Source organism: Carettochelys insculpta, chromosome 4 (assembly GCF_033958435.1).
Source record: "Carettochelys insculpta isolate YL-2023 chromosome 4, ASM3395843v1, whole genome shotgun sequence".
NCBI lineage: Eukaryota > Metazoa > Chordata > Testudines > Carettochelyidae > Carettochelys > Carettochelys insculpta.
In genome coordinates, this window is record NC_134140.1 from 80,020,767 (window position 1) to 80,092,855 (window position 72,089).

At 42.0% G+C, this 72,089-nt stretch overlaps 1 protein-coding gene and 1 pseudogene across 8 annotated transcripts; one reads left to right on the forward strand and one right to left on the reverse strand.

The window, feature by feature from the left end:
- Positions 1 to 726: 726 nt before the first annotated feature.
- LOC142012919 (geminin-like) lies at positions 727 to 1,451 on the reverse strand (annotated as a pseudogene).
- A 1,696-nt stretch (positions 1,452 to 3,147) lies between these two features.
- Positions 3,148 to 38,731, forward strand: MAP9 (microtubule associated protein 9). 8 transcript variants are annotated; one of them, XM_074993138.1, is made up of 16 exons: positions 3,148 to 3,269; positions 3,382 to 3,547; positions 9,424 to 9,508; positions 10,614 to 10,994; positions 15,172 to 15,401; positions 16,601 to 16,712; positions 20,825 to 21,084; positions 22,009 to 22,061; positions 22,921 to 23,086; positions 24,536 to 24,625; positions 25,730 to 25,897; positions 26,378 to 26,523; positions 28,871 to 29,003; positions 29,294 to 29,368; positions 34,409 to 34,443; positions 35,616 to 38,730. In XM_074993138.1, the coding sequence occupies exons 1-16, from the start codon at positions 3,184 to 3,186 to the stop codon at positions 35,782 to 35,784; spliced, it is 2,355 nt and encodes a 784-aa protein (XP_074849239.1). In that variant the 5' UTR covers positions 3,148 to 3,183; the 3' UTR covers positions 35,785 to 38,730. The 8 variants fall into 8 exon arrangements, with proteins under 8 accessions (XP_074849239.1, XP_074849240.1, XP_074849244.1 ...); XM_074993139.1 differs by having other exon boundaries at positions 25,730 to 25,894; XM_074993143.1 differs by lacking the exon at positions 25,730 to 25,897 and having other exon boundaries at positions 35,616 to 38,731.
- Positions 38,732 to 72,089: the final 33,358 nt, after the last annotated feature.

Here is a 72,089-nt window from a genome sequence, read left to right on the forward strand (position 1 = left end):
GCCATTTCTATCTCAGACTCTGTGCTTGCCAGGCGGGGGAGAACCGCCTTACAGGCACCCAGCACGGGGGTGAAATTGTCCCAGGCCACTAGGTGGGGGCTCGAGCTGGTTGGTTGTATCCTTGATAGGAAAACCCCACAAGAGTTGAACCCGGCCCTTCTGGCAGGCATCTGGCATTAACAGAAGGGTTGCACTAGTGCTAGGGATCACGCCACCATGATCCACAACAGTCCTGCTTGTGGCCCCACTGTGACCCATCCCACAAGCACATATGGCCAATTACCTGTTCTCTGAGCCCATCCCAACCAACACATGCTTGGGATCTGCTCTGTGTTCCTCCATGCTACATCTCAGTGCAGCCAGCAGGCTCCTCTGCTCTGTCTGCGCTCCTGCTCCTTGTCTGCTGAGACTCATAGAATCCTAGGGCTGGAAGGGACCTTAGGAGGTCATCTAGTCCAGCCCCCTGCCTGAAGCAGGCCAATTTTGTTTGCTTGTTTTGGTAGAACTTAGTTTATTTATCAAGTACTCATTCTCATATCAAAGCAGATACTATTTACACAGTTAGAAATGCATAATTACCACATCCAGTCTGTAATATCCTGTTTAAGTAGTACACAGCTATTTCCATTGCTACATACTAGTTAAAAACCTTGTGAACTTTTAAAGCTTCCACAAGACTTGGGACTTTTGTATCTGAGGTAAACTTTGGCAGTGTTCTTTTGACAGTCATTTAGCAATTAAAATGGGAAACCAGCCACATGCACACTGGCCACACGCATTTGCCAAGCCATTTGCACAATCTTCTACTTTTCTTTTCAGAAAGTTTGTGGCAACCCCGCAAGAATCACTTGAATCCTGTGAAGGCAGTTCTTCAGAAGCACAATCTACATCATCCTCAGTATCAGCCTCTTCACCTCCCTTCTCAAATTCCTCAAAGGCTAAATTTTTCAGTGACTCAGGGCCATCACGTTCTTGCCCAGTTAGTCTCTGCATCATGTTTGTCAGACACTTCACACATTCTGCAAGTAGTACTAATTCATCATTTTCTTCTTTTAGATGGGCAATTTCATCACTGTGAATTTTTTTTTTCTTGAAGCACTTTATATAGTGCCTTCCTCCTTTCTTCAGCCACTTCCTTCCAGTACTGTTTTTTTTTTAAACCATGAAATCCCCAGCTTGAGTGACTCCTTGTACATTTTTCTTTTCCTGTTCTGAGTCCACCACCTCAGCTTTGCATGTGTTTGCAGGTAGCGGATTATTCCAGAGTGTCCTTTTGATCGAACATTTAGCAGGTTCATTTACCCTGCCAACATGGCAACCTGCTGCTGAAGGCTGAATCATTTTAAGAGTCCATCTTGGGGCTGAGCTTGCACTGTCTGTGACAGACAGTACTTCTTTACCAAGCCGGCAGCTTTCCCCGCAATCAACATCTGCTTCACAAGGGACTCCATCGCACCTGCGTCTGCTGCCCACGTATGCCACCAGCAAGCAGAGAGAATAGGCATCAGGGCAGGGGTTTGTTTACAGAGCATGAGCAGTGCCCTGCCTCTGGGAGGGGTCCGGCTTGCTCAGCACCACCTGCGTCGCTCTGCACTGCACATAAGTGCAGCCAGCAGGCTCCTCTGCTCTCTCCACACTGCTGCATGGTGTCTCCTGACCAGAGCTACTCAGGTCTTGATTATGTCGGTTATTTGAGAGTGCCGGTTACTCAAATACCGGTTAAACAAGAGTTAACTTAAATGTCTGAGTCCAAAATAATTCAATTACATGCTTTCCCTCAACCCCAACTGCTGTTCAGACAAATTAACTGATTGCATAACATTAGTTTTTAAAAAAAATGAAATGCATCTCTGCTTTCTATGACAGAATGCAACTCAGCCAACTGTAGAAATGCTGCATCTCCATATGAATGGCATGACTGTGAGACAGTCGCCTCTTGCCCAAAGATTCTAGAACATTAGATGTGCTGGGGTTGCTGTTACTGTGGTTTCCAATGGTTTCCATCATATACAGGGATAATAGTTTGGCTCAAAGGCTCTCAGCATGTCCCCTATAAAAATTGTACCAGCAGCCCTGCACTCCACACACACACAGCACGCTAGCCCTAAGGTCTTTGCAATAGAAATACCCGCTGATTAAAAATGAAATGGGACGGGGTTAGGTTCTGCCTTAAAGGAGAGTGACCACATTACCCTATGACAAATATAGGACACTGGCTTTTGGGGATGGGGGCGCTGCTGTCCTATGTCAGGGCTCCTCGGTGACAGGGGCTGCTGCCCCCCAGTGAGGTACTGAGAATGGTGGCTCTGCAGTCTCCAAATGGGCAGGTGCCAGGGATGGGGCTTCTGTACCCTCCTGACAGAAGTGGAACAGAAAAAATGGGGGCTCCGCAATCTCCTGGCTGGGGTGGGGGCTGCCAAGAATAGGAGCTCTACACCTTTCCTTCAGATGGGGCCGGGGAACGAGGCAACCATTGCACACAAAGGGGTCCCTGGCAGCAGGGGCTGCACTAGCAGGCAACAGCGCAGCCGCCCAGCATAGGAACCTCACTGCTTCAGGAGGCTGCCTCTGAGGTGCAGGGTGCCGCGGAACAAGGCAGCAACCTCCGGAACGACTTCCCCCAAGACACTGGATACTGGGGAACAGAAGCCCAAAATACAGGACAATTCAAAACAGAGGCCCAAGTTTCACGTGCAAACATTTGTTTGAAAATACCCCCGCATGTTGGGAGAGTATTTGTTGAAGCCACATCTGTAAACAGCTACGTCTTCGAGTGCCCCTTGCAGGCACAAACACCCAGGGTCCTGTCCAAACGCCGCGTTGGAAATGTGGCTTTTGCGGTGTAAGCAGGTTTGTCCCCTTAGGAAAACGTGCAGCGCCCAGCACCTGCCATGCCCGCAGCGCGGGGGGCACTGTTACCGCAGCCGGTCTCGCACTCCGACCCCGGGGCTCCCCTTCCCCAGCGCACCCGCTGCCCCCCCAGCCCGGCTCTAAGCATGAGACACAGGATAAGAGCCGGAGCTTGAGCCAGACGTATGGCACGTGACCGCAGCCCCTTCTCGATTGGCGGAGTGGAGGGGCGGGGCCCATTTCCACCCTCGTCTATGCCGTCACTTCCTATGTTGCTCAGTTGCTAGGTAACGCGCATGGCCCGGCTTGGACTCAGTTCTGCCTCATCTGTCAATGCAGCTGCGACGCCGACGGCAGGAGCTGAGCGGCCGCTGCGGAGCGCCTAGAGCGAGTCCCCCTCAGCCGGGCCAGAGCGGCAGGTGGGCCAGCCGCAGCGGGCGGAATCCGCCTCCTGTAGCGCCTCGGGGCAGCCCGAGGCCGCCCTCCGGGGCGGACCCCGGCTTCGCTCACTCTCCCGTTGCTTCTACGCAGGGGCGGTTTGAGCTCACTGGGTCGGAGAGCCGAGTGCGTGAAAACAAGACGAAAGTGCATCGGGGTCATTTCTCCAGCCTGTTTTCCCAGCATGTCCGATGAGGCGCTCGGCACTACGTTAGCCTACACCGGGAGTCGCAAGGTCGCCACGAGAACCGCTTTTCAGGTAAACCGTGTCCCCCTCATTGGCTGATTAACCAACCATTCGGTCAGCCCTAAACGGGCAGACTCCCCCGACTGGTGCGGGTGCGGTTTAAGCCAGTGAAACCATGTCTTCCCCACGACCCCCTCCGGCCAGTGAAATAAAAACACTTTTATGCAGGGACGTGTGCAGCAGACTCTTTCCCGGTGTAAAAGTGCCACCAAAAGATTCTCCCTTAAATGACATTGTTGTGCCGCCTGCAGTTTCTCTTGACGTGACATTTGTGCTACAGACACAAAAACAACTCTGCTGTCAGTATGCCGGAAAAGTGAAACCTGAAGTACACGTTTTCCTGTTTTAAAAATAGAATTGACAGTTGTCACTCAGTTTGTTTGCTTCGTTAGAAAAATCATATTGAGATTTTCTCAATCACCTAAATGTACACAGTGATTGTCCTAGTTTAAAGTAAAACCTCAGCTGTAAAGCAATAAAAGGAAGGAACTCCACAGTACAAATAGTAATGAGGAAAAGTAACTTTTGTATCCAGTCCATGGGAATCTCCCCACCCACACTCATTCTCCCCACCTATACTCCATCCTCACTTTGCCCAGGTACTGCCCTCTTCCCTCCCTGCTCATCCCTTCCAGCCAAATTGCTGAACCCATATATAGCAAATAACATTTGAAAAAAGATAAAAAACTTCGTATGTCTTTCAAAAGAAAGTAGAGCTTATTTTCCACTAAATGTCAGATTGTAAAGACTGGCCATACAGATGGCATTCTCATTAAAAGCCCTAAATTTGGGAATAAAAAAAGTCAGTCACAGGTTTTTTGATATACCTTGAAGTTTGTAAGATATTTGTGAAATCTTTGTAAGTAAGGGCAAGTCACCTGTCTTGCCGAATACAACGTTTAACTACTATGGGATAAGTGATGCAAGTGTCCTGTTTTACATTTTCTTAATTTGTATTTCTAGGGTGTTTTTTATATTTTAAATGTACTCTTAATACTTCATAAAGTAATCATGCCAGATTACTATGTGTTTAATGCACTGAAGCAAAGACATTAAATTAAAGCAGTTTAGTGTGGTCGTAGCAAAGTTCAGTGGCCTTAGAAAAAGGGAAAGCCTAATTTCTTTTGTGTGACCTCTGTAACAATAGACATGTTTATGAAAATTTTTCACATAGTTATGTTAAAAATGTTTTCAAAGATTTTTAGGCATAACAAAGGATTTTATATCTTACCAAGGTACTGATTTTAATAGATGATTCTCTTGAAACTAGTTCATTAAATACACTTGAACCTCTGTGCTCTGGGTTTCCCTGATCTGGGAACACCCATTGTTAGGAAGAGGAAACGTCTGTGCACACTGCTGGTCCCCACTCTCTTCCCAGCTAGGACAATGGCAGTGCAGTGACACACTTCTCCAGAGTCTTTCCCTGCTATTTCCATGGCAGGGGGGAGGTACAGAGCTGTGTGTGTCTCCAGGAGCAGGGCACCAGGTAAACACCCCATCTTCCTTATATACCCTTGCATCTTGCATGGTTCAAAAAATTCCTTAATCTGGTATGCCCTATCTCCCAAGGTTGCAGGTTTTAAAAGGTTCTAGTAAAGTCAGAAAGAAAGAAAGAAAGAAAGAAAGAAAGAAAGAAAGAAAGAAAAATAATTTGTCCAGCTATAAAGAAGAAAAGGGATGTGTGTACCTTTAAAGCGCTCTTTTAAGCAGAAGGTGCATGAATGGACAGGAAGACTTTGGAAGCAAGTTTTTGTACTATAGTAATTAAACATGTATTTTCAATGAGTGATCTTTTGAATAATCAGGGTGGATTGATTTAAATCATGGCAATTTAGATCACCAATTAAAATAATTGAATTTAAACCAGGTTACCAAAAAAGTTAAGACAAACTTTGGTTAGAGTGCATTTAGTTTTGAAGTAAGCCTTGTTGAAATAATTGGCACTTCTGTTATTTGAAAAAACAAGTTTAGAATGGCATTCCCTTGGAAGAACTGGGGTATTCTGAAATAAAATGGGGAATAGACTCATGGCATTACCATTATGATCTGTGTTTATAATGTTCCAAAGCAAGGGGCATGTGTTATTCTTGGCCGTTTGGCTAAGTCAACCTGCCATCAACCCCCTGGATTTCAAATGCTTTATTGCATTAAATGTACCTTTGCTGTTACTGGTTAGAAACATTAACTATGCTTTCTCTTCAGATCATATACATTTTTCACCTTTTACTAAAGATTTGTGTGGACAGGTTGGAATACCCTGGTCTGGCACCCTTGGAACCACAGTGGTCTTGAACCAGGGATTTTGCTAGAGCAGGGAAGGTCAGTGTTCCCATGCTGTCTGCAGTTCTGCTCCTGTGCTCCCCTCCTGGGCATTGGCAAACTCCCAGCCACCAGCCCCAACCACTGACCCCGGCACCAGCTGCCGAATTCCTGGCCTTGTCTGTGGCTCCTGCTCTGCTGCCAGCTCCCTTGCTGTGACTCCGGCTCTCTGGCTTCTGCCCATTCTCCTGTGGCTTCCAGGCTGCTGCAGCCCAAGTGCAGTTCCACAGGTTTCCAGGTCATGATGGCTTACTGTCCCAGCTGCAGCTACCCAGCCCCAGCCACCAGACTCAAAGCTGGCTCCACTCCCAGCCACTGAGGCTCTCAGTTCAGCCATACCCCTGATTCTACTGGACTATGGCTGTTACTTGACAAAGGAGTCCCATATTTCCAATGTTCAACCTATATAAAATAAGAAGATGACTCACCATGGCAACCAGCAACTCCAGATTTCTCTTATTACATCTTTCTTTATTGTATACGTGGGGGATTGTTTTTTAAAACCTAGTTAACTAATTAAACAAGACATAATGATTAGCTAAGATAAACTTTTTTTTATTAAAACAACTTCCAACACAGCAAACAGCTTGGGAATTTACTTGTCATATCACACTCCAAAAGGTATAGAGGAGGGCTTCACGAATAATCAATTGCAAAGTGAAGCATTTAAGTTACTATCCTGTTGACCCATTCAGCCATATTCACATCTTCAGCCACATCATTTTCTCCCAATACGCAGTTTTTCTTATTATGTTTCATTCTACCAACTCTGCATTATCTTTCACTGCTTACACCCAACATGTTTTCCTCTTTTACACAGGGTACAAATTTCTTCAAAATATTCTCAGATAGCATCTCTCTTACACACATAGGCCATGGCAATTTTTATGTGGCATAAGTTTGGGGGAAATATAGGAAGCTGTGTATGCACTGAATAATGTCTTTTTTTATATATATAGTCTGCTTCACTCTTCTTTTCTATGCTGTCTCCATCTTTTCCTATATATTTTCTCTCTGTCTTTAAGGTAGCGTCTTCACTAACTCTTCTGCTTTGCTTGGCCAAGGTCCCCTGCGACATAAACATAGAACAAAAACATTGAAATCCATTTTGTGTCTTTCTTTGTACATGTTACTTTTTAGTCTGCTGGGAAATGGAAATTGAAAGCTTAGAATGTTCATGCAGTAAGAAGTAGTAGTTAGGCTGTACAGATAGAACCATTTATTCATATCTATAGGACGATTAGAGTTAATTGTAATTTATTTTTAAATGAGAAATTTATTATTTTATTGGTGATTTTTTAAAAAGCTAAAAAATTCAATTTTAAATTAAAAAGCCTTTTTTTAGTATTGCAAATAAATCATTGATATATTTATGGCCCTTTGAATAACTTATTTAAAAATATGCCTGAAGATCCAAACGCTTTAGTCTAAAGCTGAATATTCAGATTGTGCACCTAAAAATTTGGGCAAGGATTTTCTAGAGATATGATTTTTTTTACACTCTTCAGCAACAAACCTTTGAAATATTTAAAGCTAATTTTACACAATTACAATAATGCACAATTGCCCCCCCACTTTTTGTCCCCCCATCAACCCTCCTGCCCAACTCTAACCCTAATATTCCTGTGCCCAGCTCAGCTCCTTCCCCTGTCTACCCCGGAGCCTACTTTTGCCCCCCAGTGATCCTGTGCCCCCCGCCCCCCGCCAGCTCAGCTCCTTTCTCCCAGCTATCCCTGCCTACCTCTGCCCCCACCTCTCTGTTTTTTTTCCCCTTCTCAGTATGGTTCTTCCACTCACCTTGGCCCTTGCTCCCTGCAGCACTGGGCTAGGATCTACTGCAGAGCTTGGCTCCCTCCTTCTCCTCCTAGCCTGCCTTCCATCTCTCCAACTTCTCAGCCCAGCTGTCCCTGGCCTGCTCACTTACACAGTTACAACCTCTGGGCCCCACTCCCACCTTACAGGTTTGCGGATCTGAGCTCCCAGGCTTTTTGCAGTCTTACCATGTTGCTATAGCAGTGCTGTCTTAAAGGCAGTTGCCCCCTTGACCCTCCCCCCCACTTACCATCAGCCAGCCTCTTCACATGATTAACTTTTAAGTCAATAGGATTTGTTGTGAAAATAAGCATGTGCATAAATCTATGCAAGATCAGAGTTGAAATTTGAGCCTTCAAGGTGACATTTATGGAAGACGGCTCCTATCTAGTAACAAACTACACAGCAGCTGGACTGTGTCTGCGCTACAGTAATCTTTCAGAAGAAGTTCTTCTGGAAGATCTCTTCTGAAAGAACTTCTTTTGAAAGAGTGCGTCTACACACAAAAAAGCAGATCAAAAGAGTGATCCACTCTTTTGAAAGAGAGCATCCATACAGCCTCTGCAATTATGAAAGAATGAGCCAGGGATTGAAAAATCAGGCACCATGAGGACTACTCTGTCGACAAAAAAGGCCCACAGAGCATCTACATGCATTTTCTTTCAAAAGAAACTTTTGAAAGAGGGCACTCTTCCTGAACTGGGAGTGGAAGAGTGCTTTTGAAAGGAGAGCTGCGTTCTTTTAGTTTAATTTGAAAGAATGCTTTTTGTGCATAGATGCGCTGCTGGATATTTTCAAAGAGCCCCTTTCAAAAGAACTTGCTAGAACATGGCTCAGTTGAGTGAGGAAAGGGAAAACTTTTGTCTTGAAGCTTTTTTGTGGTGCTTCTAAGATCTCCTGGTAAGAAGTTTATTTTTGTGTTCTGTTTTTGTTTCCTCATCCATCATCACTTACTTTGTTTTTGGTCGTAGATGATGTAGGTGTTTTCTAGCTAGAGTCTATAGGACCTGAAAAGATCTGTGTGGCCTCTTTGTGAAAAGATGAGGATTATATGCACTTAATTGGAGGGTCAGACTGCTTCCAAGTTGTTGATGGCTGGTAATTTTTGTGCAATAAAATTCTCTCTCTCTCTCCTATTGGTTAGTTTAGGGTGAGTGATATGTAATATGCTGGTTTTGTGGATTCCATTTTTAAATGCTTATATCTCTATTGTACAAGGAGCCTTGGTACCTAACTTAGGCTTTTGTAGATTCCAGTATTCCAAGACACCTAATAAGAAGTTCTTGTAATAGTACTGTAGCTCCCAAGTTACTTCAGATCTGAACTACAGTGACCTACCCAGTGTCACGTGACTGGGCAATATCAGAAACAAGCCATGTCGTCTGACTCCCAATCAAGCAATTTAACTAGACTTTTTCAAAGTGCAGGCAAGTATACTGGGAAAGAGAGACCACATAGTTCTCCCACATAGCGTTGGGGTTTTACTCAACAGATAAATTAAGATTCATAGACTGTTATCAATATGTGGCAAGGATGGAGAGGGGGATCCAGCTGGTGGTATTTTCCTGAAAGGTGAATCGGTTCTCAAGATTTTGGGAAACCCTACACAGCACTAGTTTGCTTACCCTTACACCACCAAAGGTTAATATTTGTTACTGTCCCAGAACATACACAGATAGTGAGAAGGATTAGTGTTGAACTTCAAGTAATGGATCTTTCATTTTGAATACCCATTATCTATTAACATATTTCAGGATGAGCTACAAGAAGCAATTTCTGCTCGTGCAGCAAGACAGCAAACTGCTGAATACTCGGATGACTTTGACAGTGATGAAGGTGGTATGTTAAATAGCAGCTGTTTTGCTTGTGCTCTCCCCCAGCTCCTTCATTAAAGATCCCTTGGTGCTAATACAATTTAATGTACCAAGATTCCACATTACAACAACTTATGAATTATATACCCTGTTCTGCTCAATAAAGTTAGGCCCAGAATTCCCATTGACATCAGTAGGTGCAAGATAGGGCCTTTGTTTTTCTTCATTTTGAGGCCTATGTAATTTTTAAGGTTTTGTTTTGTTTGTTTGTTTGTTTGTTTACTTTTAGCTGCAGCAGAAGCTCTAAAGGATACTCCCTTTTTGGGGTCCTATCTGTTAAGGGAAGTTTTGGCCTTTTAAATGTTATAATGTGAAACATGGCTTTTATTCATTACATCTGACAAATGTTTTGAATTACACTGATGTGGAAAGGCCCAGACTTTCCTTCAGAGACTGACTTTACAGCACATGCCTTCCTGCATTTGAAATGTTACTTTGACACTTCTGTGGTCTTCAGTCATGCCAATCAAATAGTAATAACAGGGACAAGGTTCTATGAAACAGCTTTTTTTTAGTCAAAACCACAGTTTGGGGTGTTATACTGAACAGGGCAGGGACCAAACATTATATGTGATGTTTACAGTGTTAATTTCTATTGGACACAACTAATGAATGTAACAGTAGAAAGGCATGAGGAATCACAAAGGTTCCATAATAAGATCCCATGGTTGCTCATTTTATAGTGAATGTCTATCTTTATGTTTCTGCTTGAATTTTTTTTTCAAGTTAACTCACTTCTTGTAGCAGCAAGCGAGTTTCCAGAAGCAACTTGAATCTGATGAGTGGCAGGAATAAACTAATGACTGGGAGGGAGGGGATTCTATGCCCAGAGTTCGGAACTGAAAATGGCAGGAGACAGGAGTGGAAGAAGGAAGCAAAGTGAATGAAGTTCCATGGAGTTCGGGGTTGGGGCAACATAAGAGCAGTTAATAGGAGAGATGTTGGCTGGGGCCGAGCTGTTTAATAATTTTCTTGGGGTATAAAACATGAAATTACTGTATTCATTTTAGGTATCAAGTAAAAATCTAATGTAGAAATTGATAAAAATACATTGGTTTTGGGTATTCTAGAAGAACTTCCAGAAGATAATTCAGCTCTTGAGAACACAATTAAGAAATCAGTTGCCTTGGAGATTACTCTCTCAGATAATAAGACTGCTCAGAAAGAGGCTGTTATGAAAAGTGAACTTGCTGATGAGTTGTCTTCAGCATTAGATGAAGCGAAACATCAACAGATGACAATTTTGAAAAGTCAAAACTTGACTGGTGTCAGAGATGAATCAGAATGTTCATTTGCTGAAGAAGCAACTTTTGGTGGTAGTGAAGGTGACCACTGTAATGAATCACCTATGGCTGCACTGCAGAATGAAAGGAAAGAAATCACTCAATGTGAATTTGAAAACAAACCAGTACCAAAGCTAAGGGAGCACAGAATCAAAAATATATCATCAGGTAAAAAGAAAGCACTTTGCATATTGTTGGTGCTATTTATGTATTTGTATTATACAGGTTAAAATTCTCTAGTTTCACAATCTCTGGTCTGGCAACGTCCATGATCCAGCATGATTTTAGTTAGCCAGATGTCTACTTATCATTAGTGTAGCCAAGTTTCTTGGAGTCCTGTAAGAACATAAGAACATAAGAATGGCCATACTGGGTCAGACCAAAGGTCCATCCAGCCCAGCATCCCATCTGCCGACGGTGGCCAATGCCAGGTGCCCCAGAGAAGGACAACAGAAGACAATGATCAAGTGATTTATCTCCTGCCATCCATCTCCTGCCCTTGTTCTGATTTTATAGCCACCAGTCCTGACTCTCAGAGTTTATAGCCACCAATCCTGACTCTCAGAGTTCTGTGTTGTTATTTAGCTGTAATTTACCCCTAAATAGCTTCCAAGAGCCCACTATGCAGTGAAAGTGTGGATAATGCTGCTAAATAATGTTGACCTCCCATAGTTTAGCAAATTCTCTGATTCAGCAGTGGTCAGATCCTGAGGGTGCCAGACTGGAGAGGTTCAGCCTTGTGACATGTTTAAATGAATACAGTATATTGTTGGCAATGAAAAGTATAGGCTGTGATTTTAATATTCTTTAATATTGAAGAGGATCAGACTTTTAAACTAATTGTTAAGGTCTTGTAATATTCTGCAACACCTTGCCATCAGTAACTAGATAAACTTGCAAATGTTAAGTAGATAGAGGATTGCTGAAATTACATGATATGTGATGTCAGAAAAAGAGAGTAGAGAATAATATATAATAAGCCACACCTTGGGACTTTCAGTACAAGGGACGTTGTGTGGCAAGCTTGTGCATTGTGGATTCATACCCTGGTAACGTGCCGTATGTCAGAGATATTTTACCTTGGGATAAATCCGTGGCCCATTTACTATTAATGATGGGAAAACACGAAGTGCAATGATTGGTACATGGTGAAGAATAGCAAACAGTGTAATTCCCCACACTCATATACTGGTAGCAAAGCTTCAAATGTTTAATTTGAAAATCTTGCTTTGAACAAACAACTTGCTTTTCAGATAAAGAACATCTGAACATTTATCTGAAAAGCAGTTACACAGACACCTGCTTCCCAGCTCCAACAGATAACCAGTTTTAAATCATCTTGTACTTAGGAATTAGATCAAATTGTCTGGTCAGTGATTTCCTGTAATGAAGGATAAGTTTGGTCCTTCTCTTTAATATTCTAATGGCTTATTGAGGGCAAATTCACTTTTATTTCCTCCCGCTGAGTTTAATTAGTGTTTAAATACTGTGGATGGCCTTGATGAGCCCTGTCCTCTGCCCTGGGATGAATTTTGTGATTGTTTGCACTATAGGGCTTAAGAAATGATATTTTAAAAGCACAGACATTTTGGATATAAGTCAGCATGCAGAAGAGCACAGCAAGCAATACATTTCAGTGCTCCCTCTCTTCTGAATTAATCTAGTGCTTTGAAGGATCTGCAACTTATGTGGGAAAATACTGACTGTAGTGAATGTGGGTGCCAACCCTCATCCCATCCCAACCACCTGCCATTGGATACCCTATCAACTCAACTACTGTTCAGACCTGAACCCTAACATTTGCTTGCAATCATACTCCTCAGAGGCTGCTCCACGCTGTTCCTTGGCAGCACACTTTATTTCTTTGTGACTGCTGTGCGCTGATTTTCTTTTTTTTTACAAAAGTTACAGAGAGATGCTTAAAAAGGTGCAAATATCCCAGTGATCACCTGGCCCTGACGAGCACCATTCTCAGACTGCGTCTGCACTATGAGAAATTTGAATTCATTAATATCGATTTTGTAATTGTGGAATTTATAAGTTCATATTTGACCATCGTCACTTCCCTTGTGCTCCTCACAAAGTCGACTCATTGCTGCCATGCTCAAATTGGCAAACATTGACTTTTGCAGTAATGCATTGTGGGAACCTATCCCACAGTTCCCTCGTCCCCATAGCATTCTCAGTATGCTCGCTGGTCTTTGACATCAGCTTCCCACTTTGCATTTTCCTCATTCCCTTCCTGATCCCTGAAAATATGCCAATCCCTGGAAATAATGCAGGGACCCTCAAAGTTAGAAGAAAGAGGATAGAAAAGTCTAGGAAAAAAGAATTTTTGGTTTCCCCACCCACTGTATTGCCCACATGGGTACAACAACTGTGTTCTTAACTGGCCATCCACTGAGTGTCCCACCTCCCGTCATTGCATGTGATCCCTGAAAATAATACAGGGGCCCAGACTTTATTTTAAAGTGAGAAGAAAGAGGATTGAAAAGTCTAGGAAAAAGGAAGTTTTGGTTTCCCGACTCCCTATGCAGATATTGCCAACACAGGTGCAGGCACTGTGCTCTCAACTGGCCAGCCAGTGAGCGTTCCACTACCCATCATCGCATGTGAGCCCTGAAAATAATGCAAGTGCATGGACTATATTCTAAAGTTAGAAGAAAGAGGATAGAAAAGTCTAGGAAAAAAATTTTTTGACTTTCCCCTTCACTATACAGATATTGCCAACACTGGTGATGGCAGTGAAATATCATACACTGAACTTCTAACGCAAACAGAAATCTAAACTAGTCATCCCCTCTCTGCTCCCCCACCCCGTGTTTCTGAATGGATCAAGACATGAAGACATATAGCAGATATTAGCAAAAAGATTTTATAACCAAAATATAAAACCAGCAGGTGTCTGCAATGGACAGCAAGCTTCTGAAAATATTTTTGGCAGGGAGTGGAGGGGTGCTGTGGTCTGCGACTGCAGAAGTAGCTAAAGTATTCCCCACCCTGCCGTGTATCTTAGCTGCTGGGAGAGACTTCCCCGTGGCATCATCAAGCCCCTTAGCCACTGGGACATGTTGCTGCTTGGCAGCATGGTCAGCATCAAACAGCAGGCACATCCTTTTATTGTGTTGAGGGTACCCACATGATGCAGCAGAGCACAGGAAAGACCCAGACTGCGTGGTGCCTCTGGGATGGGAAGGAGGTCTGAAAACAAATGTAAACCACTGAGAAGAAGTTTCTTGATGTGTTATGCCAGTACAATGAAAGCTTTGCTGCCACGTGGTGCAGTGGTTAGTGCCAGGCAGTACAGAAAAAAATAATAAGTGTGGAGACAGCACCACAAACGCTCTGCAGGGGCCATTTGACCGGGTAGATGCTCTCCCAGTGCTAATAGCAAAGAAAGAAAGACATTTGGCTTGCTGCTCCCACTTAGAAATTCCCCGTCTTCCTGTCACTGTAGAGCAGCGGCCAGAATGGAGGAGTGAGGGGCATTATGGGTTCCATATGTGACACCTCTGGAGGGTAATAAATTTGAATTTAAGACATGATGCTTTCACACTGGCCTTTAACTGAACTTCTGAATTTGAGCTTGACACTATACCTGTCAGGGAACTGCAATTTTTGTAATCTCGATATTAGTGCTCCCTAAATTGAGCTAATGGTATTTACAGTGAAGACAGTCATGTTGTAATATCGAGCTAGCTTTCTTAAATTCAAATTTATCTTATAGTGTAGACACACCCTCACTTCATTTATCCCACAGATTTGTTCTGTTGTACGCTGTGCAAAGGGAAGCTCATGGGTTTTTGAAATTAGTCAATGGACCTATAAAAAGAATAATGTAGAATCGCAGTTGAAGATCTTCCCAGAGCAGTGTTTTGCATTAGACACAAGTTATTTTCCTCACCTTTACAACCTATTAGCATTGTCTTCCTGGTCCCAGATAAACATCCACATATAATATTCAAAGTGTATATCTAAATATGTACAGAGAACAGAATAAATTGGAAGATGAACTTCTGGCCTGTGTCTTTAGATTAGATTCAAAGCTTCAATACTTTGTTTAATTTTTCCAAAAACACAATTTTTAACATTGTCTCTCTCATTCTGGCTGCGTTTGTTCTGGTTTGTCTCATATTGTCTTCATTATAGTACAAACTTCAGGACACTTCATTTTTTTATTTCAAAAAATATATCACAGTCATTGGCCTGCTGTAACTGCTGCTGCGTTACAGAAGATAGGGGTTCATCTGGAAATGTTAGTCAAAGCTAAACTGACAAAACTTTATTTAGTTTGGAATTTTATATCTTTAGTGGATGATGCTGAAATAACAATATTTATTGTCAGCTGAGAATGTCAGCATTTCTGCTCTCGATGATTATTGTAAACCATCACCTCTACCAAGAAGTGTGTTAAGAAAGAGCAGTCACACAGAAGACAAAGATGTTACCAGGGCAGAAGATAAGGATTGTTCTAGTTACAGATTATCTTCCTTTTCTGCACCATCCTCCCTAACTAGGTTGAGTGACAAAATAACATCTGAGAAAAGGGTAATTGCTGAAAGCCCTAGTCCTGAGGTAAGAGCATTTTTGTTGTATCTGTTATATATGTGTATATATACTTAGCCTATTCTAGGCTGGAATAACATTGCCTGCATTAGAGGATTTTTTCCAAGCACCTTTTTTATTAGTCCCTCGTACCATTTTCCATAACAAAAAAGGGTCAAAGTTCAAGCTTTATAAAAATTAAAATTGTTAATATTAGCTGTCTAAATATACAAAGCAAATAACAAGCAGAAATTTCCATATTTTACCTAGGTGTAAATTTTGATTATTAACAGAAAATTTTTAGTGGATTTGTGTGTGTACAATAAAATTGACATTTATCAGTAAAAAAAACCAATCCTTCCAAGTATAGATGTATGTTATAAAAATGTTACATCCCTTTTTATGTGCTTTTTTTCACCAATTGCACAGTACTAATTAATTGTATGTAAAGATTTCTTTTTGCTGTGAACAGAGAACTAAAAATAACTGGTACATTTTTATTCTCCCAAAATTCTTTGCATAGCTAGTTTAATAATTTAAATGTTGCTTTCTGCATCCCAGTTGGATAATGGTGTGGAAATAAGGTAATTTAGTATGCCTTATTTCCATGTCAATATACAGTCTACACTGGCAGGATAGTAGTCTATGTTGTGTGTCAAGCGATTGGCATGTATGCTGCTTTTCAGCAGTACATAATAGTTCAGAGGAACAGCAGCAGGATGAATCCTACTCCTTGTTGCTGTGTCATGCCAGGAAGAAAGTTTGTCTCTGTACCTGCAGGATTCTTCCTGAAGAAGACACTGCTGACAACATCTTTGCTTTTCTTTGCCCTTATGTGCTGCCCCACACCCAAAGCTAAGAGGGTGTGAATATCTAAGCAGAGTCCTTCGGTGTGTCTTCCCTATGTGGAGGTTGCAGGCATGAACTAAAAGCTTTCTAGTTTTCATTCACATCAGTTCTTTTCACGCCCCTGTTGTCCAGATTGTGAGGCAGTGTAGACCAGCTATCTACTTCATTAGTATGGGCAGGATTTGACCTCAATGTGTGCTGTGTTCGCACCATTTTAAAAGTGTTTGTTTACTTTTACTTTTAATTTAAAACAGGAGCCATATTTTCTTAATAAATTTTTAAATAAATGTTGCATAGAAAATTAGGTTTTAGAAGCAAATTAATTTTTTTTTTTTTTAAATTTTGTGTGAATTGTTTTTACTATCACTTTCTGCTTTAAGGGTCCATGGCTAGCAAGCTCTTCATCACCATTCCCTATTCATTTTCATTCAACTGATGAAACATGTGGAGATTCCAGTTTGTTAATGTGTGGAGAAGGGTCTCCTTCAAAAGGTAGAAATCAAAGTACTTCATATAGATGCATTATAGTTGAATATGTACAACCAGTGAAATAAGAAAATTGTTTAGCAAAAGCAACTTTTAAGACTATGGTACTAATGCCCATGCCACCAGTGTTATCTTTTGTTTCCACTGATTGTGGTGGATCCTACCTCCTAAACCTGTTTTAGAAATCTGACACTAACTGCAATATACATCAGCTATGTATTATTGATGTCAGTTTGTAGCAGAGGAGTAATCAGTAAGGTTATATCTACTCTACACATTACTTTTGGTGACCTGTAGTATGTACGCCCATATAGCCCTCATAATATAAATAGTAGTGTAGCCATAGGGTCATGATGTAAGCAAGTAAAGACGTACCGGAAGGACATCACAGAATCACAGAATCATAGGGCTGGAAGGGACCTCAGGAGGTCATCTAGTCCAGCCCCCTGCTTCAGGCAGGACCAACCCCTACTAAGTCATCCCAGCCAGGAACTTGTCCAGCCGGGACTTAAAAACCTCAAGAGATGGAGAATCCACCACCTCTCTAGGCAATGCATTCCAATGCTTCACCACCCACCTGGTGAAGAAGTTTTTCCTAATATCTAACCTACACCTTTCCCTCTTCAACTTCAGACCATTACTCCTTGTTCTGCCATCTGACACCACTGAGAACAATTTCTCACCCTCCTCTTTAGAGCTCCCCTTCAGGAAGTTGAAGGCTGCTATTAAATCACCTCTAAGTCTTCTCTTCTGTAAACTAACATGACATGACATGAATACATACCCTACATGTTTTCTACTTGCCAAAGCTGAACCCCTGTCTATATTGCTATTTTCAGCAGCTTAGTGCCATGCTGCCTTCCTGCTTTGGAGCCTTTCCCCACCACAGGAAGAATCCCCCAGTGCGTGGAAGATTCTGGTAATGGGATACATCACACTGCCTTCCCTTTGCCAGAACCTTTCATTGACACATGTAGCTAGATATCTCAGTGTGGACACCTCCTGCATTTTCACTGGGGCATGAGGGGTTGTTTGGGGGGGAGTGTGTAGCTACATGTACACACTTCTGGAAGTGGTATGTAGCTCTGATATAACCTAAGGTGGTCTCTGAGAAGTTATGTTAACAAATTAAAATAATAACTGATGGTGTTTGCAGGTTCTTTGTCAGAAAAGGTTCTGAATAATGTCAGAAAGCATGATACATAAGAATGAGATAAACATTATTTTTAAGGACACAGTAAAATTTGAGAAATGAGCTCCTACTGTTGATCATGTTTTGTGTACTTAATTCTATCTAAATGTCTTTGAGACTTGCTTAAATTGGTGCTCCTGAATTTCCGTTTCCATTCCAACCTACTCAATTTCTTTAATTAGTAATCTCCATCTGTCTGCAAATCTCCTTCATCTTCTTTCACCTACGCAAGGTACAGATCTATCTTACAAACTTAGACAAACTGTTTGCTTACCACTTCAAATATTATGGAAGGGATGCTCTTGTGGAAATTATAATGTGTGCTTTGTGTTTATGGCTATGTGAACTAGCTCGAGTTACTTATCCTCTCTGTATCTCTATTTAACCATTGCTTAAATCAGAATTATAAGTATTACTTTGTTTCTTCATTGTACAATACACAAACATACAGAGAGTCTGTGCCTCAAGGAGTTTACAAGATAAGATGAAGAGGTAGAAAAAGAAAATAATAGTAAATGTGTAAATGGACCCTGATCTGGTGTGTGATATAGAATACATATAAAAGGTAGTACTTGCCCTGTAAAGTTTAAGATGGATAAAAGGTGGAACAAAGTATATAACACACATGTGCTGTGTCTACATGTGCCACTTCTTCCGAAAGTGGCATGGTAATGAGCCGTCCGGAGGATGCTAATGAGGCATGGATGTAAATTTTCTGCACCTCATTAGCATATGGGCACATGAATCAGAGTCTGGAAGAAGCTCTTCTGGACTCCAAAATACACGTGCAGATGGTATGGCTTTAGGGATCTTGTAGAAGGAAACCTCCTTCTGGAAGCCCCTTCTGCCCCAAAATTTTGAGCTTCTTCCAGACTCTGAATCACGTGCCCATATGCTAATGATGAGGCACAGAAAATTTATGTCTGCGCCTCATTAGCATCTTCCAGACGGCTCATTACCTTGCCACTTCCAGAAGAAGTGGCACATGTAGACACAGCCAAGCAGTGTGATGTTTAGAATGTGTCATGTAATATATCTATATTTAATTTGTACTCCTGCGTTGGAGTACAAATTTGAAGTAGGTTAATGTTTGTGTGCATTATGGATGAAGCATGCCTTTTGGAAAGATTTGAACATGGAGAAGATTGTGAGGTCTGTCGTACTTGATTGGGGAGGTTTTCCATGCACGTAAGGAAGTGGTAAAGTAGTGAAGATAAGGACATCTGTGCAGCAAAGGAAGAAGAACGAAAATTATAGACAAACAACACTGAGATGTAGTCTGGAGCAGATTTGTGTAAGACATTGAAAGAGAAAATGAGAATGGTAAACTTGATTCTGTAGTCTGTATTTGAGGGAAAAGGCAGAATGGTTGTAAGAGGGAGTGCTTTAATATGGTCTGGCAAAGTAGATGTCACAATAACAATTGTCTTACAGCATTTTTCAGTCACAGATTTCAGAGCACTCTGGAAGATAGTACTGTAATCTCCATATTCTAAACTGAGACAGAAAAATAAATTGATTTTTTGCCAAAGTCACACAGTAAGTCAGTGGCAGAGCTAGATGTCCCAGCTTGCAGTCCAGTGCCCTTTCCATTAACACCACAGGGTTATGGCAAGTATCGTAGTTTATTTTTTGTAAGTCCTCTAATACTTGCAGTTAGAAAGTGATATACAAACAAAATATGCAAACTTATCAAGAAGAGTCAGATTTCCATACTAATACCAAAATTGTGCACTATTGGGTGAGGGCTACACTATAGTTGCTATTTTGGGGTACATTTATCCATGGCTAAACACTCCATATTCTGGTTCCAGTACCCCCGTTGTATGAGGAGTAGCAGAAACTTCAACATAGTTGCTTATTTTGAACTTTGATGCCATATGGATGGCACCAAATTTGAAATAAGTTAATTCAAAATAAATTACTCAATTTGTATTACGCAAATTGCATAAGTTATTTCAAGTTATGGGTACAGTGTAGCCTGTCACCTTAAAAGTTCTCGTTGGTACATTGGATTTTCCATTTTCAGACCTTCTAATTAGAACTTGCCCAGATGTCACCCTAGAGAGGACTTAAAGCATACAGGGGTCGCCAATTCTTTGTCGTTAGATCACACTCTCCAAGTTATAAGTCCAGCCCACCTTTCGTAGCTTCAGTGATCTTCCTAGCTAATCCCTGTCACTTCCTCATTTTAGAATTCTACCAAAAATGTGCATAGGAATATTAACTTGAGAGTCACTCTGGCTCCTGTTGATTTTTGTCTTTAAACTGTATTAGAGATACAGAAATGCTATTTTTATCATAGTGTAAATAACATGGGAATGCTAGTTTTAAGCCTTTTTATAACAAATGATGATTAATGACTATTCCTGTTAGGTATACATTCAGTGTTTGATTTATATTTTAAGTCCAGCATAATAAACTGTCACCAGCTATTTAGCAACAATTTCCTGTTTCAAAGAGGAAAACATGGATTGGAAATAGCATGCAAAGTATTTTTTGCAATAGTTTTACAAAAATTCTGTAGTACTTCAGTGAACACTAGAGTAGCTCTTGATACCATCCAAATGTTTGTTGCTGTTACTTTGTGTTAGAAATGTGTCTGGATCTGATCAGGTAACTAATAGTTTGCAGTTTTGCTGAGCTTTTTTATGTCAAAACTGCTGGTTCTTGCCTTAAATTAAAAAATGCATTTGTTGCAGCAGTAGTATTAATTTACAGTACAATTTTACGTATCCTTTTGTAAGCATTAATTTATAGACAAGATAATTTGTCTTGTATCAAGCTTAATAAGCTTTTCCATACATGACTGTTCCAAGTATTAGATGGAACTATCTGAATTAACAAACCACAAACTGTTTCTTTAAAATTGCATCTTTTAGTGTCTCATTTTTCATTTCTCATATTATTTTTTGCCTTGCTTTAGGCCAGGATCAAATAGAAGGGAATGACTGCAGTGTTTTGAGACTGGAGAATAATGGTAGAGAATCCCCATCTGTGATAGAACTAATGATGACTACAGTGTATGAGAAAACTAAGAAACTACAGAAATCAACTGATGACCATCTTGAAGAAAATTTGCAGACATTGGAGGAGCAATTTGTTGCTGATGGCATAAAGGAAATGTCGCTAAATGAGAAATCTGAAGACATGGCAGGAGTGAACACTTCAGAGTTGACAGTCAAGGTATCACTTGAACACACCACTTTTTTAATCATAATTTTAACAACATCCTGGTAGCTTCAAAGAAAAATTATCATGTGAAACTTGTTTGTTCCATCTTGCATGTGCACAGATACTGTTTTATGATAGAATCCATACTAGAAGCCACCCATTGCTCCCTGGTTTCTGGTATTGATTTGGTTAAAAAATAGCAACAGGTTTGAGAAGATGAGGGAAATATACAGTCAGAAAATATTTGAAAACAAATAAAAGGTACTGAAGTTTGGGATTACTTGCCATTTCTAGAATTTAAAAGTAAGCTGTGTGAGATCTTTAGGAGGTATGAACTAGCATAGGTCAGTTGAGATAAATATAGTAATGGAAGGTTTAACTTGCTATGTTTTAAGTGTTGTTCACACCAGTTGTTCTTGTATTGCATATGATAAGTGCTAGCTAGAATACAAGGTGAAGAAAGAATAGACTTAGATTGTAAGATTTTTAGGGCAGGGACTGCCTTCTTGTTCTGCTTGAGCCTAGAATGCTGGGGTACCTAGTCCATAACTAGGGCTGTTCAACATTGTGGTACAACAAATAATGAATAAGTGTGTACTATCTATTTTTTCTCTATATATTAAGACACTCTTAAATGTAATCCTGACTGACTAATGACATTTCTGGGAAAAAGTACTATAATAGAGATTGTAGTGTACTTTCGTTTGGTCTTTGTTTATAATCTCATGCTAAACTTCATCATGGTTACATTTTTGTTGATTATAACAAGTACAGAGAATGACAAACAAAATACTTGTCCACCTTCCTTTCATTCATATTTTGCATTCTTACATTTTATAAAGCCTTTGATAGAGCATTCCAGGCTATCTGCTGCAGAATTTGCTTTGTTGTGTGACAGTAGGTAAAAGAATTTTCTTTTTCTTTTTTGGCTTGTAGAAAGAAATTGAAAATAAGGAACCACTTTCACAAAAAGTGAAACCATCAGGGAGGTAAGTAAACAATACTGATCTATCAAAGTTTACAGTCTGATCCCATCTGATGTGATCTTTTTGGAAAGGTAAGATACACAATATCAAAACATACTGTCTCCTCACTCATTCACACCCACCATCACCCTATCACCACTGTTCCTTCTACTCTTTTCCATCCATTTGCAGAATACATGTTTTTTTATGCGTATGGAGGCATATGTGAATATGCAGCACCAGTAGAAGCAAAAAACCTAGCTGTGGATACTCTCCTAATGAGCTACCTGGCCTTTAAATCTCCTCTGAGTGTCTGCAAAAGTACACAGCTTACAAGAAACACTACCTATCACCAACACGTGGCCTTCCATGGAAGGATGCTGGAGGAGGGTGAGGTCAGCTTTTTTGCAGAGTGGAAATCATTCTTAGCTCCACTGGCATGTTGGACCCACAAAATCTTTATCAAAATCTTCATCTTTTTATACCATGGGACTCAACAAGTGACTCTAGCCAACAGTTTATACCTGTCTCAAAATGCTACTGATAGTTATGTTAAGGCATATAGGCTTTTTAATATTCCTGAGAACTGATACAGGGATTTTGGAATTTACATTCTCTACTAGACAGACCAGCAGAATTTTTGTAAGTCCTGAAGTTTGTTTTAGTAGTGACAAACTCCATAAAAAAGCAAAAATAGATGATTCAGACTGCCTTCTCCAATTTTTCACTCCTTTTCCCCCTGGAAGACACTGCTGCTGGTAATCAGCTGCCTGGATTATAAGAAATGTCAGAATGTAATTTCTATGAGAATGGGCTTTACCTTGTATCCTCTATAAGAAATGGAAAGTTTATTTTGCTATATTTATACATTGGTATTTCACAGGTCTCTATCCTCTACATACTTGAAGAAAGCTGGAAAAACTATCCCTCTGTCTACAACTACATCTTCTCAATACTTGGGAACATTAAAGGTCTTGGATAATAAACACTTACAAAAATATAGCGCTGAGCTTGACAAAGCAGATAGTTTACGAGCAGCTGTTTATCAGGTAAATTTTGGCATTTGCAAAGCCCATATGAAGAGATGCTGCCAATAAGAATAAAAGCTCATTAATTATAATCTAGATCTGTATATGCCTTTCTTAATTCAAGACTCTTTTTGTTTTAAAAAAGTCGTGCTTCTCTACAACGTATATAGCCAAGAGGGGTGAATTGAGATGAGAAAAGAACATACCTATATTTTACTGTTGTTGCAAAATGTTTTTGAACACAGTAATTGATCTTCATTATTGCATTTGTTGTTTTGTACTTCTAATCTGCATCCTGTGAAGTCTTCTTCCTGTATTTTCTGTTCTAAAGTTACATTTCATGGGAAAAGTAGGAAGAACTTGATATCAAATCTTAGATTATGCTGAAATTATCTAATGCTGCTCTCTATAGTGAAAACTATCATAAATCTCAACTGTGATCCTACATTGATCGTAAGTTATTTCTGCATAAGGAAAATTATATTCACTTCACTAAATAGTGTATTGATTCTAAGTATCTTGGTATCTCAACTGCTTCATGTGTATTGACTCATACCCACTTTCTAAAGTGAAATAGTTTTCATTAAGCTGTTTTGACATCTCAGTAAAACATACTAAACATGAGCAAATGTACAAAATTTGATTCTGATCCTGAAAACAGTTACCCACATCTAAACCTTTGTGAAAGTAAGTAGCCCTTGCAGTCACTGGGTTGAGGACTTTTCATTGCAAACCTATTACACGTTTGTTTAATTTCTGAATTAAACAGAAATTAAATAAGTTTGGATTTTTTTAACTAAGTTTTGTGATCCTATATATTCTACATGGCTAAAATGCATTCTCTATTTTTAAAACAAAAAACACCAGGGAAAACGTACAGTAGTGATTTGTAGATATTATTTTATATTAAAAGTTTTAGTAGCTGCAGTTCATTCTTATACATGTATACATAGAGATGCTTCCTTTGCTCCCCAACAACTATTCTCTAAGGCCTTATTGAAGATTTTGATAGGTAGTTTTGTATCATTGTATTGCTCTATTCTCTTCCCTTTTCAAGATTGTGACACTGGAGGGAAATCAATTGCTTTGCTCCTTCTTTCCTGTCCTTCCATGCTCGTATTTTCTTCTTTTATTTCCATGGTGAAGTCCTTTGGTTAAAATAAAGTTGTTAATTCTTTTATGTTGAAACCTTTGAGCAGAATATTTTTTGTGCTGCAGAGCTTCAGAATGTGATTTAAATGATACTTCATTCATCCAGATGGGCTTACTGCTATATCATCAGTTTGCATATATAAAACATGATGATGATGATGATGATGATTGTTATATATTAAGAGAGAAATACTGTCAGCACTGTCTATGATCGTTGCATCAGTCGTTGCTTTATCGATAATATTCCCTTAACTTTGGTTCATGATCTAGTGAGTGCTTAAAACTCTTCAGATACAGCTTTTTCCTGTAATCTTATAGGATTGGCTGGAAAAGAAAAGAGTCTTTCTGATGGAACTTCAGAGAATTAAAAGGAACAAAGCAGAAAATTTAAAGAATGCAAATGAAAAGGTTTGTTTATATTAAAAATTTAATTAAATATAAGCTAGTCAATTGACGCTCTATAAAATACTGCCATTACAATGTTTGTTGTGGTTTATTTTAAAATAAAAACAGAAGTGAAATGCAGAGGAAATCGTTCTTAGCCCCTTCATAGCCACTTTACAACCACTCCGCAGCTAAGTCTATGCTAGCGAAATAAGTCAGTTTCAGATGTGCAATTCTAGCTAGAGCATTTGTGCAGCTAGAATGTCATGGTGTAATTGGAGGGGTCTTGACTTAGAAAGGAGTAGTTGAGGGGTCATGTTACTGCTATCCTTACTTTTGTACTGCTGCTTTAAGTGCCTTCAAAGCTGGGCAGTTGGAGAATGGTGGCTGCTGTCTAGGAACTGGTCTGGTAGTGACACCTTTTCTTCTGTTCTGTTGCCTTCAGAACCAGGCCCTCAATCAGCAGCCACCACTGGCCGATCAACCAGCTCTGATGGCAGCAGCACAGAAGTCAAATGAAGCAGTCTTTGCCACAAAAGCTTATGCACCAAAATAACTGTTAGTCTCTAAGGTGCCACGGGACTTCTTGTTGTTTTTGAAGATACAGACTAACACGGCTACCCCTCTGATAGAAATCAGAGTGGTGTATGGTGTTGGCACTTGTACTACTGCACTGCTGCTGGCAAGTCCCTGCCCTCAGATCTGGGCACCCAGCCAGTAGCCACCATGCCCAGCTCTGAAGTCAGTGCAGCAATAATGGAGGCAATACTGTGGATCCCCTGCACCCACCCCCGCAAAAAAATTATGACTTCCCAGTAACTCCATTTTGGGCTTAGAGTCCCCAGTTTGAGAAATGCTGACCTCTGCATGAAATCTGTATAATATAGGGTAAAAGCACACAAAAGACCAGATTTCATGGTCTGTGGCTCATTTTTCATGGCTATGAATCTAGTCAGGCCCTACTCCTATTGTAGTCCACAAAAACAGGTCATGCTTGAGTCGTTCAAATCAGAACTGAACCATTGATTTAGAATGTTTTGTGCAATTCAGTTTTCTGTGGCTAGTGCTACATTTGAAAATGAATTTAGGAAATGCAAAGTTTTTGAAGAATAAACTTTTCTTACATAGAAAGAAGCTGCTAAGAAGGAAGAAGCAATTGCATCTTTTGAAGCTTGGAAAGCAATGAAAGAAAGAGAGGCAAAAAAGAAACTAGCTGAAAAAAAGAAACTTGAGGAGTTAAAGAAACAGAGAGCAGCAGAACAGAATGAAGAGAAAAAAGAAGAAGCGCAAAAGGCAGTGAGAAATCTATATCTAACAGACACTTAGGAGAGTAAAAATGTAGTTGTTAGTAGCAAGAGAGAGACTCAAACTGTACTCCTAGATCTGGTTACCCCAATCTTTGGGAAAATTCATATCTAGGTTATTTTCTTTGTAGCAGGGGCTAATTCCTTATGCTGTGCATGTACACACATTTTTGCTATTGACATTTAATTTTTTTAATGTGAAATACCTTATGTATATAGAACAAAGTAATTAATCAGACAAGTAAGGTGTTGGCAGTTAAGAAGCTTTTTCTAATGAGCTGGGAGTAGTAAATTCTTCCTGTTCCTTCCTTGTAGCAGTGTTGTAGCAGTATTCTTTGAGCTACTAAAGGACAATCCTTTGAGTAATATAAGGATGAACTGGCAGGAAAAGAAAAATATATCTATTACATAAGCAAAGTTTTAGAACAAATGTGTTAAGCAACTTTGCTAATGAGCTTGAGGTCTTCTTTAGGCATTTGAAAAATGGAAAGAAAAGAAAGCCGAATATCTAAAAGAACAAAGTAAAAAGGAAAAACGAGCTGAAAAAATCAAGAAGAAGAAAGAGGAGGAGGCTATTGCAGAGAAGAAACGAGACAGCATGTCTGCCGTTGATAAATGGTACTGTTATAGAGGAGTTAGTTATGTGACTGTGAATGGGTCAGCATGTATGCCTACATAATTTTGCAGAGAATAGGTACAGTGGATTAAATCATCTGAGGGCCTAAGCCTACAAGGGGCTGAGGATCCTCGGTTGTCATAGAAATCAGTGTGAGGAAAGGGTGCTTTGCATCTCCCAGTCAGGTCTATTGTTCCCAAATGTGAGTGTGGTAGCTTCATTTTTGCTGTCATTTGTCCACCTTACAAAACATGCCATACAGCTTCTAGTCCGTCTGCTGAATTGAAAGTCTCTGCTCAAGAAAGGCCAATGATTTGAAAAGAATGAAAGTTACAAATCAAATGTGTGGTACATTGAGTAGCACAGAATGTTGCAGTGCCAATCCCCTGCTGAGTGAATAAACCAGGATTTTAAAAAGCAAAACTTACAATTTTGAGTTTTAGTATAGTGTATTATGTTTCTTTGAAATCTATAGAATGTCTGGACAAACCAGATGTATTTACCAGTATGTATGTCTGCTGAATAGAATTTTTTTTCTGATGTCACCAAGAAAAGTGCTCTGTGCTTTACAGAATGAGACTGAATCATATCCTGAGTGTATCTTTTTATTTTAGAGATGTGTATTCCGAGGCTTAAGGGTATTCAGATAGGATTATTAATGTGCATAAGAGCTCACCAATCTGACTTAAAGTTCTAAGGTCCAAACCTCTACCCCAGACACTCCCGATCCCACAGAGCTGGATATGCTCTTGGGCTCAAAGCGCTTCTCAGGATTTCAGTGACTATGCATGCAATATTCAGCAGCAATTTTTATTTTTAGCAACACGAAGGTATTAATTAAACAGATGAGTTTAATATTTGAATACAAGCTGAATTTCTCTGATAGACTACACTGATGCAGCTTGCATGTCTGACTACATTTAGGGTTTGCATCTATACTTAGTAAAACTCCATATTACTCCCTCCTGAGAATCCTAGGAATTGAGGACCCACTCCATTCCATAGATGGTGAAGGGGTGAAATAGTAATAGTAGTAGAGGAACACTTTAAAGATTAGAAGAATAAAACTGTACTAGTAGAAAAGATAAGATTATGACTGTCAGAGAGTCTCTAGAGATGTGCTTTAAGAATTCTCTCCTCACCACTTGTCATGGAGTAATATAGGCCTCCTTAGGTCACTTTGACCTGGCCTTTCCAGTACCAAATTGGGCATCTCTTCCCTAGGATTTCAGGGGTACCCATGTTTGATTGGTGGAATTAATTTGAGGCACATTTCTGAATATGTATTAGGTGGGATGTTGAAAAGAGCAAATTCCAAGAATGGACATCTGCCCTAGAATACCAAAAAAACACCCCACTAGGTGACTTTTGTCTGTATTATTTGAGTCAACAGAATGATCATCGCACCCAGGCCATGACATTGTTTGGCACCTACTGATGCTCCCCAAGATAACTGCCCCTTTTGTGTCAACATGTGATTAGAAAAATAAGGCTGGAACATCAGATGCAGGACATTATAGGATATTTATAACAGATAGGTGTCAGGTTTAGAGGCAAACATGGACAACTACCATAAATGGAGAAACCCTGCTGAAAGCCCCCCACCCCCACATCTGTCCTTACAGTGTGTGAATTCTGTAGGCCTCTAGCATTATTGCTAAATAGGAAAAAGAAAAATAAAAGACAGAAAAATAGGTAAACTGTCCTTTTGGCTTTTGCTGAGCTAAGACTAAAACATACCCATAATAGCAAAACAAAAAGCAGTCAAGTAGCACAGTCAACAGCACTGTGTGTCTGTTCTGGTATGGCTACGGTCTGAAGAAGGGGGTCTGTCCCACGAAAGCTCACCTAATAAATTATTTTGCTAGTCTTTAAAGTGCTACTTGACTGCTTTTTGTTTTGATAGTGTATAGACTAGCACAGCTCCTTCTCTGTTAGAATACCCATAATAGGTTTCTTAATGTGTAAAATATATGTGCATAAACTCAACTGGGTTAATATATGTATGAAATCATAGGCTCAAATTAAGCTAGAAGGCTTTATAAACTAGCAGGTTACAGATGACATATGGGAAGGGAGAAGGAAGGCCAAAGATTACAATAATACCAAACAGGTAACACAATTTATAGACCCGCATATCTCGATTATTCATGGAGTTATGTGTGTTTGTGGCCTTTGAAGATTTTTTTTCAGCTTTATTTATAGTTTTCCCTCAAATCATGTTATCAAATTTGTCAGTAGATATTAAGGTCAACTCATGACTTGGTACAGACTATTTGGTGCACCAATCACTTTTGCAGCATTTCTTTAATTCAGTGAATAGGATCTTCTATGTCTCTCCATATTTAGGAATGAGAAAAAGGAAGAATTTATAAAACAAAAGAAGACAGAAAAAATCCAGGAGAAAAGAAAGCAAGAAGCAGAACATTTTGAGAAGCAAGAAAAAGATAAAAGAGCTATGGAGGAATATGAAAGATGGCTGGTAAACATATTTTTCACACATTCCTACATTTATCATTTGTGTTTTTAACAAATAGTGTGTTTGACTAACTCCTGAATTATAATCTTTGATGCTTTTTGTCGTGTTATGAAAGTGGCCAGGTGATGGCAGTACAGTTCCTCTGAGGGTTATTTTAGCAAATGGCTTACAACGGGAAGTGCATATGGCATCTGGCATCTTTGGGATATAGTCTCCCTCCCTGTTTGCCACAGAATTCTTTGCATTTTACAGTCAGTGACAGTACAGTCTTCTCTTCTCCCATTTAATGTCAGGAAGAGCCAGTTCAGAAGGGCCATCTCAACACAGCACAGAAGCAGCAGAGACTAGAGGCAGCATCGGCTGCAAAAGTGAGTGCATTTAGATGCAAGGAAACCATTTTAAATGTGAGGATTTGAGTGAATCAAAGTAAATAAAAATGGTTACATTAGGATTGAGATTACCTCCATTTGATGGGAAGGGGTAGCCTCTGATGTGCTATTTCGGAAAGAAGTCATTGGGAGTCTTTTCAGTCCCACAAAAACCAACAAGATGTCTTCACTAACACTGGGGAATACTAGGCAAGAGACAGCTGACAAGTAGGACGATATAGTGTGCTCTCAAAAGGTAAGATTTGCTGATAAGGAGAGTGTCTACCTTCCTCTGCCTCATCCTCACCAGCAAATGTGGTGATGTTCTCAGCAGCCCTCTGAGGCACTAATCCTGCAAACACATAAGCACTTCACTTTAGTGGAACTACATATATGCTTAAAGCTGAGTTTGTGCAAAGGTGTTCACAAGATCAGGGCCGAAATGACATGCTTGTTGCTGTTCTTCTCAATGGCTGTTTCTACACAGGCCACTTTCTTTGAAAGTGGCATGGTACTACATGGCCTGAAATATGCTAATGAGACGTGGATGCAAATTCCCCACTCCTCATTAGCATAACATCACGTGATTTGGAGTCCAGAAGACCATTCTTCTGGACTCCAAAATGCCATTTAGAAGCACAGCCCCCAGGGGGTCTTCCAGAAGGAAGTCCTTCTTCCGGAGGCCCTGTCTTCCCAAAAATTTTCGGAAAGAAGGGGCCTCCGGAAGAAGGACTTCCTTCTGGAAGCTCCCTGGGGCCGCGCTTCTACACAGCATTTTGGAGTCCGGAAGAACGGTCTTCCGGACTCCAAATCACGTGGTGTTATGCTAGTGAGGTGTGGGGAATTTGCATCCGCACCTCATTAGCATATTTCAGGCCGTGTGTTACCATGCCACTTTCAAAGAAAGTAGAAACGGCCAATAAGAGCAGATTGTACCTAACATCACAGCACCTCTGCCCATTTTCTGAAATCTTTCCTATGGCAGTGGCTCAAGTATGTATTGTGGAGGCCATGAGTTTTTGTGTTCATCTTTGCTGACCAGGGTAGTATTTAGGCTTAGAGGAAAAGAATGAGAATGTAGCACTTTCACGTTTTATAAACTTATGGAAAGAACACTTGTCTGAATTAAGTTATCAATTTATTAGCCAAGTGAGTACGAGGATTTCTTTTTTATGTACCCAGATTATTTGTGTCAGTAGTTCTAAAAAGGTAAATAAGTAAATAAAGTATTCTATTCAAATAAAGAATCTTGGAGTAAACAAGTAGCTCAATGAAAAACAATTCCTCCCCCACAACAATCATTAGAAAAAGTAGTTTTGAGACTTTAATACATCTTTCAGTTTATGCAGCATATAGCAGCCTTTATGGATAGCTCAAAACAGGAATTTAAAAATCCTCCCTAAATTCTTCAAAAACATAAAAATACAATAGAACAAAGAATTTGGGGTGTTACTGAAGTGTCATGGTCATGGAGAGTTCACTGAGTATGTATATTCATTTCATGGGAAATGCATTTACAGGATTTTCACAATCCTGCAGTTTAAAAATTTAGGTATAGAGACACTGAGTTTTTGTTAACACTTCTAAAACTCCGACTTGAAAGAGAGAACTTTAAATAGAAGATTTTCCCATACAGTTAGTCCAATAATTAAAATTCTGTTTTTGTTATATTATTTACCTCTTTAGCTTCCCAGTTTAATAGCAATACTGGTTCAATTTCCATTTTATGCCATCGTGAAATAGATTAATAGATGAATGTAGTTATAATATTTACTAGCATATATACTGATACCAGACCTAGTTCTAGTGGTGAGTAGTGGTATTTGAAGTGAGTACTCTTTCAGATCTATGTACCTTGGAGATTTTTATAGTATAGCAAGTTTATGTACCTTCTAAGAAGATAAAACCTTATTCTGAGGGTTAGCATAACTCAGCACCTAGGAGTGTGGTTTGGACTGTGAAAACTATCGTAGCATCTCCCTCCTGGCAACAGCAGGGAAAATCTGAGCTCGAATCTTTGCAGACTGATTCCTGCCTTGCTCAGAAGAAATTCTCCCAGAATCCCAATGTGGCTTCCCACCATTCTGAAGAACAGTGAACATGATCTTCACTGCTCAGCAACTGCAAGAAAAATGTCATGAACACAACCAAGCCTTATATATGAGTTTCATTGACCTGACCAAAGCATTTGACTCAGTCAGTCATCGCACCCTGTGCACTGTCATCTCAAAGATTGGGTGCCCCAAAAAATTCATTAGTATTTTAAAACTGCTTTATGACAACATGACTGCTACAGTGTTGAGCAACAGCGGATCCCGAAGTGACCCCTTTGAGGGCAAAACGGAAGTCAAGCAAGGCTGCATCATTGGCCCATCACCGTTCTACATCTTCATCTCCATGACACCTCATTGATGGCAAGCTTCCAAATGGTGTGAAAATTGTCTGTCTATAGAATGACCGTGAAGCTTTTCAGTCTGAGGGGACTGAAGGCTAAAAGCAAGACCTCCCCAACCTCCATCTTGGAGCTCCAGTTCGTGTATGACAGGATGTGGTTGTTTTTCTCCCAGAGCCCTTCAGAGCATCCCAAGTGCCTTCTCTGAAGCATATGAGAATCTCAGCCTCACTCTGAATATCAAAAAGACCAAGGTGCTCCACCAGCCTTCACCTACAGGGCAATCTCATGCACCTTCTACTGAAGTCAGTGGAGAACTGCTGGAAAATGTGGAGCACTTCCCATATCTTAGAAGTCATCTTTCCACTAAAGTTGACCATTGATGCAGACATCCAGCATCATCTGAGCCGCACAAGCTCCGGTTTTGCCCACCTGAGACAAAGAGTCTTCAAGAACCAGGACATGTATCCCAAGACAAAGCTCCTCATATAACGTGCTGTGGTTGTTCCAGCACTACTATGTTCATGTGAAACCTGAACAACATACAAGCATACAATATCATCAGTGTTGCCTCAGGGGAATCTTAAACATCTCGGGAGGTTAGACGCACAATCACTAGCATCATGGAAGAGTCGAAAATGACCAGCAATGAAGCCATTATCATTCATCAACAACGTTGTCGGACTGGTCATATGGTTCAGATGTCTGATCAGCACAGATCAGATCCTGTTTTCTGAATTGGAGGAAGGACAGAGGAGCGTTCGAGGCCAGAGGAAGCGATATAAGGACATGCTGAAAGCACACGTGAAAAAGTGCAGCAGCGGTGTCGACGCTTGGGAGAACCTTGCCCAGGACCATCCTGAGAGGTGCAATTTGAGATGTACCACCACAGTGCAGATGAGGAGAGGTGGAGAAGAAAAGAGCATCAAAAACTGCCCCGCGCCCCTCCAACAGCTACTAACACCTGCTTCTTCTGTGATAAGATCTGCAGCTGCAGAATTGGTCTGATCAGCCATCAACGGACTCACAAATGGGAGGGTGACATGAAGACGTCCTATTCATTATTGAGTGACCTATATACAAATACATAATAAATCTTATGAAGATTACATATAAAATCTTCATAAGGTTTATTTTGAAAGATTTTATACATTGGAAATCTAGCCCAGTGATAGTGTAGTAATACTCAGCACTGTTAAAATACAGGCTTTACTATTTTTCCTTTTATCTTTCTCCCTAATGCTTCATTCACTGCATAAAGCAAAATTGTTTATATTACAGCCACACTGCCATGGGGTACAATCTTGTCAGATATTGTAAGTAAATTCATTAATTCTGCTGAAGCTAGTGTGCAAAACCAGCAGTGTGAGCACCGAGGATTAAGCAATAGCTCAGTCTCTCAAGTCTCCAGTCAGTCCCCAGGCGTGGGCTTGACTGGCTAGACTAGGTCTGTGTCTAGACTAGCTCCCAGCTTCAAAGGGGTCATGGTAATTAGGGTGTTGGGAGATTTACCAATGAAGTGTAGTGGCGCATATTTTGCGGTGCAAAATTTTGAGGAGTAAAAGGACTCCAAAGTAGCACCAGCACTTCCAAGTACCTGCGGCCACACGCAACCCAGCACTCCGAAGTTTCACACTTTGATAAGTTGCCACGAGGGAGGTTTAGCCTAATGAAGTGTTGCATGTGTACCACACCACTTCATTAGTAATCTCCCAACACCCTACTTACCATGCCCCCTTTGAAGTTGGTGGCTAATCTAGACACAGCCTGGGTCTCCTCCAGATACACAGTATCCAAGCTGCCATTTTTAGCATGCTAGCTCAAGCCCTGCTGGCTCAAATTTATCTGTCCTGCTGGGAGGCTTGCTCACAGCTCCATTATAAACATATTCCAAAACCGATTCTCTGAAACAAACATCATTTAATGTATGATACACTGCAGCTGCTATTTTATTTCTTACTGTACCTCTTATAATTTTCATTATGCTTCCCTCAATATCTGTGTGCACACAAGCCTCCTATTTGTCATGTGGGAGCCAGGGAGATGTTTGGTAAGTTATTTTTCATGGGGTTGTGAGTAGTGTTGAGGACCACTTATGAAATGGCTGGGTAGGTGGGGGAGATGATAGGGGAAGGATTCTGTTGGCAGGATTTGCTTCAAATTCTCTGTTTAAAAACCAGACAGCTTGGGGAAAAAATGAACACTCAATCTACAAACATCTTTATTAATGCAAATTAAGGTTAGGAACTAAAACCTCAAAAAAAATTCTTAATTCAGATACTCAGACCAATTTTGATCCCTATCCTGGAGTATATACTGTACAATTGGATTTTTCTTTAAACCTGTACAGCATGTACTCAAGTCATACAATGTTACATGTAGCAAAAGGTGCAATTCCTTTGTGAGACATCATTTAGTCATTAGACATCAAAATTTATTGCTATACTCAATACAGATTCCATGTTGACTGCAATTAAGTTAATTTTGAAATACATCATGCAGTATGAGTGAAATTATTTCAAACAATGAACCCTCTTCATAAATGTATTCCATTTTGGAGTGTGTGCACATCAGGCACTCATTTGCAGTTCAGAATTGAACAAAAATATGAAAATTTGCATTGACAATGCAAACTCTTTCCTCCTCAGACCACTGCAGTGATCCCGGAGAAAATCCTAAAGAGGTAACTTACAGCTTGATTGAAGGCCAAAAAACTCAGGTTTTGTCAGTCAAACAAAGGTTTGCATTGGAATGGGGGGAAGAGAGCAGCAGCATTTTTATAGAGGCAAAAGTTAAGTCAACCAGTTTGGTATTTCAAAGCTTATATTATCACTTTGTCCCAAGATATTTCTTCCATCTCACCATTGATTTCAGAGGGACAATTACATGTAAATTTAGCCAAACCATACAGCCTGTTCAAAAAAGCATTTTAAAAGAAGTAAAAAGCTTGAGAATTCATTGACTCCTAGTTTTGAAATTTTTGTTGAAAACCAGAGTTCTCTGCATAATGAATTACAAATATTTTCAAAAAAAGGAACAAACTAAAATAATTTCACACTCATGAGAACATCATTGTTCTGCTTTCCCATTGCTATGTTTGAAACTATTAAAACATTCATTAGAACCTTAGGATGTGGTAACATGAAATTAAAATAACAAATTTGTTGTAGCTAAGCTGTTAAGAACCTGTTTTACTACAGTGTAATGCAGTTTCATTTAGAATGCACTGAAAGGTATAGACATCAAATTCATCCCTTTCTCTTCAAAACTGCATTCAATATTAGAATTCAAATCCTAAATATGAGGTATTAAGATTTGAATAGTCATTTGTAGATAAGAACAGAAATTAGATAGCTATGCCTTGTATGTCATGCTCCATGTTCAGATAATGCATATCATAGCTTAGCTACAAGCCTCCACCTAAACCTTGGAGAAGAGTAAATCTGTATCAAGCAGGTTGCACTGCTCATAATGTGCAATTATATTTATATTAGTGATGATGGGATGAGCTTCCAAGCACACTTCACCAGTGCACACGAACATTACCTATATATCTTCTGTTAATAAGATTCCAGGATTGACACTCATTCTTTGTGTCACTATGAAATGTAGGAGATCTGAATCTGGTGATGTGATGGATGTAGCTATAAGTATGGCTGAGAGAACTTCTTGTTTAGAATCTCTCTAGGTTCAGTTGTCACTTTTACAATCCAATGTTGTCAGTCAGGTTCGTCTTTTTACATTTTATGTACTGCACCCATGAACAACATGGCCTTTCAACTGATAGCTTTTGTAAAATAGGGATTTAGTTTTTCTTTGAAAAAGTGCTTTTGATGCAACCTCTCTGTTTTTCAGGAAAAGAAAGAGAAGAGGGACCAGGTTGAGGAAAAACAAAAGAAGCTCCAAGTTATCCTTGAGGATGAAGCCCCGCCTCCATGGAGCCCACCTGGCAAAGTTATGTCTTCAAGGAACTACTGAGATGTCCATTTCCCTTTGTGAGGAAAATTCATTTTCAAAGTTCTGACAATGTCTAATCATCAATATTTCACAACAACTGACTTTAAAGTGAATTGATACTGACTACTGTATCCTTTCTCTTTTTGGGTGATGATTTTTAGCTTCCGCAGTTGGAACAAATGAATGTATGTTTTAAATAGTTCAGTTGATCTTTCCCGTTACATTTCACTAAGGCTGAAGCTACACTGACCTGTTCTCCTGGCAGCTTCATGCTAATGAGCAGTCTCCCAATTGCAAATGGCTGCTCATTAGCATAATCCAGGGGTTAATTAGCATGCCCAGGGAGCTTTCCCTGCTGTCAGAGGCTGCTGCCGGCATAAAACAGGCTGTGTATACCTGCCTCTGCCAGCTAAAAGCCCCTCTGTCACCAGTTCCTTATGCCTGAATGAGCAGCAATTTGCAATTGCAAGACTGCTTATTAGCATGAAGCTGCCAGGAGAATGGGTCAGTGTAGACCTAGCCTAAAAGTTTAAATTATGTGATTTTTTTTTAAACTTAATTTCTAGGTTAAACTTGGGGGCATATGGTCCCTAGTCATGAAAACACATGTTCAGGACTTGCAGGGCCAAACTCTAATGCGTTTTCTTATACGAATAGCACCTTACCTCACAGATGGTGCCATTGAAGTCAGTGGATAGTCTGAGTAAAGATGTCAGAATCTGGTCCAAAATAAGTGGTCAAGAAACTGTTAACTACTTTACCACGCAAAGTGGAGGTTGAAGAAGTAGCAAGTATTTTAAACCATCATTCAAGCATAGCTTCAGAGCCAAATTATTTATAAAATGGTAAGCAATTCCAATTTCTGAAGCTTAGCATGCAGGACAGAAATACTTAACTGCTAAAATAAAGAAGAAGAAGGAAAAAAAAAAAAAGAAAACCCTGAAGCTTTTGATAAGACTTTCAATGTAAAATTGTGCAGAACACAAGGATAGCTTAGGCTTTTGATTAGCCATGACCGATGAAAATCAGTGATTTTAAAAAAATACAAAAAAATCAGATTTAGTTATTTAAATTTTTTTTTTAAAAAATCAATAAAATACTAAATTTCTCATTTAAAAGTAACAGTTACAGTTAAATCTCATCATAAACATGGTAATGTCTCTAGTCTGCCCAGTCTAACTACTAGCTTTTGCTTCTTGAAAGTTCTGGACTTTCAGTTTCTGTTTTTCACCAGATTAAAATATGTGCAAAGACAGACACAAACTGGATAGGATTATTTTTGTTCTGTGCTTATGTAATGGTGGGCTTTGGCCAAGACTGGCAAAGAATTAGTTAAGACCTTATCTTAAAGCCAGAGAAATAATCTGTAGCAGTGGTTCCCAAACCATGTTCCGGCAGAACACTGGTGTTCCGCGAGCTCTGTCAAAATGTTTTGCCGTTAAAATTGAGTAATGGCAGCCTCTTCCCCATTCTCAGGGAAGTAATGTTCCTCATAGTTAGTTAGTATGATGATGTAAAAAAGATAAAATGTTCAGCAGAGAGCACCATGGTGTTCACGTGTTCCATGACCAGAAAGTTTGGAAACTGCTGAATTATAGAAAAGGACAATGGCAGCATAGACCGGAACAGAAGAGTGGATAGAACGCCAAAGGGAAGACATTCAGCGCACACACAGCTTCCTATATTTCTCCACACTTTTTCCCAGAGAAGCTGTCAAGGCTTCTGGGTGTGAGAGAGACCCTAGCTGGGAATACTTTGAAGATATGTGTTTTCTAGTTTAAAAAAAGAAAAAAAAAACTGTCAGGTGTAAGCAGTACAAGATGATAATGTTGGGCCTGTTTCCAAGAAAGAGACACCATAGGGAAAGCTGCTTAGCAGGAGAAAATATGTGGATGAAGAAGTGAATATTGCTGAGTGGATCAACAGGCGGCTAATAACTTGAATAATTCACTTTGCAGTTCATTCATCAAGACTCTCTCTATGCCTAAGTGTGATTTGATAAGTAAATTCCCAAGCTGTTCCTTGTGTTGGACTTTGCAAGAGAAAAAGAAAAAAAGGAAAGTTAACTAGTCTGAGAATCTATCGCCCAAGTATACAGTACAAAAAGCTTCAGTAAGAAAAATCTAAAATTGCTTCTGAGAGTCATTTTCTTATTTTATATTACATAATTATTTTGCCTTATTTTGCCACATCATGGCCACAGACCATAATGGTGATGCCATAATTCTGTTCCCTATTTTACTTCATCATAACAGCTTTTCCAAGGGAACTCAATTCTATACTTTTTTTCTACAAAAACAGAATTGCCAGTGAATTCAGTGGGACTTACTCCAAAACTAAGTGCCCTCTAAACACAGTGACTTGGTTGCACTAGCATGTTCTGCTGACACAAGTCACTCTTGGAGGCTCTTCCAGCAAAATCTCTGTGGACAGATCACAGGAGCACACAAAAGCAGACTGCTCTGTCAAGAGAGAGTGGCCAGTCATCCCAGATGCTCTTGACCGAACGGGGCCTCAGATGCCAGTCAAACAGGCTCATGCAACCTTCAAGCCCTTCCAGGGGCTCCAGCCAGGGCTGTCCTCAAAGCCCTCGCCCCCTGCCGACCATGGCCAGTGCCTGGCCATGCTGAGCTCTGCTTACTCCTTTGAGGCGTAGGCAGCCTAGCACAGGGTAGCCACCCTGCTCTTAAGAGACGCCTCCAGCTCAGCGGAGCTAGGGATCGCAAGCAGCCCCCGGGCTGGTCACTCATTGCCCAGCTGCTGCTGAAGGTTCTGCCACCCTATTGCTGACCCTCTTCTCCCACCTGTGGTATGACCTGCCAGACTGACAATGGTGGGGTGCCCTTGCTGCCCCAGGCTACGTCTACACGTGAAGCCTACATCGAAATAGCTTATTTCGATGTAGCAACATCGAAATATTTCGATGAATAACGTCTACACGTCCTCCAGGGCTGGCAATGTCGATGTTCAACTTCAACGTTGCGCGGCACCACATCGAAATAGGCGCTGCGAGGGAACGTCTACATGCCAAAGTAGCACACATCGAAATAAGGGTGCCAGGCACAGCTGCAGACAGGGTCACAGGGCGGACTCAACAGCAAGCCGCTCCCTTAAAGGGCCCCTCCCAGACACAGTTGCACTAAACAACACAAAATACACAGAGCTGACAACTGGTTGCAGACCCTGTGCCTGCAGCATGGATCCCCAGCTGCCGCAGCAGCAGCCAAAAGCCCTGGGCTAAGGGCTGCTGCACACGGTGACCATAGAGCCCCGCAGGGGCTCGAGAGAGAGCGTCTCTCAACCCCTCAGCTGATGGTCGCCATGGCGGACCCCACTATTTCGAAGTTGCGGGACACGCAACGACTACACGGTCCCTACTTCGACGTTGAACATCGAAGTAGGGCGCTATTCCTATCCCCTCATGGGGTTAGCTGCTTCGACGTCTCGTTGCCTAACGTCGAAGTTAACTTCGAAATAGCGCCCGGCGCGTGTAGCCGTGACGGGCGCTATTTTGAAGTTAGTGCCGCTACTTCGAAGTAGCGTGCACGTGTAGACACGGCTCCAGTGTCCCATCTGCCCTTCTACCTACAGATGCCAAGGCGGGTTTGGTGATTCAACACCAGTGCAAATTGGTGGGGTCATGCAGGACTAGGGGAGCAGGATGATCAACAATGGATCCAGAACTTCTGGATGAAAAGGAAGACTTTCTAGGAGGTCTGCACCTGGTTCACCCCTGCACTGTGGAGACAGGACACCTGCATGTGGCTGGCTGTCCCTGTTGTGAAGCAAGTGGCAATCACATTGTGGAAGTTTGCCTCCCTGAACAGTTACCACTCTGTCAGGAACCAATTCGGGGTGGGGAAGTGCACCATTGGTGTTGTCCTGATGCAGGTAAGCCACTGTTGGGCTGGGTTCCAGGCCAAGGGGAGGCCTGAGAGGTGGGGACAGAGGGCTGGGGTGGGGGTTGGGGAAGCCCAATCTCCGGGGAGCTATGCCGTCCCAGCCGCTCAAAGACCTGCTGCCAGAGAGGAGATGCATGATGAGGGGCCTTGGGAGAGGCTGGGTGAGGGAATGGGAAGGGATAGGGGAGCCTGCTGGGGTCCAGAGGCTGCATCACACAGCCCCTCACATGTGCATTTGGTCTTTCCCCCTACCCTTCCAGTTGTGAGGGCTATCAATGGGATCCTGCTGAGGAGGTTCATCCAACTCAGAGACCTGGACACAGTGGTGTCTGGTTTCAACACCCTGGGATGCCTGAACTGTTCTGGCTTGATTGATGGGACCCACATCCCAATCTGCACCCCTGAGCACAGTGCATCACAGTACATAAACCTCAAGGGGTACCACTCAGTTGTCCTGCAGGCCCTCGTGGACCACTGTGGTCAATTCACCAATGTCTACATCAGGTGGTCAAATCAGGCACCAGATGTCAGGTTATTCAACAACTCCAGTCTGTGCTGTAGGTTCATTCTGTAACGCAACATGGCTGTAGGGGGCATCAACATGGTGGGGGATGTGGCATGCCCCCCTCCTTCCATGGCTGATGTGCCCCTACACTGTCCACCTGGACCAGAGCAAGGAACTCTTCAACAGGCACCTAAACTGGGTGCCCCTCCCAGTGGAGTGCACCCTCGGGCATCTAAAGCGGTTTCACTGCCTCCTCACATGTCTAGACATTGTGGAGACCCACGTCCCTGAGGTGGTGGCTGCATGCTGTGCCCTCTGCAATCTTGTGGAGGCAAAGGATGAGGTCTTCCTCCAGGGGTGGGAGGGGGAGGTGGAACATGGCTTCAAGCAACAGGCCATGATCCCAGCTCACTAGGGGCTGTGGATGGCATCTGCATCAGGGAGGCCCTATGGGAGAGCTTTGTCAGCAGTCCCCACTAACCCACCTCAGGACATCCTTACTGTGTCCTCAGTGCCCTAGCCCCACCCTGTTCCCAGCATGACTCCTCCCTTTACCTACTCATCCCTCCACAACCACCCCGCAGGACCAACAGACAGAGTTGATGGAAAAAATAAAACACTTGACTTTGAAAATAGAAAACTGTGCTCTGAATGATTAAATTAAAAATGAAAAACTATTTACAAAACCCAACCCATAATGACTGGGCAGTAGGCCTCACTAGACAGAGGGGGTGGGGGGTGGGGTCACAACTCCAAGGAGGAGCTGGACGCTGAGCGCCGTCAGCTGCTGGATCCCCTCCTGCCACAGATTCGGTTTCCCTGTCAGGTGTATTGGGGGCAGGAGCACAGGGTGTATGATGCCTGTGGAGCTGGGGTGGGAGTGGCAGGAAGGGTAGGGGCAGCAGGGGGAGTGGGATGGGAAAAGGCATTGGCCAGGGGCAGGGGAGCAAGGGAGGGACACAGGAGGGGGACCAAGGCAGTGCGGGCAGCATGTAGGTATCCCTGCGTGGCCTCCCACATGGGCCGAATGTGGCAGGCCTTGACCATGAGCTGGTCTCCCACCTGCTTGTGCCTCTCCAGAGACAGCTCACGCTGCTGCAGCAACCACTTCCGCAAATTCAACATCCACTCATGGAGCTCGTCTTGGCATGCCAGGGCAGTGATGTAGAGGTGGAGTGCCTCCTGCCCCATGGCATGGCATGCCTGTCACACACATGCCTGCCCCCATGGTGGTGCAGTGTCAGCTGCGGCAGGTGCCACTCCGGGACAGCCAGGCTCTGGGTGGCGGGTGGGACTGGCAGGCCCAGGTGATGTTGCAGTAATGGCATGGCACTCTGATGGTTCAGCTGTTTGGAAGAAGAGATGGTAAGTCATCCCCTCTGCACAGCTCCTAAGATCCTGCCCACCACCAACAGCGAGCATTGGCCCCTTGCCGCCTGTACCGGGGACTGCCCATTGGGGTTCAATGGGACACATTGTCAGGCGCAGAATTGCATGTGCTGGCCCACATCTTGGGGCCCTGCCTGGGCCATACTGGTGAACATGTGACACACCCCATGTGCACCTGCCCCCTACACCCTGGGCTGCGTGACCCATGAGGTACTCACCAGACATCTGGGGTACCCTGGCTGGAGTCATCTGGGCCTAGGTCTGACTGTGCCTTTGTCCCCAACCTTTGCTGTTCTGGCTTTTGTGGTTGGATGGCTTTCTCCATGCTGTCGATGGAGGGGGTGGGGGCACTCTGTACCATTGTCACTTCCCCAGGAGCTGGTAGAGTTGGGGCAGGTGGCACATGTACCCCTGCTGCAGCTCCTTGACCTTTGCCTGCACCCACTCCAGGGTGCGGGAGGGGTGGCTTTGGTTCACTAGAGCTGCAGCAAGGCGGGCATACCTGGTGCCATTACAGCTCTTTGCTGAGGGGTCCGGGAGGACCTTGTCCTCCACCCACAAGCTCAGCAGGTCATAGTATTCTAGGGCTGGAAAGGACCTTAGGAGGTCATCTAGTCCAGTCCCTTGCTTAAAGCAGGATCAACCCTAACTAAATCATCCCAACCAAGACTTTGTCAAGCTGAGACTTAAAAACCTTCAGGGATGGACATTCCACAACCTCTTTAGGCAAAGCATTCCAGTGCTTCAACACCCTCTTAGTGAAACAGTTTTTCCTTATATCCAACCTACACCTGTCCCCCTGTAACTTCAGACCATTGCTCCTTGTTCGGCCATCTGTCACTACTGAGAAAAGCCTCTCTCCATCCTCTTAAGAGCCCCCCTTCAGGAAGTTGAAGGCTGTTATCAAATCATTCCCCACGTGCTTTTCTGCTGCACTGCTACTTAGCCGGTCAGCACCCAGCCTGTAACAATGCTTGGGGTTCTTTCATACCAAGTTCAGCTCTCTGCATTTGTCCTTGTTGAACCTGGTCAAGATTGGAGGATTGGGCCAAAAGCAATTTCTCTAGGTCACTCTGGACCCTGTCCCTACCCTCCAACCTATTTACTTCTCCCCATAGCTTAGTGTCACCTGAAAATTTGCTGTAGGTGCAATCCATCCCTTCATCCAGGTCATTAATGAAGATGTTGAATGGTACTGGCCCTAGAACTGATCCTTGGGGCACTCCACTTGAAACTAATTGCAAACCAGACATTGAGCCATTGATCACTACCCATTGGGCCTGACCACCTAGCCATCTTTCTATCCATTACGGTCCATGTATCCAATCCATGCCTGCTCCAGCTTTGGCTTAGTGCAGGCGGGCACCTGGCATTTGCTGCCCCTGACTGGATCCTGGGAACATCTGACTGCCCCCCACAAAGGTCCTGGGGGGTGGTCATGGGGTGCCTGTGCATCTGACGTGGTTTCCCATTGGCGGCTGTGAAGCATGCTGTGGGAACAGTCAGCACGCTGTTGCTGGCACGACCTGTCTCCTGTCATATGGCTTCCCAGCCTCCCTGCAGCTTTAAGGGCTTCTGGAGGTACTAATCATAAAGCTTTACTTGCTGTGGACAAGGTGCCTCCCGGCTCCAGCTGGCCGAGGACATGGAGGACCACTCTGTTGAAAGAAGTCCCCTGGGGGGCATATACATATTGACAGAAGTCTGTTGATGAAGGCATTGTGTCTCATAGCGGAGAGTAAGAATGCTCTCAGGGAAAGTGCTGAGTGTTGTTAATATGCTATCGACAAAAGGCACTTTGTGTGCAAGTTCATGGCCTTTCTTGTGACCAAAAAAAAAAAAAAAATTTTGTCAACAGAATGTGCTAGTGTAACTGTAGCCAGTCAGTCTCAGCTTTTTTGGTAAGTTGATTTCAATCAATGATTTTTTGGGTTATTTAAAATAATCCACACTGCAACAGCACAAATATTTCATGCTTTTTTTCATTTTAAGTTTAAAGAACTAATAAGGCTAGCCCTAGAAAAGGATCATTCAGAGTTCTTTTGACTGTAATTAAGCAAAGTAAACTTTGTCCTTATTGAATCAGTGGTGTCAAGTCTACTGTATGGAGAGGGATAAAGTATATTTTTTATGATCCAGGGGCCTAGCCCATAAATTAATGCCACTGTAGAGCTCCCATTGATGTGCAACGGTTGATGCTGAGGTGTTAACCTTTTGTACTAGCTATGATTTTAAAGGCAAAATTCCGTTCCCAGATACACTCAGGTATATGCACAGTAACTTCACTAACTGACATTATATCTAAATTTATTCCAGAAAATATGAGAATAGAAATTGGCCATATATTTTAAAATTTCTGTTTCGTTTAGCACATCTCAATTCATGCACTTCTTCCAGGATCATTGCTATTTCTGCTCTTTGGTTTTGTTCACCATTACCTATTCTGCTCACAGTTGTGATAATGGTTATATTACACATGTGACTATGTACCTAAATTATCTGAAAATCTGAAATGTATTGTCACCATTAGGTTTAAGAATCAACACCACATTGAGATGACTGAGGGTCACTTGCAACCTCTCACAGCTGTTTTATACGGTCAGCAAAGTCAGGGTAACACCTTGTTAATGGTTACTCTTCAAAAAGTGAAAACAGTTCATTGTTCTCTGCTATAGACAATTATTTACTTATTTTTAAAATACAGATTACCTCCCACAGGATTTCATTCTGTCCTGGGGGACAGAAATCTCTGCAGTGGGCTATATGGTGGCACAAATGAACTAGGCGGCAGTCCACCTAAAGGGAAAATGGGTGTGTGTACGCTCATCCCTCCTTAAACAAGTACTTCACTTACAAGTACTCGCTTAAACGAGGGACACATAAACCTACCTTAGGTCACTCTACAAGTGAACTCCCCTGACTAATACAAGTCTTACCCCACTCCCTGCAGCTCCAACCCCCTGCAGCCCGGTCCCCTGCCAGCCCTGCAGCCTGACACCCCTCTGCAGCCTGTACTCCTCATGGCCTTGCAGCCCCAAACTATGGCAGCCAGACCCCCTTACCGGCCCTACAGCCTGACCCCCCTGCGGGCCCTGCAGCCTGACCCCACAGCCACCTGTCCACCCCACAGCCCAACACCCCTGCCGGCTCTGCAGCCATACCCCATTGCCACCTGTAACCCCCACAGCCTGACCCCCCTGCTGTCTTTCAGCCTTGATACCCCTGCCACCTGTAACAACCTCAGCCCCGCAGCCAGACCCCCTCCCCACCTGTAGCCCCCGCAGCCCCAAACCACGGCAGCCTGGACCCCCTGCCAACCCACCACCAGATATTAACCCTCCCTCCTGCTCACAGCAGCCCCAAACTACCACCAGCCTTTAACTCTCCCCAACCCAGGGTTCACTCACCTTTCAAAAGCAGCACCACGTGCTGCCACTCCTTCCTCGAGTTAGGAGCCCTAGGAACCAATCAGAGACTTTTACATGTAATTTAATAGGATTTAGTGTCCCTCTTACGAGTTTCTGCCTATGAGCAGAAAGTTGGGAACCAATTGTGCTCGTATAATGAGGGGTGAGTGTACATTCAAGGTATTTCCTGTCTTATAAAGAAAGTAGGCAATACAGAGATGTCTCTTGTCATTTTCTACAAGCTATATAATGTAGCTTTATTATTAGTCAACAGCTAAACAATGTGATGTTGTTTTATAAATGCTTCCAAATGGTACAAACACGTGCTGGATATGGCAAACTTTCTAAAGGATTTTGAGGTTATTTTTTGTAGTCAAAACAACATCCTACTAAACATTTTCATCTTTACCACCCAGGTAATTACAGTCAGTAAGCTATTAACAAAGAGAAGTCATTGAGAATGTTAATTGCCTCTCCACTTTAGAAACCGTTGCAAGGCTACTAAGCCATAATTTTGAAACATCATGCTTCCTGTTCATCAGTCTTCTAAACTCAGGTGATATATGCAAATCTTCCTCAATTTAGATCTTTAATAATAGCATCAGATGTTCTGACTCTGTATTCTGAACAGATCACTTACAGTTTAGATGCAGTATTTTCCCAGATAGTTTTACCAAACTATTTTTAACATATTAAAGTACAAACCATTTTCAGGGTTCTAGTTAGACTGACAGCCTCCTCCATGAGGCAGAAGAATGTTTGTTAAACCTGCTAGCTACACAAAATGACATTTGGAACAAACTAGCAAAAGTGCAATCATGAGTTTTTATGATAAGACAAGAGCTTGGCAGCACAAATCTGTTGCTTTCTTCTCCTCAGAGGACTGGCATGCTGTTGGTAAACCACTAGGACACATTGGCTGTTATGTTTCGTCTAATCTAGAGTGTCTCCACTCATGCATTCATAGAGAAAAGGAGCTACAAACCTAGAGAGCACTAAGATCCTTCAAATTTTTTCTGTTGTTGCAAAGTGGGCATTGAGGTCCCATTTTTCCTTATTATTTTTCAGTAGTAGGCAATGTAGCCAGCTAAAGGCCACTTTTCAGACACATTTTATTGTGTGATACATACCTAATTTATAAAGAGAGCTTATGTGGAGCATAATTATTTGCCATAACACTTATAATTTACAGCTTAAATTTACTGCTGGAATAACCTAGTGCAGCTCTGAAGTCAGTAAATTTTTTCCTATTTGTGCCAAAACTGAATTTGGCCATTATTGAATCTATAATGTCAAGCTTTTGCAAGGTTTAATTACCTGTATTACAGCTAATTTTTTTCTGTTTTGCTTATAAGTTAAGAGCCCAAGAAAACATATCATGCTAGTTAACTTTTTTCTTAAATAGTCTACTGGCAGAACAGTGACTTTAGCAAAACAATTATTTTTGCTGTGAAATTTTTGGTAAATTTCATCCTAGAATACAACTGTTTAAGATCAGAGTATAAATTTGAAAATTAAAGCTTTTGAAGTGGTCAGGATATCTTTAATAACATTCACAGGCTGGGGGCATGGGGGAGAGGACCCCCAACAAGGGGCACCATCAGGGACTGTGGGTGCAGCCCCAGGCAAGAACAGGGGAAGGGACCGGGATGGGGCACCTGCAGAGAGCAAAGGGAAGGTGTTCTGGGGAGGGGGCGCTTTTCTCAACACAGGAACGGAGGACCAATCTCGACGGAACGGCCCTGTTCTTCCGAAGTCAATTTTGAAAGGCCGCGGTTTGTATGTAGATGCTCCACGAGGAATTTCGAAAGAGGTCCTCCTTTCTAAGTTAATTTCGAATGTACTTGCTTGTGTAGATGTGGCCTCAGGTTGTTTTGTTAAACAGTTTTATATGAAACTTTTACTTTGTAAATATCTTATTGAAATTGCAAAAATCAGAAGATATAACCTAAACTTTTTGTGGTCTTTTTTTTTTTCATGGTGGTTTGATGGAATTAATTGATACAGAAAGACTTAAGAGTTTAAAAATAGTACCTCTTCATGATTTTTTTGCTCCCTGATGGATTGTCTTAAAAAAAAATGCAAGGAAGCTAAAATACTCTGGGCATTGCCCTTTTGCTACATTGTTGCTGACACCAGAATGTGAACAAAATATATAGGCTGTGTTTGAGAGAGACACACGCACACTGTTGACAATGCACCTTACCACGCCATAAGATTTTTTTTCTTTCATCTCCCACAGATACCTGAAATAATGCATAACCCAGCTTCATTAGTCTTGCAGTCTAGTACAAAACCTTGGCAGTGAACCCAGCAGTGTTAGAGTAGAATACTTTGATAAATGTGTGGAATATGTAACTGTCAGATATGGTGACATGGGCAGCAGGTGAATTTAGGACAGGAGAATGCAAGAACTCTGCCCTTTCCACTCAGGGCCGCATGGTAGCCAAGTGCTTCCCCATGGTGAGGACAGAGCACCCCACCCAGACCAGGCAGTGTGCAGCCCCAGCTTCCCTCCCTCACAATGTGAAAGCACTTGGGGTGGAGCAAGCAGCACAGGGCCTCAGCCTTCTCCAGCCCCAGCCGGAGCACGGGGGAGAGGAAGGAGGAGCAGGCAGCACACAGCCCCAGCTGGACCACTGGGAGGAGTGGGCCGAGCACAGGCCCCAGCCTTTTTTAGCGCAGACTGGAGCACTGGGGAGAGGGAGGGTGGAGAGTGCCCAGCTCCAGTCTCCCCAGCCCCAGAAAACTGGGAGTGCGGCTCCAGCCCCAGCAGGGCTGAGTCCTGGGACACACACACTAGGGCTACGTCTACACGTGCACGCTACATCGAAGTAGCTTGTTTCAATGTAGAGACATCGAAATAGGCTATTTCGATGAATAACGTCTACACGTCCTCCAGGGCTGGCAACGTCGACGTTCAACATCCACGTTGCGCAGCACCACATCGAAATAGGCGCTGCGAGGGAACGTCTACATGCCAAAGTAGCACACATCGAAATAAGGGTTCCAGGCACAGCTGCAGACGGTCACAGGGTGGACTCAACAGCCAGCCACTCCCTTAAAGGGCCCCTCCCAGACACAGTTGCACTAAACAACACAAGATCCACAGAGCCGACAACTGGTTGCAGACCCTGTGCCTGCAGCATGGATCCCCAGCTGCAGCAGCAGCAGCCAGAAGCCCTGGGCTAAGGGCTGCTGCACACGATGACCATAGAGCCCCGCAGGGGCTGGAGAGAGAGCATCTCTCAACCCCTCAGCTGATGGCCGCCATGGCGGACCCCACTATTTCGATGTTGCGGGATGCGCAACGACTACATGGTCCCTACTTCGACGTTGAATGTCGAAGTAGGGCGCTATTCCTATCCCCTCATGGGGTTAGCGGCTTCGACGTCTCGCCGCCTAACGTCGATGTTAACTTCGAAATAGCGCCCGACGCGTGTAGCCATGACGGGCGCTATTTCGAAGTTAGTGCCGCTACTTCGAAGTAGCGTGCACGTGTAGACACGGCTTAAGAGGGTTGGGCACTGGGGGCAGAGCGTAGGTGGGGCCTGGCTGGTAGTTTGGGAAGGCATTGCCTTCCCGTCTCTTATAGCTGCCCATGTATGCTGATCTGTTTATGTGAAAACACAGGGTGTCACTGTTAAAGTTGTATGTCAGAAGAGATTTTCACCTTGCTTTTGGGTATCTGTTGAAAATGGAACACTGGAGTGCATTATCAGTAGCACTGGAGGCAATATGAAGGTGAAAAGGACTACTCTTAACTTTTTCTTTCCGTAGTTTTCATGGTTTGGTTGGTCGGACTGGGTTTTGTTACATCCTTAGTTGTAACTAAATATAATTTTTGTTTGCCAATTTTTATATTGGCAGATTGTTTTAAAATGCAGCACAGTAGGGAAAGGAAGGATAGGTGTTTCTCAGATTGTACGTTGTCTGTTTTTTTCCTTTCTCTGCATATTTTGTGTGCATTATAATTTTCTAAATGTATTAGAATACTTACTATGTTTCACAACCAGTAGGGTCAAAGCTCTTGTGTGGTTTCCTCCTCTCTGGGAATTTAGTAAATCTATTGGTAGGTATGATTATGTATGGAAAAATGGATCAATGTTTAACATTATTTTTTCTTTAATTTTAAACTGAGTAATTAGGGAGATAAAACCTGGAGAAGTCATGTAATTTGCAATTAGTTTAAGATGCAATGCTCACTGGGAGAATATAGTCAGGTGAATTTTATGTGTGTCTAATGACTTATTGATTCCCTGAAGAACAAGAGTTGCTGATCTTGGCTACGTCTACACGTGAAGCCAACATCGAAATAGCTTATTTCGATGTAGCAACAGCGAAATAGGCTATTTCGATGAATAACGTCTACACGTCCTCCAGGGCTGGCAACGTCGACGTTCAACTTCGATGTTGCGCGGCACCACATCAAAATAGGCGCTGTGAGGGTACGTCTACACACCAAAGTAGCACAAATCGAAATAAGGGTGCCAGGCACAGCTGCAGACAGGGTCACAGGGCGGACTCAACAGCAAGCCGCTCCCTTAAAGGGCCCCTCCCAGACACAGTTGCACTAAACAACACAAGATACACAGAGCTGACAACTGGTTGCAGACCCTGTGCCTGCAGCATGGATCCCCAGCTGCCGCAGCAGCAGCCAGAAGCCCTGGGCTAAGGGCTGCTGCCCACGGTGACCATAGAGCCCCGCAGGGGCTGGAGAGAGAGCATCTCTCAACCCCCCAGCTGATGGCCGCCATGGAGGACCCAGCAATTTCGATGTTGCGGGATGCAGATCGTCTACACGGTCCCTACTTCGACGTTCAACGTCGAAGTAGGGCGCTATTCCGATCCCCTCATGAGGTTAGCGACTTCGACGTCTTGCTGCCTAACGTCGATGTTAACTTCGAAATAGCGCCCGACGCGTGTAGCTGCAACGGGCGCTATTTCGAAGTTAGTGCCACTACTTCGAAGTAGCGTGCACGTGTAGACACAGCTCTTGAGAATAAAATTCATAGTGGGCAACATTTACACAAATGAAAAAATACAGAGAACCAGCTTGATCCATGAACATCAAGATTAGAAGAATTTGAAATAACGTGCAAGCTAGACTAGCAGATGACATTTGGGATTCTGGGTTATCTAAATCGTTCCCCCATGTTCAGAAGCATGCTAGGCATGTAACAGAATAAGAGAAACATGATCCTGCCACGTAAGTCTTAAATTTGTTTTTTTGACATGACCTTCAATTGAGGATTATAGCAAAAGGAGTAGGAGAGGAAACATGAAAAGCTTATGGTGTTATCTTGTGCTATTCTGTTTAGCCTGGTGCACATCTTAATTTGTTTTCTTTTAATAAGTCATGTAGGTGATATGATTGTAGTGAGTTTTAGAAAGGATTAAGTAGAAAGATGTAATAGTCAATCACCCGAGAATAACCAAACATACTTGCATATATTCTCAGGACTTCAGAAAGCAGAGGATAACAGTGAGAGGTAAAAACACATAGCATCATGTTACCCTGAAAAATAAGCTTTGGTTTGCTGCTGGAACAACCTGTCAGTCATCCCCATAATCAGTCCTTCCTGAGGTTTGAGACTCTAGGGCAGTTAAGAAAACACTTGGAAGACATGGATATAACTGTCCAATAAAGTGACTGACACAGACAATATTCTTTCAAAAGAGAATATCTTTTTATTTAATGTAACTAATTATCCTTACTATAATGTAATCTAAAAGCATGATTTTAGGCACAAATCCCTTATTGCAAGTTGGAGCTCAAATTGCAATAACTAACATTTTGAGTGATTGTAAGTGGCTTGCTCTGCTACAGATTACTGACAGGAGTTCTTAAATTGTACACTGCATTGTCTCCTGTTGCTGCTGCATTACACTGGTCAGTCAGAGCTGCTTCAATATTTCAGCTTTTAGTTTCTTTCCAGCAGCTCTTCTTGCCCCCTCCCGATTTCCAGTCTTTGCCTTCTGATTGTCTTCTTTTTTAATATATTGTGAGATGTCTTTGGAGCATGTTCTCTGTCAAACATGGCCTCATCCCTGTTTATTGAGCATGCTCACAACTGAAGCGTTATCATATTCTTAGCTACAGGAAAAAGCAGCTTCAGCAGAATTTGAGACAGTATTGGATGCCTTTGCAGGTCTATAATAGTTCACCAATAGTAGAAGTTTGCTCTTTATAGTTGCTAGTAGAGAAATTTTTCAGATTCCAATTTGTATTTCTAAACTGCATTTTGTGTCTCTAGCTTCTTTCTTGAATAAGCAGGAGTCACTACACTACTAAAAGCAGGATTAGGCCATATACCAGTGGAGGCACATGGCCAGTGCAGTAGGTAGAATGAGGTATGCTCACAAAGGATTTCTGCACTGGAAATGCCCACCAGAACATAGGTAACATAGTCTTACCTCATTTAGTTAACTATGTTATGAACTATTGTAGACATGCCACGGCATCTGATAGTGTGTCAAGTTCAGTGTTTCAAATACAGGTTGAACCTCTCTAATCTGTCTCTCTCTGTTTCGGCACCATCCATGGTCTGGGATGGTTTTAGTTAGCTGGATGTCCATTTATCATGAATGAGGCCAAGTTTAGTGTAGTCCCATAAAGTTTGTTTACAGCCACCAGTCCTGGTTCTCAGTGTTCTGTGCTTTTATGTAGCTGCAGTATACCCCTAAATGTCTTCTAAGAGCCAAGTAAGCAGTGGGGAAGTGTTGGTAGTGCTGCTAGACAATATTGACTTTCTGTGGTTTGGCAAATTCTTTGGTTCCATACCAGGCAGGTACTGAGGATGCCAGACTAGAGAGGTTCAACCTGTATTATGGTGAACAGTTGTGAGCTTTGTATAATTTATCTTCTAAATGCTACGTCAAGTTACATGTTGACACATACTTGGCAAAGACCTGACAAAAGTACAAATAAATATATTTTAATTTATAATCAGTTCACCTTAATTAAATATAGTGTACATGGTTGTAAACAATTTGTTGTACATAGTAGGGGAAATATTTTGATATTTAATACATTTTGTTTTGATTGTAGAATCAGTGGTCTCATTTGAAATTAATTTATGAAATCTTACTTAAAAGCTGTGTTATCTGGCTCGGTACCAACTGGAAAGCTCTATATACTGCTATTTGTGATTTTCTTGAAAGTCCTGTTTATAGTCCAGTTGGTGTGAGGCCTATCTCCACGCTGCTTCCTGGAAGTTGTGACATGTCTCTGTTAGTCCAAGGCAGAGAGGAATGGGTGTGAGAGGAATCGGGTGTCATGTGCTGCCCCCGCCTCATCCTGTCCCAGGTACTGGCTCCACTGCTGCCATTGTCCAAGAACCACTTATGGGTGGAGGCAGTGTACACAGGCGCCGAGCCATGCCTCTTTCTGCACGGAGCAGGGACGTGTTGCTGTTTGTTGGGAGCTGCCTGAATTGAGTGCCTTCCAGATTTGGCACACTGGAACTTTCCCTTGCCCCAGCATGCTGTCCCCTTCCCACAGCCAGCTCCCAGATCCTGTGTCTCAAACCTTGTAGCATCCTGCTGCCCTGACCACCCACCCAACACCCAAACTCCCTCCTCAAACCTGAACTTACACCCTCTCCTACACTTCAAACCCTCCTGCCCCAGCCTGGAACTCCTTTCTGCGCACCCCAGCCCAAACCCTGTACCACTTCACACCCTCTGCCTTACCTGGACTTCCTCTCACAGTCCAAACTCTTAGTTAACTTGAATATTTGACTAACCAGCCTTCCTGTCCCTCACCTTGCTGGATAATAAAGCTTTTACTGTATTTAAATCAGCTGAGCAGTTTCAGTAAACACAAACCATTCTTCACAGTTGCTAATACTGCAAACAGAACAGGACAACCCCAGGCCTCAGATTTGAAGGCAGGACTCCCCTTTCATTCCACTATTTGTGCTAGAAGTCTAAAGTTGTTGGGCTCATTGACTCTAGCTTCTGTTCAAATGCAGAGAAACTGCTGTGGAATGCAGTATTTCAAAGTTACGCAGCTGGCACATGGGCAGCATCTGGCTTGTATTTTTCCCCAGGTATATCATTCAGCAGTTACGCTGATGAGCTGATGTATTAAAAGTAGAAATGAATGACCAGGTTAAACTATAAATGCTGTACAGGATCCAGCCACCACCCACCATCATGGTGCCCTGGCTCTATGTCCCTATCCATGCAGTGGAAAGGACAGATGCTCACTACTACTTCTGCTCTAGAACTGGGGATCTACTCAGCAAAGGAAGGTTTAAAGAATCAGTAAGTGCAATGAAGGATAGAGCAGTGCCTGGGACACGCTATTCTTTGAGTTAAGTTCATGAATTCTAAACATGCATTTTTATCAAACATCTCGACTCTCGGTAAGGAAGATTTAAAATTTTCCAGCTCCTTTCTCCTGGTATTGCTGATGTCCAGTGTTGTGTTTGAAGTAGATGTTCCTAAACCACCTGATGGCATCGGATACCATGAATTGTCAAACTGCATTGATACGTACTCATCTTTCCACTGAACCCTTCATAGCTTTCTTAGAATTTTAAGGCCAGAAAAAATTGCCAAGTTGTCTGCTCTAGTTTTGTGTATATTACAGGTCATGACATTTCTCCCAGCATGCCCCGGTTTTGAGCCCAGTTATTTGTGTTTGACTAAAATACATTTGTTGTTCCCTTTTTCAGTGTTTTGCCAAGCAGTGTCTCTAGCTACACTGGTGTGGTGAGTTTTTCTAGACAAATCTATGGTAAGTTTCAGTAAGTACAGCAGAGCAAACTGCATCTGGTACTAATAAACCTGTGTCATCTTCGTAGTTCCACAAATTATATGTAATAAAAAATGTGATTTCCTGGGGCTCCTGAATACCACAATAGTGATTTTTGAATACTGGTGAACAGAAGAGTGAGTGCCACTGGGTGGCATCAGTTTATATCGTCCTCTGGGAGGATTGCATGAGTATTTCAGAGTTCTCTTGATACATTTTTTTTATCAGGGCTTCAACTGCCTGTGGCAGGACTAGCTTTACCAAAAAAGCAAAACAGATGGTCACCTCAGGTAACAAAATCTTCATTATTTACTGGTATGGTGAACATAGCTTGGTAGGGTGCACCTCTGGGGGTTTGCTAAGGGGCAACAGAATCCCTGAGTGCTACTTCTGGCTGGCAATGGAATGCTGCCTTTGGCCTTCCAGTGAATACTTTTGATGCAAGACCATTTCTACCTCTTAGGACTTAACTGTTGAAATACAATCTTATTTCTTCAAGTGTTTATTAAAGTTTTCTAGAGCTAGAATATGGCTATGTCTACACTGCAGTCTGCTTTCAGAAGTGGAGTTCAAATGAGCAAGATTGGAAATGCAAATGGAGCATGTCTTTAAATATCTCAGATTTGCATATTCTTGCATGATCATGTGTCCAGAAGAGGCTTTTCTGGACGCAAAAACAGCTATGTAGTCAGAGTTCCTTCAAAAACAAACCCTGTTGAAAGATCCCGTCTTCTGATTTTGTTTCTGGAAAGAGGGTTCTTTGAAAAATGGGGTTTGTTTTCGAAGGGACCCTGTCTACATGGATGTTTTTGCTTCTGGAAAAGCCTCTTCTGGAAGTGTAATTGCGTGAGAATATGCAAGAAAGGCATGAGATATTTAAATCCATGCTTTACTTGCATTTCTGACCTCACTCATTTGCATTCTGCCTTCGCTAAAGTTTCAGTATAAGTTAACAGAGGCTGGTAAAAAATCATGTAAAATAAATCAGATAAATAAATACCTCTCTCAGCTGTTAACACTATAGATAACATATGAACTATACAACTTGCACCTTCAAATTAGCCAAAAAATTGAAGGGGGCACAGAATGCAATAGCCAGTCATTTTTAAGAATAGTTTAATGAAGAGACCTCCGCTCCATGTGTTGGATACCAATTGAGTTCTGATTTTAAAATACTGGTTTTGATCTGCAGAGTCATAAATAGTATGGATCTTGTCTGAGTGACCATCCTATCCCTATGAGACATCTGAGGCGTCTGTCATCAACCAAAATGGATTGATGCCATAGACCCCAGTTGAAATAAGAGATATGGCAACCCTAGCATGAGGCTTTTTTAAAATACAGGGCAGAAAAGGGTAAATATTATGAATCAAATCTTTTGAAGTTCAGCATTCCAGTTAATTACCATGGGCAGCCTTTTCAAGCTGTGTCTTCATTATGAATAGCCACACGTTTTTCTCATTTTTTAAATTTTCATGGAGTTCATCCAATCTTTTTTCTAAAAAAATCAATTTACAAATGGGGTTTTTGTAGTAAGATTTTGGTGCCCAGATTTTTCTTTCATGGGAGCAAATGATTGTTAACTGTTCTCTGATTGTTTCAGCATCCTACTACCAGTGAATTCGAATGTGTAAAATTACATTTTTGCTGTATAGTTCCAAGTGGGTAGAGGTTTTGGGTCTTAACCCCTGCAGCAGGGAAGAATAAGTATTGATGAAATGCCCTGGTGCTGCAAAGTATATTTCTTCAGTTTGATATGCTCATTGATAAATGAATCGCTTGTGTGATGGTTTATTTCTGGGTAGATTCTGACTGGAATGCTTAAAACACAGCCAAGTCTATAAATTGCCTCTGCTCTTTATAAAAGAAATGTCAGGTGGGGTACTGTGCTTTTTCATCACATTCCCATTATAGGCTAATCACATTTTTCATTAAAATAAACTTACCTGTCCAGTCTTTGGATGACAACACATGACTTGGATGCTGACATTACTTCCAAGTGCCACTGCTGTCCAGAAGCCTGCCCTGACTATGAATAGATTGTTGCATTGGTTAATAGTTCTAGTGCCTTACTATGCTGTCAACATTCAGTTTCCTACCATGTGGATTATGTTTCCCTTTTCTCTTTAGAGCTGCATTGCTGCACTATAGAATGAGGCACTGGCCTGTGTGTCTCTTTTGAGCAATGAGGTCATAAGTGAAACAGGACGCAATTGATTAGAGGATGTACAAAATATTCCAAAATGTCCTTCTGTTAGTTTTATCTTCCCCAAGTAAATATTATAGGATTCTGAACCATAAATGTCTCTTTGTAACAAACTTCCTTAGCTACACGGAGTGCCTTAAAGCTTCATAGTACTGTCCCTGTCAATATGGATGGTATAATTGCAGATAATGCACACAGGGCTATTTAGAATCCATTTATATATGTCTAGTCATAAATCTCTGCAGTCAGAATGATTAGTTCCATTTTGAAGTGGTTCTAGGAGACAGAGAGCCAAATTCTATTCTGTTACCCTGAGGCAACCACACTGACTGTTTCTTCTCCATAGCAGAAGTAACCCTTGACTGACTATTGCAGGCAAAATAGCGACAAAATTTATTCTCAACCAGCTACTCTACATTGTGGACACATCACTTCTCCCCATACTGCTTTTTTATCTAGATATAGCACTAGTGAGCAGCATTCCCTCAATTTTTTCCTGCCTCTGAGTGGAATTAATTGTATCATGTGCATCACTATCACCTTCATATTGGTGCATGTAGCAAAGTTCATTTGATGGGGTTGGGTACAAGGGGTTCTGAATGTTGGGTTGGGTTTCAAGGGTGTGAGGGCTCTTGTTGGGTGTGTGGGTTCTGGGGTGCGGCTGGGGATGCGGAGCTTAGTGCTGGGACAGAGGGTTTGGGTGAGGGTGAGGGCTCTGGGGTGGGACTGGAGGTAAAGACCATTCAGCTGAGACAGAGGGTTGGAGCTCTGGAAGATCTGGCTATGCGGATGAGGGGACCAGCTGGGGGTGCAGGGGCTTGGGTTGTGTCAGGGATGAGGGGGTCCCAGCTGGGACAGAGGGTTGGAGTGGGGGGATTAGGGCTCCAGAAGGGGCTGGGACTCCCCCCAGCTCTCTCTCTCCTTGCCAAAGCACTTGGGCTCGGGTCAAAGGCACCTCTCCCCACCATGGTAACTCTAGAGTTAGGTAGCAGGACAGGTGTACCTCTGAGACCCCAGAAGGTTCAAGATGGGGCTGCTTTGGTGTTAGGGGAGAGCTACTCCGGTCATGGCAGGTCCAGGGCTGGACCACTCCAGCAGGTCTGGGGCCTGGATGTCCCGGCGGGCTCTGGCTGGGTTTGGGGCTAGGCTGCCCTGGTAGGTGTGGGGATGGGCTGCTCCAGCCACAGCTGAGTTTGGGCTGCGGTAGGGGGTCCCGAGCAGGTCCAGTTTACAGCAGAGTTGTGGCCGAGGAAGGTGTACTGTGGACATGGCAAGTTTGGGCTGGAGCTGACTTCAGGTCATCCCTCCCCTGGCCAAAGCACATTGGAGTCTGGCCTAGGTTGGGGTAATCCTGCCCTGGCTGTGACAAGTCCCTGGGTGGGTTCCTTGAAAACCTGCATGGCACTAAAGACATAGCTGTGCTACTGTAATGAGTTTTGCAGTTCATCAAGGACTTCCTCTAGCACCACTGAAGTTGGGGGAGTTCTGCCATTGATTTTAATAGGAGCTGGCTAGGATCTCAATTGCAGAAGTCCAGAGAGCAAAATGAAAACATTTTCAGTGTCACAGGTTAGGTTAAATCTTTTCTGGTCTCATAGGATGAGGCCAGTTTGAATGCAAGTTGATCAATAATACTGTGATTATGGATTATAGTGCTACTGGAGTATAGCCAAAAGTCTGAGTCCTGGAGGTTGTGTTAGGTGCTGTACAAACATAAACAAAAAACAATTTGTGATTGTTATCACAACATGTGATTTGTTATCACTTCCACAAGAAGATTGCAAATGACATGTAAATCAACAGAGACATAGAGGAGCAAAAGGAAACACTGAGACAGTATTGAAGGGTGGGCTGTGGTCTTAATACAGCATCTGCAATTCTGTTGTGCTGGAAGCTCTCTCCAGTGGGGTTTAAGTGGTCACAGCAATTAAGCTTCTTGACTATCATCTCACCCCAACACCACACAGCCTCTGAGATCACCTTCCCAGCCCCTTGTTCAGACTGTGTTCCCAAGCTCCCTCTTTCAATACCTCTATTGGTTTCCCCTTCTTTATCCTTTCCTCTGACTTCAAAAAATGCAGCTGATTCTCCTGTTACATCCTCTTTGCGGCAGTCTAGTATCTTTCCATGGTATTGTATGGCACATAACTATTTTAAACTGCTGTGCAACATCAACTTACTATTTAGGCTTTTCAGTAGTGGCAGGTGAAACAATTTGTTAGCTTTCCCTGGCAGCAAAGATTAGCCTCTGCTCTGGAAAAGTTTGTCTTCTTCCTGTGCATTAACAAAAACGTTGGCATTTCTCATTAAAGAAGTACTGTTTGCAAATGGCTGTGAACTTGTAACTTGCTCAGAGCAAGACCAGCAATCTGTAAACAGTCTATAAAATTAGGCTTGCTTGACAAGTAGCATTTCAAAGAGTGAGGTTATCTGCAAATAACACTGTGCCAAGAGTAAGTGGAAACATCAGGATTAATAGGACAGTGCTGAACGTAGCCAAGTGCATGTTAAGTGTTTTCAGAAAGCCTACACACAGATTTGCAAGTAAAATTTATTTCAAATTACAAACAAAGTTTTTTTTAAGATTCACTTTCATCTTTCCACCCCAGATCTTTAATTGTAGCTATTGGTTAGAATAGTCACAAGAGGATAAGGATCTCTGTGATATCTAGTGAATTTGTCTTGCTGGTCCAGCAGAAGGCACATATTTAAGTAATCTCCTCCTCCGTGCTATGTGACAATAATTTCTGTGACCTCTGGTATCTACAAACTCCCTGTGTAAGCAACTCCATTAAATGGTCAGGGTAAATAAATATGAAATTTCATAGGCTGATAAAAGAACTGAGCCAATAGTCAGAAACCACTGTCCTGAACTTAAGTTCAGAACAATGCATTGAACTGATTTCAGTAACTGCTTGAAGCATCTTAGTTGTACTGCATAAGACTGCAATTCTCTACTGTATTTCTGAAATACCGCAGTATTGTGCAAGTGTGCCATGCTCTGGTAGAGGCCATGAGGCTGCTCCCCCTCTGTTAAGATGGACCAGAGCAAGACAAGGAAAGGAGAACAAAGAAAATAGCCAGTGGATTTGAATGTGGGCCTCTCTCTACATCTGGGTCTATGCTGCAGAATTTTGTTGACAGAAGTTACTGCCGAGACCTATTTCCCAACAGAACCTCTGTTGACAGAATGCATCCACACCTAATAGAGGCTCTCCCTGTCAACACCCTCTGCAAACAGAGATCAGCCAGACTGCCCAGCCCTCTGGCAACAGAACAGCCAACCAGAAGCTCTGCAAACAGGGCTGCCTAGTGAACTGGAAGCCCTCTCTGTCAACAGAGGGGCCCCAAAGCACCCACGCTATTTTTTGTTGACAGACTCTGTCAACAGAGGGGCTATGCCTCAGACAGGAGAGATTTAACTCTCATGAGAAAACTGCTGCATTCTGTCGACAGTTTCTTGAGGGAACACATTTGTAGTATGGATGCTTCTGGAGTTTTGTCAACAAAACCCCAGTTTTGTCGACAACACTCTGTAGTATAGATGCAGCCAATCCGTCTGCTATTCTCTAAGACCCTGCAGGTTGGAGAACTCAGGTCTACAGGATTCTGGGCTCCTAAAATGCTGTCCTCCTGCAATAGAACTGTGCTGGTTTCCCTGCAGAACACTCGATGTCTGTGGAGAGAAGCGGCTCAGGTTTGCTTTCAAAGATCATTAATATTTTACAAAAGGGAATATTTTGTTGTCACAATAAAAGTTCTAAAGGCAATAACTGTGCTTTACTCATGCATACTTGTATTTGTAATACATGCAGCATGAATTAGCCCAGTGGTTCTCAACCAGGGGTAACCTGGGGCTATGCAGAGGTCTTCCAGGGGTTACATCAACTCATCTAGATCAGTGTTTCTCAACCTGTAGTTGGAGGATGAATTGGGGAGGGGGGGTCTCAAGTGCAGGGATGGCATTGGGCTGTGGCAAGTAGGGCAATTACCAGGGATTCAGCCAAAGTTCACAAGTGAAATGTAAACACAATTTTTATAGTCCACTGGATTACAGTTATAATTTTAGAGTAAAAATAAGGAAGTTGGCTTTTTTCAGGAATAATAATCACTTTTGTATTTTTGTCTGATTTTGCGAGCAAGTAATTTTTAGGTGAGGTGAAACTGCAAGTATGCAAGGCAAATGAATCATCTGAAATGGGTAAAGTAATCTGAAAAGATTGAGAGCCACTGCTATGCACTGAAATAAGTACAAGATTATATTCCAAATAAGAAAGTAAGCAATTTTTCAGTAATAGTATGCTGTGGCACTTCTGTATTTTCAAGTCTGATTTTTAAGGAGTTTCTAAGAAGGGTGAAAGCTGGGAGGAGTAAAGACATGTTGAACTCCTGAAAGGGGTGTGGTACTCTGGAAAGGTTGAGAACCAGTAAATTAGCCCACACTGGTTCACCTGTTCATATATTAAACTACTTAAACATGCTATTGCTATTGAAAGCTATCACAGATGCTTAGAAAAAGCAGAATTTATGGTTGTAGCTTTATTTGAAAGTTAACTAACACAAGGGCAAATCCTTCCTGCTCTGAGAAACCTGAGCTCCACCCTGCTGAGAAGCCCACATTGTACCCTCTTCATCAGGAGGACTGAAGGTGGTGTAAGGTTTGCAGCAGGCAGTTCCTCCTAGCCCGACAGAACCTGGCAATCTGCTGGGAAGGAATCCCTAATCTGTATGAGCAGAAGCCACCCCTTGAATGAAAAGTGTTGGACAAGTTTTTATATGATCAGTTAGTGTGTCATCTTTTGCCAGGGCAGTTTTGTCTAAATGGTATTTGTAGTGTTCATTGTGAAATTTACAGACAAGGAAAATCAATGATAAGAACAATTAAAGAAAATGTGCTAAATTTGTGAATAATCAAGGGATAGGTATGGGGCCTCATAACATTCCCTGGGAGAAGTTAAATTCAGTAGCCTTTTCCTCTAACTTTTGCATAACCTTATTTGAGAATATAAACTATTTGAAAGGCACAGAATAGCAAAATGACGGAATGTGTTATCTCAGCATAATTTGTTTTGAGTCTTGTTTATATAGTTGATTAAAAGCAGAGAAAAAACTAAAGATCATAGTGCTGGAAGGAACCCCTGGGTCATTAGGTCAAGTCCCTGACCACCACAGGCACCCATATCATATACTCCTACTAATAAAAGTATCATGTTAAACATATGTGCAAATGTTTGCAGCAGGGGAGCCCTGAGGAGGTAGGAGATAAAAGATCTCATAAAAATCCCATTGAAAAGACTCCACTAAATACAGGAGCTTTGAAGCAGGCCCCATGTGGCTAGCTAGACAGGTGAATACTGACAGCAAAGGGAAGTGTTTTCCTTCTGTGGCCCTTTTTGGAGGTAGAAGTGACAAACTAAACATGGGAAAATAATGTATAGTAAACCCTCGAAACTCATGGCTTCAGGTTGTGCAAAACTCACTTTAACGTGAGTTAAGCACAACCTGAAGCTTCTCTGTGACTTCTTCCTTCCCCCAGCTGTGCAGCAGCTAGGCAAGCTAAAAGTCTTCTCCATGTCTTCCCCCAGCAGCGTAGCTGTCAGGCTGACAGCCACATCACTGAAGGAAGGCAGGAAGAAGCAGCCAGCCTGGTGGGCTGTTCAGTTTCCCTGTCCCACAAGTTTAGGGGAGCTGGGAAGCAAGCGGTCCTGGGTCCTGCAAGTGGCGGGGAGATGAGAACCAGGATGCGTCCTGGTTCCCAGCTCCCTGCCACTGTGGGAGCCAGGAAACTGACCAGCCCTAGTGGGCTGATCTGTTTCCCAGCTCCTGCAAGCCCAGGGGAGCCGGGAACCAGGCTGTAGCCTGGTTCCTTCTCCCACACGCGACTTTCATAAAAATTCGAGGGTTAACTGCAGTCTGAGAAGCAAAGAGAGAGAGAGTGAGAGAGACCAAAAGTTGTAAGCAAGCACAGGTCCTCTGTATCTTAACCCTCCAGAACATATTTTCCTTTTAAGTCCATTACTCAGGAAGCTTTGACAAGCACAACTCCTGAGCTTACTCATGTGTAGTGTTTTCCTGCTATTGAATACCAAGGTTCCTTCAATGAAGACAAATTACCCTGGAAGAGCTTCCACAGTTAAAACCTGCATAGCTTTTAACAGCTCCGTCAAGAAAAGATTTATGTTTCACCATTTCTTAGGAAGGAACAGGTTGCTAGGAACAGATTCTTCAGAAGAACCCTGGGTTTATGTTAACATGACCTGGAAGGAAAAGCATTAGAAATGGAACCAGATTAGGTAACATTTTAATTTTTCCCCACGTGACATGTTTAACTTTCTAGATATCTACTGCTGAGGTAGGATGCATTGCAAATATTCTGCTGCCACTTTCCTTCCAACCCCATTACAGACCCTAGCCACCCTCCTCACTACCAATAGCCAGATCTTCTCTTACCCTGTTCCTGCTCCTCTTCCTCACCTCCACCTGCTTCCAGGCATGTTGGGATGGAAATGGAAGAGCTGTGTATGTTTCCTGAGCATTAGAGATACATCCACACTAGAGAGTTTTGTCGACAAAGTGCCGGTTTTGTACACAAAATTCATGGAGTGTCCACACTAAAAATGTGTTCTGACAGTAAATCAACAGAACATGGCACTGCTGTTGACAGCCTTCTGCCTCTCCTCCACAAGGCAGGACACATTTCTCACAGAATCTGTCAACAAAAAAGCTCCAGGGGGCCTTCTGTTGACAGGCAGGGCTTCCGGGTCACTGAGCATTCCTGTCTGCTATGCTTCCAGTCAGACGTTCTGTTGAGAGAGCAGCCAGACAGGCCATCCGCTCTCTGTTGACAAAGCAGATTACTTTTTGATCAGCTTTGCTGTCTGGCTGCAATCTGTTGACAGAAGTTTTGTCGGAAGATATCTTCCAACAGTAACTTCTGTTGGCAGATGGCTGATGTAGCCTATACAGACATCACCTATATTTTTGCCTGACTATTGTTAGGAGTTTTATGTAAGAATGGGTAGGGGTTTAATACACTTTCTTTGTGTTACCTTAGAGGAAACATTCTTAAAAGAAATCTAGAATCCTGAATATTATGTTTTGTCTCTTCTCTGCTTAATAAACCCCCTGGAGGGTTTCAGTATAGGTTGGTCGTACGGGCACTGTCATCGTGTTCTCTCACAAATCATGTTTTGCAGCTTCTCACAGTATTTATATGGATGGCAGGTGTTGGGCTGTTGCTGTATTTACATTTGGTATTTCATCTTTTTCTACATGTGTCACTTCTTAGACAATTTGTGTCCCAGAATAGGACAGTGGGCTGTTTGTACATTTTTTAAATCTAAAGGATTCTGATTTCATCCTAGTTACTTGTGTGATTAAAAAAAAAAAAGCGGGGGGACTTCATCCTCACCCAAAGCATTTGTTTAAATTATATCCTCCTTTCCTTGTGTACATTTCCAGACAATAACACATACTGTCAAATAAAATCAGATATATTAGAGAGTGATTAACTTTTCATAGACTTGGTGACGTAGCCTTTGTACATGAAAAATAGACAGCATGCTAAAAATACACAGTGCTCCAAAAACCGTTCTGCCTCACATGCACCACTAACTACCACAGTACATGCAATTTTTCTATCATGCCATTTACAGTATGCATCAAACGGAAACAAAGGCCAAAGAATATCATTCTTCCTAATGTCTTCTGTAGCCATTTTATGCCCATTTAAAGCAGGGAGGGAAAGGCAAATCTCGTCAACACTTTAAAATTCATACAATATAACTGCTTTTAATATTCAACATATTTCAGAGCTCGAGGGACAATTCATCTCAACTTAGTTTGCCTCTACAGTTTCATCAAAGCTACTACCTGTCATTTCATCCTGGCTGTAAGATACTATGTAATGCCTTTCCACTTCACATCAGGCAGAATAGCAGCGTGCTGCTTGCTTTTCAAGGATGTGGCGTGACTTGCTAAGAGAGCAATGTGTGTTTGAAGCTTGATCCTCTGCCCCTGTGGTTAATAGCTTAGTTACTGACTGTAGTAGGTGCCTTCAGTGTTCAAATACAAGTTTCAGGAGAATCACAGAATCATCATAGAAACACAGAACTGGAAAGGACCTCAAAAGTCATCCAGTCCAGTCCCCTGCACTCAGGGCAGGACTAAATATGATATAGACCATCACTGCCAGGTATTTGTCTAACTTGCCCTAAAAAATCTCCAGTAAGGGAGGTACTACAACCTCCCTGGGCAATTTATTTCAGTGTGTAGCCACTCTGACAGTATGGAAGCTTTTCCTAATGTCCAGTTTAAACCTCCCTTGCTGCAATTTAAGTCCATTGCTTCTTGTCCCATCCTCCAGGGTTAAGGCCTATTTTTCTCACTCCTCCTTATAGCAACATTTTATATACTTGAAAAGTACTATGTCCCCTTTCAGTCTTCTCTTTTACAGACTGAAGAAGCCCAGGGTTTTGTTTCTGGTTTTGTTTGTTTGTTTTCATTTTTCAGTCTTTCCTCCTAGATCATGTTTACTAGACGTTTAATAATTTTGTTGCTCTTCTCTGGATTTTGTATAATTCATTCACACCTTTCCTGAAATGTGCACCCAGAACTGCACCCAATACTTCAACTGAGGCTTAATCACCGCAGAGTGGAATAATTACTTCTTGTGTCTTACTTAACGCTCCTGATAAGACATCCCAGAATGAGTTAGCTTTTATGGCAACAGTGTTACACTGTTGACTCATATTTAGCTTATGATCCACTAAGATCTCTAGCTCCTTTTTGTAGTAAATGGTCCTAGGCAGTCATTTGCCATTTTGTGTGTGTACAACTAATTGTCCTTTCCTAAGTGTCATACTTTTCATTTGTCCATATTTAATTTCATCACATTTACCCCAGACCATCTCTTCACTTTGTCCAGATTACTCTGAAGAATAATACATCCTAAAAATGAACAAATAAAAACATATTTAGAAAACTTCCCTTTGTGCCATTTTTTAAAAATATGAAATAAAACATGGTTAGTGGATATCATCCATGTGTTTTTCCTTGCATTTTTTCAAGAAAAAATAAAAACCAAAAAGACCCAAAAAGATCTACTGAACAATCATCTTAAAATATGGGCCTTTTATAACTCAGATTCACATCTTGATTTGTTCATTTGGCATAAAAACTTCAACAATTAACAGACTCTGCGAGTGCACTGAGGGAGCTAGTTCATGCAAGCTGCCAGCTAGTATTCAAGTGGTTCCACCGAACCATGAAAAGGTTCACCTAGACTTTCAAAATGCAGAGGAGCAAATGATGCTCATCTGCTTTGGAAGACTCAATGGTTTGTGTTCTGAGAAGTGGAGATTTGAATCTGAATAAATAAATTATACAGGTTGAACCTCTCTAATCTGGAACTCTCATACAGCAAACTCCATAATCCAGCATCATTTTATCAGAGAGGTAGCCATGTTAATCTGTATCTTCAAGAACAACAAGAAGTCCTGTGGCACCTTGTAGACTAACAGATATTTTGGAGCAGAAGCTTTTTACCCATGAAAGCTTCTGCTCCAAAATATCTGTTAGTCTATAAGGTGCCACAGGACTTCTTGTTGTTCAGCATGATTTTAGTTAGCCAGACAACCACTTGTCGTGTGTGGCCAAGTTTCTCATGGCCCTATAAAGTGTGTTTATATCCACCAGTCCTGGCTCTCAGTGTTCTGTGCTGTTGTTTAGCCATAATTTACCCCAAATGTATTCTAAGAGCCCACTAAGCAAAGTTTTAGTAATGTGCTAGAAAATATTGACCTTCCGTTGTCTGGGAAATTCTCTCATCCAGCATCTGTCGGGTACCCAGAGTGTTGGACGAGAGAGGTTCAACCTGTACTGAACTTTGTTCCAGCCCTGATAAAAATATTGACTTCTCTGACCTTGTGACCAAGAGCTCATCAATAACATCTGTAAACATTTTCAGGGTCCATATTTAACCTGTTCTCTTGTTCGCAAGTCATGTGTATCTGGTCACAAATGACAGTTTCACAGCAAAGTTTATGAGAACACTAAGAAATGTTTGATAATCCAACCAGCCGCGTGTCAATCTTAGCATTTCTAGTCAGATGTACTGAGTTTTATACCAATGCAACATCTCTGTGCTTTGCTACAGCATCCCTCCATAAAGTGCTCTGGGACCCTGAAGCTCAGGAGACATTCTGATATGCCAGTACACAGAACTCGCTCTCCCAGATCTGCTCTATTCCGTTTTTATAGCTGAGGAATTAAATCTCCTGGTAGCATAAACTGGCATGAATTACACTCTAGTTCTAAGTAACAAAAGTGAATGCCTCTATGCAGAGTAAGAAGTCCATGGCATTTCAACTTTCTGACCCCAATGCAGTTAAATTTGATAGTTCCATGGTTGTTATTTGGGAGTGGTTTGGCCCTAAAGAGGTCATCTGATGGGCCAACCTGTTCCTCATGCATCTCTGAATTCATCTAAATACATAAGACCTTTGATACCATTTTCACTATCCCCACTCCAACAGACCACATACAATTCTTTTAATTATATGCTGGCAGTACAGTTCAGGATGTAACATTATCACAGTAGATTGGAACACAACTAGATAATGACTCAACATTCCACAAAGCATCTTTCATAACATCAGAAAGCTAAATAATTACGCACTCTCATTCTCATAGTGACACTGGACAATAGCTACTTACAGATGTCTGAAATGAGATGGTGTGGTTTATCCAAGGTCACAAATGGCCTGCTTCTGCCTTCCATCCATGTGCTCCCGCCGCTTAGAATTCCTTTGAATTAAAGGGACCGTTATCATCGTTAAAAACTAGAGGCATATTAACTGAATGTTACAAATGCTAGTGGCACTTAGGAGTATCAACTCCAAGTCCACTTATAACCAATAGATCATCCTGCCTCCACTCTTGGGGAGTAAAGGAAACATTCCACATTGGATACCTAACAATAGTCCTAGAACTAGAGAAATTACTAGTCCTTCTGACTATTGCAAGCAGCTGTAGAGTCACGAACTGGATGTTGACAGCATGTTTTCATTCAAATATCTTAAATGACAATAATTACCAAAATCCTAAATGCTTAATTTTTAGTCCATATAACAAGTATTTGAAGGAAGACTTAGAATACATATCTTATGTCTGATTACTTTGTGGAAAATAAAAACTCAGTCTGTTGCTCTAGGGTCAAATTTTACTGATATCTAGTACCGTGAATTGTACAATATGTGCAGATACAAAACAATAACATATATGCACATAAAAGCGTGCCCAGATGCAAGTGCCCATTTGCGCACACAAATGCAAGTTTTGCTTGATCAATGGCTATAAATGCAATTTTGATTTTGTTTAGTTGGCTTACCTGAAACTTAGCTTTTAAAGTCTTCCTGTGCATTTCTTTGCTTCCCCTGGTACCAAAGATTTTTATTTGTTTTGCCTTTAATTGAAGTCTTTAGATAAGCTGGCTGCAAAGCTCACCTTTAAAATACAAACCAGCACACTGTTGTCTTGTTGAGTCAATAGTCAAATAATAACACTCAGTACAACAAGGCGGCTTTGTTCAGTTAAATGCTGTGTTAATGTCAAAACCTATTTGCTTATGGCCACATATGGCAAAATGTTAGTTAATTAGCAGCTATATGACAGAGAAAGAAAAGAAATATCCAAGTACAGCTTGATTACCCTGATGTCTCCAAGGTTTCCATTTACTTTCATAGATGTTCATTGGAGGCTTCTGCCAGAACACACACATTTTCAATGTCAATTAAGGCAGCTAAAAACAAAGTGAAACAAATTTGTTTCATGATCTGACACTAACAACCAGTTCAAAAACTGTGTGCCCAGTGTCACTTTCTGTGGCATTTAATAAAATAAGTGAACTGCTTTGATCTGGTAGTTAAATGATCCATAATCAGATCTTGCTCCAAACATGTTTTTTATGGGAAGTATTAGACCACTGCAACTTGGACCACACTGTCCTACTACATCCCTACCCACAAAGCATCTAGATGAGAAGACGAGAGCAGCAAAGGTGGGTAGGGCAAACTTTCCTGTTGCAGAAGCTCTAACGCAGTCCATTTTGGAAACCATCAACACCTGATCCTCCAAGGGCCAGAGGAGCTAGCAGCAGCCAATCAAGGCCATGCGAGGCTGGCTGAAATGATGCCTGGACTTAGCAGTGCAGTTTCTAGCTGGGAGTAGGCGAGCACAAAATGAACATCTTGCTGGGCAGTGGAGTCTAATCATTGGGCAGATTTGATGGTGGCTGAATGTACATACCTGGTATTACAGAGAGAACTTGAGGGTGTTGGCCTTGCAATAAGGCTGCAGATAGAAGGGGCTCAAGGAAATAGCAGAAATTGATTGAATATGGCAGTATGCAGCTGCTGGGATGGAACTTGTGGGTCACAGGTACAAACCCAAAAAGGAGCTAGGATTTACCTAGGATTCTGAAAAGGGACTGAATCTAAGGGGGCCAGAGCCTGGTCTGAGGACCCTGCTGTAGGCAAAGAATGTTTATTTTTGGACTCTTTTATATTCTAGTAGGAATTTTAACTTCATGACTTTGCAGAAGTTCCAAGTTTCTCAATGTTGACTGCCAGTCTACAAAGGCACCAGAGACAAGGGAAGGACTGTGGTACTGCAACCAGCTGCTTAGAGGTACTTGAGGTAAGTGCCCTTTTTATAACCTCTTACCTTTTCTTCAAAATCTGATGCAGGAGATTGTCTGGAAGAAGTGAATAGCCTAGTAGTTCCATGTTTTAGAGGATAACTTTCCTTACGATGGATCACAAAGATCTTGAATTAGGCTTTTGTAACCCATGTCCTATCACTCTATAATTGGACAAACACAGTAGGATTTGTGGGGGGTGATAATGTTGTAAAAATAGGCATTTTTATGGGCAGTTTTTCTAGACAACATTGTTTAAATTGGGAAGAAATAGGATAGGTAGCTATCCTAACCCATGTGTGTGTGTGTGTTAATACTCATGGGGGCTGTTTTCCCACAGATTAAGTTTAGTACTTTCTGCCTTATAAGGTCCTAGCAGAATCTACCCCAGTAGGATCAACATGGGACTGTGAGAACTAAAACTGAATAGAATGTTAGGAAACCAGCATTAGCTATTTCCCTATGAGGGCTCTTCAAATACACATGCTTATTTTGACTTCAAAACTGTAGTCTTAGGGCAACTTTCAAGTGCCTCGTTCTCTAGTACCTACAGATTATCATGAAGAAACATTGAGCTTGTGCACGCAGCTGTGACTGTTCTTCCAAATTCTGTTCCCTAACTTCCTATCCATCAATATTTAGGGTAAGAAAGCGTCACTTTGCTGACAACATAGTCATAGTGACCTAGGGACTCTTCTTTGTGTGGAGCAAGGATCAACTCTTAGGCTCAGTTTGTTTGGTTTTCTGGTAAAAGGAGATACCGCTCCAAGAAAACTCATCATCATCATCATCAATAACTGTGGGCTCAGTGCCCGTTGGTGTCTGATGCCTCTCTCACTATTTCCCTCCATCTTTCCCTATCCAGTGCAGAGTGGTGTGGAGCTAGTCTACGGAAATTAAGCCAATCTACTACATCATCTATCCATTCTCTGTGGGTCTGCCTCTCCTATTTGAATCATCCATTATGCCGAATACTAGGGTTTTGATTTTTCATTCGTCATTCATTCTGTAAATATGTCAAAATAGTTGTAGCTTCCATTTTATAACCTTCCGCAGCAGGTTCTCTTTCAACTATATTTTTCCTATATAATTCCTCATTGGTGACCTTCTGCATCCATCCTATTTTCAGAATCTTTCTATAACAACTCCTTTTGAACACCAATATTCTTCTTTTTGAATCTTTTGTTATCACCCATGTCTCACATCCGTACAACATGCTGCTGAATACACACATTTAAGACGCCCAGCTTTGTTCTTAAACTGCTTTGCTTTTCCAGATCTTATCCATCGCCTTCAAACTCGCTCTTGCTTTTGCTATTCTAGTCACTATTTCCTTCTTACAGTCTAGATTATGCGTTATGTTGCTCCCCAGATATGTGAACTTCTCTAAATTTTCTAGTTCAATACCATCCACACTGATCTTCCTTCCTATTTCCTTATCTCCAAATACCATTATTTTTGTTTTATCAATGGTCATAATCAGTCTGTACTGCTTCCCTTCTTCATTTAACACCTGCACCATTTTTGCTAGCTTCTCCTCACCTTCCTCAATGATATCATCCGCGAACCTCATGTTGTTAATTCTTTTCCTGTGCACAGATATCCCTTCTACCTCTTCTTTGATCTTGTCCATCGCTCTCTCCAGATGTGTGATGAAGATACTTGGTGATATTGGATCTCCTTGTCTCGTACCTCTACTTGATTTAAACCAACTTCCCAACTCCCCGCATGTTCTCACCGCTGCCTCTGCATTATCACTGGTACCTTTCAACAACTGAATTAGTCTGCTATCCACTCTGTGAGTCCAACACCGCCCAAATCGCTTTCTGATCTATACTGTCAAATGCCTTTTGAAAATCAACGAAGCAAGTGTATATGTTTTTGTTCTTTCATTGAGCTTTCTCCGCTATCAGTCTTAGTGCCAATATCTGCTGTACGGTACTTCTATCGTTTCTGAGCCCTGCTTGCTCATCTGCTATATGTTCTTCTATCTGCAATCTTAATCTCTCAGTCAGTGTCATCATCAGCACCTTACCTAGATGACTCGTTAGGGCAATCGTTTTGTAGTTCTTGCACTCCAATGTAATTCCTTTCTTGGGTATTTTCACTAGCACAGATCTGGTCCATTCCTTAGGTGCCTTTTCTTCTTTCCATGCTATATTATATAGTTAATGTATTTCCTTAATCATGCTTTATCCGCCATATTTGATCATTTCTCCCATGACCTTATCATTTCCAGGGTTCTTGTTGTTGTTTAGTCATTTCACTGCTTTTTCTACTTCCTCCTTTGAAATATCCATCTTGTTCGAAGTGGCATGGTAATACACGGCCCGAAATATGCTAACGAGGCATGGATGCAATTCCCCATGCCTCATTAGCATACGGTCATGTGATTTGGAGTCTGGAAGACTGTTCTTCCAGACTCCAAAAAGCTGTTTAGAAGCACAGCCCTGGGGGGGTCTTCTGGAAGGAAGTCCTTCTTCCTTTTTTTGGGAAGAAGGGGCCTCCGGAAGGTCTTCCTTCCAGAAGCTCCCCTGGGGCCGCGCTTCTACACGGCGTTTTGGAGTTCGGAAGAATGGTCTTCCGGACACCAAATCACATGACTGTATGCTAATGAGGTGTGGGGAATTTGCATCCATGCCTCATTAGCATATTTCAGGCCGTGTATTACCATGCCACTTTCGAAGAAAGTGGCCTGTGTAGAAACAGCCAGAATGACCATATCCCTAATGTTCCTTCCACATCTATTAGCGTGTGGAATTCAGGTTTAGAGAAGGAATTATTTTTCCATGATCCAACAATTATGATGTCATAATTTTTCTACCAGGAGAAGGCATTTGTATAGTTTCCCAGTTCTAGGCACTGACTGATAAATAATTAGATGAAAGCTTTTTTTTTTTTTTTAATGAAAGAAACTTCTGCAGTTTGTGCTGAGATTGAAAACCACTATAGATACCCTATTTCTGGAAATTTCTTCAGGGCTTGGAGTGTTTAGCAGCTGTGTATAAATCATTGTGTTAAATATTCAAACAGACCTGTTTCTAAAAATACAAACATGTTACTCTTATCAATAGTCCTCAGTGTGATTTATGCTGCTCAGTTCTTGCTAATACTGAGGCTCATTCTAGTTCTGTAACCTACCTAAAGTCATTCTGCAAAACTAGAGAGACGCCTACCAATCCACCTACTCTACACCTACTTACCCACAAATTTAAGTCACTACAACATACTGCACAGTCAATGGTGACGTGATATGATAATGATTCACTTTTTTATTAATGGAGAGGCAGTTGGTCAAACAATGGAACGTGACAGATTAATCTTTGTTAACTGGTCGTAAGGCAACACTGCTGGGATCGTTGTCATTGTCAAAGCAGACATTTAAGCTACGTAGGACAAAGCATGAATCTGTAACTGGAAGACTGGGTTTGCAGTTAGGGTGCAATCCAGCTCTCTCTCAAGTCACTGGAAAGAATCCCATTGACTTCCTTGGATTGATCAA

Coding starts and splice junctions, on each gene's coding strand:
- MAP9 (XM_074993138.1), top strand. CDS start 3,184: ATGCAGCTGCGACGCCGACGGCAGGAGCTGAGCGGCCGCTGCGGAGCG. Junction 16,713..20,824: donor AGAAGGGTCTCCTTCAAAAG/GTAGAAATCAAA, acceptor GCCTTGCTTTAG/GCCAGGATCAAATAGAAGGG. Junction 23,087..24,535: donor TACGAGCAGCTGTTTATCAG/GTAAATTTTGGC, acceptor GTAATCTTATAG/GATTGGCTGGAAAAGAAAAG.